At 41.6% G+C, this 71,107-nt stretch overlaps 4 protein-coding genes and 1 non-coding gene across 5 annotated transcripts; 1 reads left to right on the plus strand and 4 right to left on the minus strand.

Annotated features, from left to right (window-relative positions):
• Positions 1 to 559: 559 nt before the first annotated feature.
• ranbp1 (RAN binding protein 1) lies at positions 560 to 4,924 on the minus strand. The gene is made up of 6 exons (XM_076104238.1): positions 4,773 to 4,924; positions 3,129 to 3,262; positions 2,835 to 2,992; positions 2,491 to 2,619; positions 2,202 to 2,270; positions 560 to 1,726 (listed from the first exon to the last, which is right to left on the minus strand). The coding sequence occupies exons 1-6, from the start codon at positions 4,785 to 4,787 to the stop codon at positions 1,581 to 1,583; spliced, it is 651 nt and encodes a 216-aa protein (XP_075960353.1). The 5' UTR covers positions 4,788 to 4,924; the 3' UTR covers positions 560 to 1,580.
• A 583-nt stretch (positions 4,925 to 5,507) lies between these two features.
• On the plus strand, positions 5,508 to 10,344 carry trmt2a (tRNA methyltransferase 2A). The gene is made up of 12 exons (XM_076104237.1): positions 5,508 to 5,684; positions 6,179 to 6,814; positions 6,965 to 7,073; positions 7,244 to 7,425; positions 7,597 to 7,711; positions 7,823 to 7,938; positions 8,052 to 8,163; positions 8,263 to 8,385; positions 8,664 to 8,739; positions 8,972 to 9,088; positions 9,179 to 9,275; positions 9,454 to 10,344. The coding sequence occupies exons 2-12, from the start codon at positions 6,192 to 6,194 to the stop codon at positions 9,587 to 9,589; spliced, it is 1,806 nt and encodes a 601-aa protein (XP_075960352.1). The 5' UTR covers positions 5,508 to 5,684; positions 6,179 to 6,191; the 3' UTR covers positions 9,590 to 10,344.
• Positions 10,345 to 10,387: 43 nt separating this feature from the next.
• Positions 10,388 to 20,946, minus strand: dgcr8 (DGCR8 microprocessor complex subunit). Its single transcript, XM_076104236.1, has 14 exons — positions 20,822 to 20,946; positions 19,444 to 20,409; positions 17,963 to 18,125; positions 16,524 to 16,666; positions 15,815 to 16,286; positions 15,503 to 15,700; positions 15,016 to 15,117; positions 14,636 to 14,734; positions 14,117 to 14,199; positions 13,907 to 14,007; positions 13,550 to 13,656; positions 13,311 to 13,438; positions 12,847 to 12,960; positions 10,388 to 12,249 (listed from the first exon to the last, which is right to left on the minus strand). Exons 2-14 carry the CDS (start codon positions 20,131 to 20,133, stop codon positions 12,166 to 12,168), a joined length of 2,484 nt encoding a protein of 827 aa, XP_075960351.1. The 5' UTR covers positions 20,134 to 20,409; positions 20,822 to 20,946; the 3' UTR covers positions 10,388 to 12,165.
• LOC142964664 (small nucleolar RNA SNORA77) lies at positions 17,198 to 17,326 on the minus strand. The gene has a single exon (XR_012957549.1). It is a non-coding gene; the product is annotated as a small nucleolar RNA SNORA77 (small nucleolar RNA).
• Positions 20,947 to 22,504: 1,558 nt separating the features above from the next.
• Positions 22,505 to 36,200, minus strand: tango2 (transport and golgi organization 2 homolog (Drosophila)). Its single transcript, XM_076104747.1, has 10 exons — positions 36,067 to 36,200; positions 35,665 to 35,724; positions 35,288 to 35,414; positions 31,832 to 31,920; positions 30,654 to 30,773; positions 30,378 to 30,495; positions 25,093 to 25,160; positions 24,772 to 24,922; positions 23,749 to 23,853; positions 22,505 to 23,329 (listed from the first exon to the last, which is right to left on the minus strand). Exons 3-10 carry the CDS (start codon positions 35,341 to 35,343, stop codon positions 23,209 to 23,211), a joined length of 828 nt encoding a protein of 275 aa, XP_075960862.1. The 5' UTR covers positions 35,344 to 35,414; positions 35,665 to 35,724; positions 36,067 to 36,200; the 3' UTR covers positions 22,505 to 23,208.
• Between the last annotated feature and the right edge of the window lie 34,907 nt (positions 36,201 to 71,107).

A 71,107-nucleotide genomic window follows, 5' to 3' on the forward strand; every position in this document is an offset into this window, starting at 1 on the left:
GTTAGCTGCTAAGTTGCCTGAAAACACCCCCCTCCCTCCCTCCCTCCCTCCCTATCACGACCACATATACAAACACTATCGATGTCATTCCTCCTTAAGATGACTGCCATTAGTCCAATGATCTTTTTTTGGGATGGACATCACTGCAGGTCAGGGACCCATTCCTGACAGTCTGTAATGAATCTTTTATCAGCCATGAGCTGATTTTATTTTTTGAAACGTATAGAAAATTCATTATGTATTAAAATATACTATAAATGTACGAGTTCCTATTTTTGTGAAGAGGAAATATTTCCCAATGATCTAAGCAGAGTAAATAAAGTTTCCAACTCTTTGACTGATTCTTGTGAATTCAAGACACAACATTGATATTAAGGTCCGTCTTTAATATGCCATAGATGTTAATAGTTTAACTTTTTAAAAGTCAAAATGCAAAGCAGTCATTTGCATATAACCAGCCACGCTATCTTGACTCCTACAACTCTCAACATAATCGTGTTTTATCTATACCTGCATATTTTACCGTTAGCTACAAGAGATTTTTACATGAATGCAAACATGGTCTTTGACAGCTTTTATTCGAAGGTGGAGGAAACATTTCCAATCATTTGAGTGCAAATGAAAAGCAACATTTCATCCATATACATGTATTTACAGATGCACTGGCACTTTAGAGGCAAGATTAAGAACTCAATTAGTGGAAAGGAAAAGGAGAGGGTGGTGAGCACACAGATCAGATAGGGCACACGCTGTTACATATACTCTACATGCTTTAAGTCTGGGAATGTTATGATCTAAAGAAGGAGAAATTTAAGTCAGAGCATAGCTGCACCAAACTCTGATGAACCGTTGACTTTGGACTTCATGGTTTTCAGATAATTCAAAAAAAAAAAAAAAAAGCTTCTCTAAGTGCATCTGATCTCCTATCAGTTAACCGTCAGTGGACACTGCGATCTGCAGTACACATCTGATGCCACTGGAGTGGATTCCTCTTCTATTCAGTTCCCAACAGAACTAATGAAAGGAGGAACCAAGAAAGAACTACTTCTACAAGGCAACCACTGAAGTCTTCACCGTACTTGTTTCTAGCAGTGGAAGCGTGGACAGGGTAAGATGCATCATGGGATGTTATACGTATAATGCACCTCCATAATGCCTGGTCCCCTGACTCTGTGCTGCTAACAAGCAGGCTACATTATCCTCTCCCCCTACAAACAAACTCTGCTTCAGAATAACAAAACAAAAAAAATACCCCAATGTGGGAATTATCACTATCACAAGCCTCTGTTCACAGTTTGTTAAATGTAACATTGAACTGTTGATGACAAGGATGGAAAGCGGTGCAGTCCATGGTGTGGTGCAAAGAGGGAAAGGGGTCGGCTTCGTGTTTTTTTTTCATAAATTCGCTATCTTGTATTTTCCCCTCAGTGGCATCAAGGACTTGTGATCTTGAGGCAAAACAAACAATAAAAATAAAAATCTAATAATATGCAAGTGTCCAAATTCAGTTCTTTTAGAGTCTATTGTAGAAAAAGAGGAAAACTGATAAATTGAAAATCAGCAAAGCAAGTTCTTGGTTCTCAATTCTTCTCAGCCTTCACCTCCTTTTCCTCATCTTCTTTCTTCTCAGTCTCCTTTTTGACCTCTTTCTTTTCATCCGACGCCTTGTCTTTTACGGAGAGTTCCTCCAGCTTCTCTGCCACTTTGTTTGCGCTATCAATGTTGCCTGTAGCAAAACAGTGAAACGCACAGTCAAAGAAAAAGCTGTGAAAAGTTTGAACACAATTAATTTGCTTAGCGTGTACATTTGTCTTTACAGATCACACTCCCCGTGTGTTACTTTGTGTAAAATCCTTGACAGTTGGATTGCGAGGCCAGTGAAGAGTCATACCTGTTGTGTCAACCTGATAATTCTGGATTGTAATGTAGCAGAACATAAGGACACCAGCCTTTCAGAAAGGTAGTAACGTGTTACATTCTGCACGGTCATGTAGCAGTCAACAAAAGTTCCAGGCTGGAGTGAACAGCAAAGAACAGAGTGAGTCTGCATTCTTATGAAACTTGTCATGTAAGACACGTTACCCCTTGTTGGAATTATATTTAAAACAGTACTCAATACACGTCACTCAAACCTGAGTAGAGCAGTGTAACAAACACCACATTTGTTAAAAAAAAAAGAATATGGCGTTAGTTTCATGTACCTGTTCCCTCCAGAGTCTTTCTGACCTCCTCCTTGCACTCGTCAAACTTCCCCTTGAACTTTTGAGCATCTGTAAACAGAACAGAGTTGGTGAACATTCACATGAAGGTGCTGCTGTATGATTGCAAATGTAGCATTAATAAGCAGCCCCACTGGCCAAACGGTGGACCTGTTCGAAAATAGCTTCTGGGACTTTGTTGCCCAGAGTTTAGACGCAGAAAATGGGCTTCTTGCAGGCGTTTGTCACTACTTTCAAGTGTAACACTGGACTAAAATGTATAAATACTTACTTTCTGCATTTAAAAAGCGTATTGCCAGGAGTTCAGGTTTGGGACTTTCGTCGGCATAATCTGCTAGTGTGTTCCACACCCATGCCCTGTCACTGCCAGCATTGGGCTTCAGCTCCATGGTAGGTACAACTGTAATTCACAAGAGGGAAAATAAACACTTTGAAGGCAGAGATGAAAGCATTTAGAATATATGAGGTCATCATATTAAGTGGTTGCACAACTATCAGCTGGAAATTGTTGGACTGCTTTTGCTTAACGGCTAACTGTATAAGCTCAACATTTTGATTAGTTTGGTACCATTTCAGTTGTTCCCAAAACTACTGTAAAATAGCAACTAAACTCACTGTGATGATTGGCACAAATCTTCAAGGTTCGGTCTCTCCTCATCAGCAGGCGGATTGTGCCCTTCTCTTTGTGTTTCAGCAGCTTGACGTCACCGGTTCCTCTCTCCTTCCACTCTGGTGGTTCGTTCTCAGAGGCAAAACGATATAGTTTAGCCCGCCTGGGGAAAAATATGATATGGCTTTCATAAATATAATGTGCTGGCTGCTCAGCAAAATGTATAACAGATTACAGCACTTGATACAAATAACATGCGAGGGAACAAAAGGAGTCACGAGTGTATTAAAACAACTTACATTTTAAAGAGTTCCTCCTCATCCTCCTCTAATGTTTTCACGTCCTGCTCAGGAAGGGACACGATCGGCTCAAATTGGGGATCATGATTAGAGTCTTCTACATTTTCTGCAGTGGTCTCATGCTCTTCCTGGTCCTAGAAGGAAAAGAAACGAATGCATGAACTTAAAGCAAAAAAACTTCCACATATCTGTGTCAGACATTCAGAGTAAGTTAAAGAAACTAGGCATGTGGATTAGGTCAGTGTGATTCTTTAAACATTCACTGGAACAAAATGACCAACAGGCCATGGATGCTTCAATGGAGGGATTTAAGAGCTCATTGGTTAAGTAAAGCTTTTGTATGGGAAGTGGCAGAGCCTTTAGTAAATCACTATTGCTGAGCACAGCATCTTTAATTCAATTTGAGGTTGCATGTTCTCACGTTGATGTGCATACGACTAAACATACACAACAAATATGGCAAAAACACATGCTCTTCATACAAAAGAAAACCCGACTGAGGTTAAAGATGGCTAACTTATCCACACAAAGGGCGCAAGTTCATGACCCGTGGAAAAGTGTGAAAAGACCCACTGTGAATAACTGTTTAGCGAAACTGAGCAAATGCGGGGGACTTTCCTTCCTCGGGGTGGAAACCCTACTTCTACACCATTATGCTTCACTAGCTAGCTGTTAGCACGTTAGCTACATCCGCTGCGGGAGGTATTTAAGCTATACAAAAGCCAGTGACATTACAATAGAAAGATATAACAGTATAATGTATTTGATATAAGGCAGTTGCTTTAATGGTGGTTATATAAAAAAATTCAGTTTTTTTCGCAGTTGCATTTTTAACTCATTACTGTTAGTAAATAGTTCAACTTTGTTTTTCTAAGACAACTCATTGCTAACGATAGTTAACGAGGCCTTTCGCTAGCAGGCTAGTCGAGAGCTAACGGTGATCGGTTCACTTTTCACACCACGGTGGGTTTCGTTAACCAACACCACAATTAATTTGACAATATATTCAGGTGACACGGTTTTAAGGCTAACTGACACTCCACTCACAGTAACATTGTTACTGCCAACTGCCCGATAATACGCAGTCACTGGCTCCAGCGCCCTGCTATTAAAGCTAACGTTAGCTAACAAATGTTAGCAACTTGTCGTGCTTGGCAGATAAAGACGAGCAACGCAGGGATCACCATCGTCTTTGGCCAGCTGGTTACATGTTAGATTGTTAAATACCCCGTTCAAATTGCTGACGACTGCAACAGTTATTGTTAGCAGTTGTGTGCACATCGCCTCCCTAAGCAGCTAGCTAATGACCAGTATATGATGCTAATGTTAACATGCTGACTGGCTGCACACTTCAGGGGGCTTTTGAGCGCATCAACATTAACTCAGAAGAAATGCGTACGAATATAAAATCTAGCAGAGGGCTTTTCTAGTTGCGCTTTAAACTTTCATTAGATCATATGGCCTCGAAAACAGTCAAATTAGCCCATACAGCATCACGAAATACATCATTGTCGGCATTTCTCGCTCGCAGCTTCCTTTACAAAACTTTGACGCATTTCGACATATAAAATACCAGGTTTGCCATCAAATTTCGATTCAAAGGCGAACATAGTGCAATGGATGACCTAAAATGCGCGACCTCACCTTCGGGTCTGCCATATTAATTTAGATGTTTGTAGATTATGGAAGTAGTTAGATAGATTCAAATCCCAGACTGGCCGCCGTTTCCCCCTCAGCTGCTCTCACTTCCTGCTACGGCTTTCGCGCGCCGAATTTCCTACGTATGCCCGCGCGTCCACATTGTGAAAGCGCGCGCGCACCGCCGCTCTACTCTCTTTGCCTGTATCACAAATCACACTTGAGAAAATGCTGTTTTTATTAAAAATATATACTGCAAAAATTATATGCTTTAATAAATTGAAATGTAAAACTTTAGATGGTGAATCTTAGGATATTCTATGCATAGAGAGAAAAGACTGGATCATCATAATACATTAAGCAAGGCGAGGATATCAGTTAAACATTGTTGTGCAACAAAGTAATGTCTTCTAATTTTTGTAATATGTTAATTAAATAAGCTATGAGCCCTTACTGACCCTCTTTCTCCCACCGTCTGCACATTTATTCACTAACATGCAACATTTGAGCACAGTATAGTTTTGATAATTAAGGGCCTGAACTACATTTTGTAACCTCTGTTATTTTAGTTTATAATGAGCTGTTGTGGAGCATTTAGTAGGTCTACAGTTTTATTAAAAAAACATTTTCACTTGGAGATAGATAAAAAAGGTTAAAAGAAGTTGAAACAATTAATGGTAAACAGAAATCCTTTAAACGCATTTTTTTTTTTTTAATTAGTAATTTCACACTGTATACAAGGTCATGTAAATGTAAAGTACCGAGAGAGACGATCATTTCCCACTGAAGAAGATGGACCTTTTTTAAAAAGACGACTACCACTTTAAATGAGTTCACAGTTCTCTCCGCTCCACGTGGTTAAATCAACATGGCAGCGCCCTGTACACTTCTGTGAAAGTGGAAGTTGAATATAAAAAGGTAGGTCCATGAAAGACATTGTCTCTACTTCAATCGACTGTGACCGTTGCTGATATTTAGCATGGCATTTAACAGTAAGCTGTTAGTTATTAAAACAGATAATGGCGAATCGTTTTCGTTAAGCAAGGAAGAACGCAACTTCAGTGTATGTTAGTTGCCACCTCAGCCCGAAGCGAACATAAAATACCTCTTTGTGCAGTGCAAGTGCCAAAACTCAAGTCCGCAGAAGCAGTTAAAGCAGTTTTAAGTTGTAAACGTTCCTTTTTAACGTTACATTTGGATTGTAAAGTTTATTGAGTCCATTATAACAAGTTGCAATGTCTCAACCAAGCTTGATATTTGAGCACAATCTGTCCAGCTATCGTTTGATTGTAAAAAAATAAAGTAAATAAAAACTAATGTCTGGTACTGTTAAAAACTTGTTTTCACATATAGTTATTCATTCTGAATGTAAGATCAGTATCAGTCTGCTAATCGGATTGTTATTTTCACAGCATCAACAGAGTGATGGCAGATGTCAGCAGCAGCCCAGTGGCTGATACTCCCGCCTCACACGAGGAGAAGCCGGATGACCTCCCTCAGGTCTCCAACAACGATGACGTAAAGTCTGACGACAAAGCAGAAGGGGGGAACGAGGCCGCCTCTGACCCGGACATGTACCGCTACATCAAAGAGGACCTCTTCACGTCCGAGATCTACAAAGTGGAGATCAAGAATCTCCCCAAGTTCACTGGTTTCAACGACCTGAAGAAGTTCCTGGCCAAACACGGCCTCAACCCGCACAAAATCAAGCTGTTTGGCAAGCAGACGTTCGCCTTCGTCACCTTCAAGAACGAAGAAGAGCGCGACAAGGCCATGAAGATGGTCCACGGCATGCAGTGGAAGGGCCAGGTGCTCAGCGTCAGGCTGGCCAAACCCAAAGTGGACCCCATCCTGAGGAAGAGGAGGCAGGAGGAAGGAGAGCTGGCGGGAGGGCAGCCCCCATCCAAGCGAGCAGAGGGGGACGAGGAAGAGGAGCCGCTCAGTGTCCAGATAGCCAACGTGGTGACTCCTCTGTGGAACGTGCCGTATGAGGAGCAGCTGAGGAGGAAGGAGCAGGAGGTGGTGGGGGTTCTGCAGAGGCTGGCCAAGTGAGTGCTGTCATTTTATACACGGTCTGATTCATCCATGTGGTACCATGTGTGTCCACAGCTGATCTGCTGCAGGTGTTGTGCAGTATCAACATGAGAATTTGACCAAATGTTCTCCATTGAAGGGCTTCTCTGTTGTTTCTTTTTCAGAGAGATCGGCAGCACCAACAAAGCCATGTTGCCGTGGCTGTTTGCGCAGAAAGGGAAGTACAACAGAATGTGTTGTTCTCTGGAAGCTATCCGACCGTCTCCTACACAGGTATGTCTACATGTCGGGTCTAACTCATTTCACATTTTTACTGACAAACGCATACGGCACACTATTATAAATACATACTTTTTAACAATACATTTAACACCTTGTAAAGCAGCGGTGTGTCTAATATCTCCTTAATCCCGTTTCATATTTCTCTACCTGCATCGTGGCAGACGGACTACAGGAACAAGTGTGAGTTCCTCATTTCGGTGGGTGCAGACGGGGAGGATAAGACCATCGGTTTCCGCCTGGGGAAATATAAAGGCGGCTCCTGTGCTGTGGTGGGGCCGGGCGAGACGCGCCACGTCTCGGCCGAGGCCAAGAGAGTGGTCAGCGAGTTTCAGAAGTTCATCAGGTATCGTCGCATGGTCGAGATAGTCCACAGCAAGGAATGGATATGGGAAACCAAACTACATTCACATGCAGTATTTATTTTTTAGGGTTTCATAGACTTAAAGAATCAAGTCTTCGGACATCGGACACATTTCCGCCATTGCATTTAATCTGGCTGTTATTTTGCATACAGGACAACATCGTACTCTGTGTACAGTCCTGAAACATATGAAGGACACTGGAAGCAGCTGACTGTAAGGACTACGAGGACCAAACAAGCCATGGCTGTCGCGTTCTTCCACCCGCAGGTGAGGAGGAGGACACGTTCTCTTTACGTACTTTACGTTTGCTGATAATAGAGTCGCACGGTTAGAGTTCTTCTTTTTGATGTCTCTTACTTGTTTTAATCGCTCCTTTAGAAACTCCAAGAAGACGAAATCAAAGCATTAAAGAGCTCCATGAAGACGTACTTTACAGAAGGAGAGGGGAAAGACAGCGGAGTAACCTCTCTTTACTTTGTCAGAGAGGGTCAAAGGCAAGAAAAGAAATCCTGATGCTCAATTAGTCAAGATGCAGGACAAACAGTGGAGCGCAGACTATGAAAATATCCAAGTACTGCACTAAATGAATGTTTTTTTGGCTTACCAGGACTTCGCCTAACCTAGAGGACTTGCCCTGTGAGCTGGTGGCTGGAGAGGCCAGCATTCATGAGGAACTCCTGGGTCTAAAGTTTAGAATATCTCCTCATTCCTTCTTCCAAGTAAGACAGATGTACCTCAGAGAAAAGTCCTTTTGTGTTTTACAACGCACAGATGCATTATGGTTCCAGCTGTGAAATGGGTCTTGTGTTACCTGGCAGGTGAATACAGGAGCTGCTGAGGTGCTGTACTCTGCTGTGGGGGAATGGGCCCAGCTGGACCAGGACAGCACCGTGCTGGATGTGTGCTGTGGGACGGGAACCATCGGCCTCTCTCTGGCTAAGGTGACGTAGTTGTCTGCAACACAAACTTAATTCACCTGTGACTATGTGTTGATAATGACAACTGACAGGAGTTAGTAATAGACACTGTAACAGTCTCTCGCATCTCATCCTTTCCGTGTATACCTTTTTTTGGGGTCTTTTTTTAAACGCCTTTATTAGGGTTCGTACAATTATTGGCAAAGAGATATAACAATGTTCGCACACAAAACACTTTTGAAATGTTCCATTCTTTCTTTGTTCTGGCAGGTTTTGACATCTTTGTTCTCTTTTGTCTTTAGAGGGTGAAGAAGGTGATTGGAATCGAAATGTGCCAGGAGGCCGTGGAGGATGCCAAGGTTAATGCAAAGGTCAATGGTAAGAGACCAGATAACATCAAATGACCTCCAGTGATTTTATGTATGGACTGTGAATATTCATAAATGCAGGACGGTTGGTAATTCAACCAATAGATGTTCATTCAACAGTTTCCCTCGGGATTAATAAAGTTTAAGTCCTTTTTGCCCCCAAACTTATTGTAGAAATGAGAAAGTGTTTGACTGGTTGGCGGAGGCAGTAATTCTAGTTTTTCCTTTGTTTGTATTTGAAGGTCTGAGTAATGTGGAGTTTCACTGTGGGAAAGCCGAGGACGTGTTCCCCAACATCCTCAATGCTCTCGTGTCGCCCAACCTCACAGCCATTGTGGATCCGCCGAGGGCCGGCCTACGTGAGTAAACGGCCCAAACCGTGAAAAATGAACGTTACTCACCTCAGGATTTGTCACATATTTAAGTTTTTTTTTGTCTTTATCAAACAGATTCCAAGGTTATACTTGCCATCAGGAGGGCAGAGCATCTGAAGAGGCTGGTTTATGTAGCATGCAATGCTAAGGCTGCCATGAACAACTTCATTGAGTGAGTCCGTGTGTTTTTAATTTGGCGGTTTTTAAGCAGCAGAAACGATGAATTCAATTTTTGTGAGATTGAAAACTAAAGCCTGAATAACTATGTCCACTGTCATATCAGATATATTTTGAAAGGCGGCCAATTCTATGAAATGGTGAATCTTACGTGAGATCTTTCTGTCTGTTAGTCTGTGCAGAGCACCATCCAAGCGAGTTCATGGGGCTCCATTTCGACCGGTGCGAGCCATGGCCGTGGATCTGTTCCCTCAGACCATGCACGTCGAGATGCTTTTGCTGCTGGAGAGAGTGGACTACGACTCCTAGAAGACCAGCAAGCAATAAGGAGGAGACATTCTGTGCCTTCTGATACCCACACTACCATACTGTTTAGTGTGCCAGAAAAAGATTTTGTATGTCAGAAATATCAGGATGTCCTACTGCATCCGGCCGTATATTAGTAAGGATGTGATTCGGAATTGTCATAACATTGCATTCTGCCTTGCAAACTGCTAAATGGGGATGTCCAGTTGGACATCCTGGTATTTTTGGCACATTGAAATTGACAATGTATTAGAAAATACTGGCTCACTAAATAGTATCGTATGGGTTTTGGGACGCTCAGAGGGTCTTAGCTTTTAAAGACAGGCCCTGTCCTTTGATAGGTAGCATGGGCTTTCCATACTAGAAATGTATGCACTCACTTCTTTGAAATTTGTTTTTTTTTTCCTGTTGAAGTAAACTGCAAGGTCTTAATTTTAAAGGGTCAGTTCATTCAAATCCAGTCCTCTTTTGTAATGCAATATTAATTAAATAAAGTTGCTGTTAATACAGTATGCTTTGCACTATATTTGGTTAACTGAGCGTTATGGACTGTCCTTTGGCCTGTTATGCTTTTTTTAGTTTGAGAACTTTTGTTAGATGCATTCATGTCTTAAATTACAATGCTATCTTGAATAAAATTTTAGCCTTCACCTCCTGAAGCTCGATACCTTGTTCCGACTGTTAAAGCGTAAAGCTGGAGCAGTGGGTACTACGGAATAAATAGCTCAAAGTATTAAAGTGCCACCTCAGTTGTTTAACTTCTTGTTTCATCATTCTGGAACTGAATAAAAACAGCCTTCCTAATTGTTAATCAAGACATTTTATTTGCATAACAAATATCGCTAAAGTCATGGAGCTCAGGTTGCAATACATACTTCATTTTCTAGGCAGCAACATCTCAAACAATTCATTGGTACAACTCAACAGAAACGCCTGGAAAAGCAGTATTTTCTTCTCACACTGACACACCTGGCAAGACAAACGCACGGAGGGGAAAGCACATTCTGAAAGCGATTCACAATATCACAACAAGCCTCGTGGTTAAACTGACGTCCTTGAATATTTCATAGAAAAAAACAAAAAACATAGGCCAAGTACTTGACAAAAGATGCACAGCAGTTTCTATTTTGTTCCAGCAAGTAATGGGTCTATGTATTTTCCTGTGATATAGATGTTTCTACTGTACAGTTTGCAGCAACATTAACTATAAAATGCATAAGACTGTATGTGAGCTTTGGTATACACACACGTTCATCAGCTTCTGTTGGACTAAATTACTTCACCGCAGTTTGTTCACGTCAGTGTACCAAGTACATTTTAAAAAGGCTGCCTTTTGTAAAAATGCATTCTACTTGTGGTCAGAAAATACTGTAACAACGATGGCAAACACACAAACAAAATACACAATCCATTAAGACGAGTCTTAAAAATCTGCACATGCTGGAGGCATTTTTCCCTCGAGTATCTGATGTTTCAGAGGCCGTCTGCTGTCAATTTCTAATTGGCTAAACAATAAATGCTTGATCAGGTAAAGGGTGCTTGGTCTTTCCACTTCCTGTTGAAGGGTGTTTTAGGTCCAATGTAATGCACTATACTCTGAGCCCTTCATGAAATGGATTAACTAAGGCAACACGTCATCAACATGATCTCTTAAGGGCACCGCAACTAAACAAGCGACTGAAATGTACCGACTGGTTAGTTGGTGTGCTTGGCGTTAGTACTTTAATAAAAAGCGAGCAAGAACTAAGAGCTTTAAAGAAATGAACATATATAGTACTCTGTGCTTGGGTTTACTGCAGTGTTGGACGTCTTTCTAGTATTGTCAATGCAACGAGGGGGAGGAAAAAATAAAATAAAGGCAACAAGTACCTCAAATATCCCCGATGCAGTTATTCCTGTACCAACAGCATGATCAGTCAACACAAATATTTGACAGGACACAAGTGCATAACAATATTTCTCAATAGTCATCACTTCACAACACATGTTTTAAAATCGTGCAAACCAAGACAGCAGCTGTCCATTCTGAGAGGGGGGGGGAACACCGACCAATAAAATACCCAATAAACAAGTAACGTCGTTTCCTAATAAAATGAATGGTATAAATACACAAGTACTAGTAGTCCCTTTCGAATACTCGAAGCACAAAACTAAACTAATAGGTGCTGGTACTCTGTGACTGTTAAAAACAACACTTCCAAACAAAACAAAAAAGTGTGTAGTGGTTTTTTCGGTCAAAAGAAGCATGCATTTCTATTTTGATGTGGTTCATGTGTTACCTTCTCTGCAGCCCGGGTGTGTTCCCCCCCCCCCCCCCGACTGCCATCGCGAGGCTGCATCTAGAGAGGTAGACGATATTTGCTCTAATGTGTGTTCGTGCATTTACACCTCCCCTTACTTTTACCAGCTGAACCAATAAAACACGGGCGAAGGATGCAAGCAGTTCTACCGGCCGGGTCAAAGTGGAACGGCATCGCCGTTAGACGTCAGTGATGCATAATTAAGGGGTTGGATGGTGGGGGTGTGATGTCTGACAGTGGCTGGGTTTCAGTGCCGTGGTTCATCAGTGACTTCCAGACTCAAACGTCGACAGTGCAGAGGGGTTCACTCCCGGGCTGGGCAGACTCCATTATGGTCATCTTGGGTTTCTTCCTCGTTTCCTCCTGGTACAGAAATACAATAAAGTTACCATATTGTGAGGAGTACATTGTGAAAATGGCGCAAAATGTGAAAAATAAAGTACGCTCAATCCATTCTCAATTCTAAAATATACAAATCTAGGCAGTGGCAATGGAATTTTGACCACCGGAGACCGACAACTATGCTCGTAAAGACGGCAATAAAGAGGACTAATTGAGACCCTGCAGATTTACCGTTATCTGGATCAGAACTACAACCTTGTTTTTCCCTTCAATGAGCTCTCTGGTGACAAGATGTCCGATGTACAACAAGTAATCCTTGTCGAGGGAAGAGAGGATGAACTACTGTGAAAATAGACAGTCCTAAACTTAATCAACTTTATTTCGCTGCTTCAGTTTCAGGGTCCTGCTTTTGTGAAGGTGGGCTCACAGTCACAGCTCACTGGAACAATCAGATCCATAATTGTATTGTTAACAACTGTGCTTTTATAAGATAAAATGTCTGATTTGATTTCTGCTGTGATGAGAGTTGTGAAAGACGAGATGTATGTTTAACACTGGGCAGAATCAAAATTACATTTCTTTCTCTCTTCTTATTACATAAAAAGGAACCAGTCTCACCCTCTGCTTGGCTAGTTTCCTCATTTCCTCTTGCAGTTTGTTCAAGATATGGAGGTTTGGCTTGTTCTTTTTGGCATACTGCTGGAGCTCGATCACACTCTTGTCGGCGCTCTCCTGCAAAAGATCGGTCGTTATAAACGTCATCGAGATGTGCCATCTTCATTACCAGGATATCATAATCACCATAATTCATATTTCACTTATTGAAGTTAACAAGCCAATGGCAGGTACAACAGAAATAGTCTTGATTATTCCATATTTAAAGTGGCAATCTTTAAGATGTCAGTAAGGGTTGATTTATAATTTCTATTGAAGAGATTTAAGATATCTTATCCTGTTAAGATACTTTACATATTTACTGTAAATAGAGCTCAACATCAAACAGAAAGATTTAGAAAATACTAACATTTCTATTCCAAAGTCTTCCATGAGCACAGCTCTACAGTTAGCGTTTAAGTACGTACCTTCTTGACCAGCTTATTGCTCTCTCTGCCGTACATGCGCAGCAGTGAGCCCCAGTTCTTCACGTGAGGATGAAGCATCTGCAGGATCTTCTGAGAGGCCAGTTGTTTGCCAACTCTTTTGTTCTTGCCTGGTGGCACATGTGCAAAACATGTCACTGAAAGCTACGTGCATGTTCGCTCCACAAGGTCACACAAAACAGACTCTCCATGTGGGGAGATGAGGATCAGGGTCTACTTACACCAGCCTCGCACGGTGTGCTTCCCACATGTCATCACATATTCACTCTTCTGGTTTTTCCCCGGGATCACCTCAAACTTGACGCTCGTGTCTCCCATCCCATGGTTTCTAAATGAAAGACACAACACATAAATACATCTGCAACCCGGCAGGGCAGTGACAGAACAGGTTATTAAAGGGTGGTTTTGATGCTCTTTAAGTGGGGCTGTATGAGGTACTGTGCATTCCCCCAGTTAACAGACCGGAGTACCAGTACGCGAGCAAAGCAATGTACTGTGTACGGGGGCAGCACCCAACACCTTGTAGTGTACGCGATATTTAGAATATTAATTAATTGGTGTTGTGCTTTAGCTCTTACCTTTTAAGGCACTCATGAAGAATCTGATATGGCGAAAGTAGTCCTGCTTTGTTGGTCAGCTCATACACCCTCGAGTCTTCTATATTGATATGATTAAAATACTGCGGAGCAGAGTACACAGAGTGTTACATATTCAACCTTTGACAACAATTATTTTCCATGAGCTCACGCTGTTCCACATAAATGTTGACAATAAGGGGGGGGGGGTACCTCCAGTTCATCGCCCTCAACAGGCTTCTCCTCCGAGGTCTGCTTCACAAAGTCAGGGATGAGGATTTCCAGTGTGGCTCGAGCTGAAGTTCACCCAAAATTACCAGTGAGAGCAAAAGTAGTTTTACGTCGTACAACATGTAGATTTACCTGTGCAACAATCTATCGTATATATAATAAGAATATACCGTCTTGGAAGTCTGTTGTTCCACCGACTTCATTTCCCATTACTAACAAAGTCTTCCACTTACAAGTATTCTTGTGGTACTTGTCAGGCCACAACAAACAGGTAACAGTAAGCATTTCGTATGAGTCAGCTGATTAAAACTATAAATCACATATATTCCAGTCAGTGTCATCTACCTCTAACATGATGTACGAAATACAGTTTGATTATTACCACAACCAAGTTCTTTATGGGAAGCCCTTAAACCCATTTAATAACTGTAATAAAATATGCACAACGATCCGCAGTAGTACTCGATCAGAAGGCTAAGTACTGGAAATAAAAGAACTTACCAGCTTTATTCTTGGCAAGTTTTTTACTGCTTGCGGTTCCCGTGCCGTACGTTACTCCATCTATAATGACCGATGCTCCAAAGGGCTCACTTGGGTTCTCTATGGGGCGCACAAAGTCAGTTAGATTTGATATCTTGTAAACGCTCAACAACACACGTTTTATGTATAGCAATAAATGTGTGTGGACATTTCTGTGACTACAGAGAGGGTGATGGAAATGTGTGTCCTGGGTTGTAGACGACAACTAAATGAGCAGATTTACACATCCCAATAAATACCAGTTCCAACATGCTAACTTTTTCTTTCTTGAACAATTTATTACCGATAAGGCAAGAGTGACATAAGACTTTATATACACCTCAATTCAAAGAAGAACTTACCACATTCAAAAAAGTTGTAAACAGGTCGAACCTTCAGGACACGTTGCATATATTCATGCAAGATGCAAACTTCTGACTTCCCGTTAGGGTTGATGACAAATTCTGTTACAACAGAAAAATGGAAATACATCAAACACTTTGAATGGACAGCTTTGATAGTATAGATATGTCATACAAATAACACATATAAGACATAAAGGCTTTTAAAAAACTGTTTCGTTAAAGATCTTAAGTTGTAAATAAGCAAGTTTGTTTGTATTTGAACTACACTGCTGCAGAGTGACGACCACCGGTCAGGTTCATCACAATGCAAACATACAACAGATGTTTTTAATAGCTTTTTGTTTTATGGTAGAGATTCATAAACTACATCAGGCAATAACTAAAAGGATATTGTTGTTTTGTATGGTTTCATTGGTTACTGATAATGAAAATAACACCTGCCTTCCTCTTAAAGAACACGAACATGAATCTATATCACCGCTACCTTTCTTAGTGGGAGCATCTTGGACCGACAGCGTGATGAGTTTCTGGTTCGCAGGCAGGATTGGTCTCTCCGTCTCTGCCTGCTTCCTCTTCATGTCTCTGTTGAACTGCCGCCGCTCAGCCCAGGTACGAAACTTCTTCACCGTGACTTGTTCAAAGTCAAAGCATTTTTCCAAGTACAGGCGGAACTCTTCAATTTCTGCGAGGAGGTTTTTATAAAAGTTATATCACTCAATGAAACGCAGCCAGCAGAAACACAACAACTACCTTTTTAGAAGTGCACCACTGAACAAGTACTCCGAGAAGCCCTTACCTATGGACTCGTCCTTGCACACCTCCACCTTGGCCCTGACTTGTCCTAAGGCTCCGTGGGCAAAGTCACAGAGGCGGGACCTTTTACTCTGCAGGCTGTTATTGGTTGCATCCTCTCCATTTGGCTCACCGTCGGTCACAATGGCAGGAGGGACGATGTCCTGCTCCTCAGCTGCAGCATCTGCCTTGTCTGCCGTCGCTTCACCGTTGGCCTCCTCGCTGGGCTTGACAGGAGACTCCTCTGCATTGGGCGTCACGTCCGCATTGGGCGTCACGTCCGCATTGGGCGTCAATGTGGACGTGACGTCCGCATTGGGCGTCACGTCAGCATTGGGCGTCAATGTGGACGTGACGTCCGCATTGGGCGTCATGTCCGCATTGGGCGTCACGTCCCCATTGAGCTCCTTCTCCTCCCGATTCTTCATTTTCCTGTAGTGTAGGCAAGGGATGCTGCTGGTAGGAGGGTCATGTTTCTGTGTCAGGAAAGAAGAACGAGGTTCGTAACAACATGTTAACCGTATTTTTAAGAACTGATACTATGAGGCAGCTGCTGAACACTGACCAGCACCACAAACTGGTTTAGAGTACTGACACTGAGGTCTCCCCCCCCCCCCAAACTAATGAAATCAAAACCCCTGCAAAAAACTCGATACACTGTTCACATCGGTGTGGCAAGTTAATTAGACGTGACACTTTGTGTTGCATCTTACCCTAATACTGCCAGTCCCAAGGAAGTAGGGCCTGGACCAGGTAACCACCCTGGTCTCTCTGTGCAGGTAGACGGGAATACCCGAGTTATGGAATGTCATGATCCATCCATCTGGTAGAGGCTCAGTGGGGGGACGCCCACGACCTGGCATAGAGGGGAGGGGGACGTTAATGCAGCCACTAATTACTACACTATTCCTTTTGTGGGAAACCTTTATGCATTACCGCAAAACTCATAATTGTGTGACAATCAATCAAGAGGTCTTCAGGCTTGGAATTAATGTTACAAATAGTTTTAATCTAAAATTGGGTTTAGTGTTGAGTATTAGGAACAGACATGCAAGGAAAATGTTACTTAACGTTTTGAATATCAACATTAGACAATCCAATAAGTACTCATTCAAAACACACACACACCAAGTAGGACTATATGAAAACCGTATTGTGGTAGATTACAGCACACTTGTAAAGTACTGCAGAAGGATTTATGTTTTTTGTTGTTGTAGTAATGTCTATGCACTGGTGCACTGGTATTGAAAAGATGCAGCTGTTTATATTATAGACGGAGGACGCAATGTATTGAGAATTGCATCGAGAATTGTTTAAATTCGTTGACAGTTGGATTGTGAGGCCAGTGAAGAGTCATACCTGTTGTGTTAACCTGATAAATCTGAATAGTAATGTAGCAGAACATAAGGACACCAGCCTTTTAGAAAGGTAGTAACGTGTTACATTCTGCACGGTCATGTAGCAGTCAGAAAAAGTTCCAGGCTGGAGTGAACAGCAAAGAACAGAGCGAGTCTGCATTCTTATGAAACTTGTCATGCAAGACATGTTACCCCAGGGATGCATGTTGTAGGTCAGGTCACACACACTGTAAACAATTATCTGATCACTGATCTACAGAGTTTTGAACAAGAGCTTGTTTGAAGAAGAAAGAAAATTTCAATTTGGAAAAATAGTTCTTTAAAATGTCATACTTTACAAGTTTATTCAGTCGAGTTTATTCATTTATTTTAGGATTTCAAACCTGATTAGTTTAGGGAGTCCTTGCATGTAGAGTTTTACATCTCCCCACCTGACCAACACCAGTGAGCGTGTGTGAAGGTGCCCATCAGCGTGTGCCGTTTGATTGTGATACTATGTCAGAGCACTACAACACACAGAGGAAGGTTACTTAGATGTCCATTATAGTTGTGCAGTTCTTACCATTATTGTTCACCAATTTACTGCATAAACCCTGTATTGTAATCTACAGCAGCAATGCACACTGTTGTGTAACAATAGTAAAAATTATAAACACAATACTATTCACTTGTAACAGATGTGACACGTGTGTAGCATATCCTGTTAAAATATTATGTTGCATTGTAGCCCATAGTACTAAAACCACAGTTCCTAGTTAGTACTCGGCCCTAAAACAGACCGATCCACCACTCACTCTTCAAGACAGTCTTAATTTTGGTCATCATGGGCTGAACACCTCCTTCACCATCCGACGGGTGATCGCTGTCACCGCCATTTTTGTCCTCCGACAGACGCATCTTTTTTGGGACCGGCATGCCCTCCTCCAGCAGAGCATCGACATCATTGTCAAACTCCTCCTGGAAGAGTCAGTGGTTAAAGCCGGGAGAGAAGGATGGGCTTCGTCTGATGCGACGCCATAAAGTGAACAGTTGAGAGAAAATAACAAAAAACGTGCGGCACTCTACCACAATAAAGAAAAACTCATCTGTGACATTTTGAGGCATAAAAGTAAAATACTTCTGAATGTAGAAACAGATTATATTGAACCTATATATCAACGTCTACTGCAAATTAAATTACAAACATTTAGCAGCTTTGATCTATCGTTTTTATTAGTATTGCATCAACAGGAAAGCCAGCATTTAATGGGAGACATTAAAAAAATGGCACCAACCTCTTCCAGCACCCCACTTGTCATTTTCAGTAATAAAAAGCAAAACAATAAACAAAAAAAACAAACATTTCTCTAAATGTCTGCTGCTTAAATTTGATCCTGACATAACCACTCATGTCTACTGGTGCAGAAAAATACCTGACGTGTTGCAATATTAAACCAAGAAATCATTACAACCTAATCTACACGACATGATCCCCAATGTCCTCTTCCACTTCACAGTTACCCTGTTTGTACTCTTTCTTCCTGTAGCCATTAGCTTACCTATAAACATACAACCCAGCCTGAGCCTCCATCTACCACAGTATTGCAATTGTAAAGGAGAAGCCTACCAACTGTCCTACTACTAGCACCAAATGTTTTGCATGTAATATTTGGAACTATATGAGGATGAGATATATTTCTCAGTGTAAGCCCTGAGCATCTGGTGGTTATTTAAATCATCGACAGTTACCAGGACGTTGTTTCTGGAAAGTTTAGTGGCTGTTGAGTTCTTACAGATTTACTTTTTATGCTTTGAAGGCCACAAATCCAATGCCATTCAGCTGTGTTGTATTGAGGTAGAGGTATAAATAACACCAAATAAAACTAAAAAGTATCTGCATGGCTACAGGCGATTTATATTTTGACGTCAGTTAATCATATTATGAGAAAGCTATAATGAGAATTATTATTATTATTATTATGGCAGCTGTAATTTCCTCCTCCATCTAATTATGTGACATTTAGAGGTAAGCAGCAAAATAACACCATTAACGTTACATGTTATTCTACGGAGAATAAGCACCTGCATATATGACTGGCCCACTCTGTATGTTGCATTGCTTTTCTTTTTACTGAACAACCTTGTTTTTGTTGTTGCTGTGTCTGTTTTGCCATAGTAGTGGTCTGTACTGCATGGGCTGTAGTAGGCCTACGTTATTTCGGTTTGACAGTTCAGGAGAAAATGGGTGTGTAGCTGATAATGACAAAGGTTACTGCAGACGTAAGAACAGACGTACCTCATAGGAGAAAGCCACGGCCTCCTCATCCCCTTGCTCCTGCTGAGCTATGACCTCAGACTTAAAGCCACCATGCTCTGCGTCGTCATTATCCAGGAAGTTCTCGTAGAGGTCGTCCAACTCATCCAGGACAGCAAACTCTACCTTACTCTCCATGTCTACATCTGCCTCCTCTGCTGTTCTGTCCGCTATGTTCCCTTCCCCGAAGCATCCCTCACTTGCTTCCTGCTCACTAGTGGAGTCATGCAACTCACCATTAACGTTGTCTAAGCCATCATCACTTCCTCGCTCCTGCCCTTCGCCCGTGTACAGAACCTTCCGGTCTTTGCTATTGCTGCTGCTTTCGGTGAAGCTTACACGGATCTTAACATCTCTGAGCAGCTTGAGGTTTGGTAGGAACCCGGTGACCGGGGGAGCGTGGCGGGCTGTTCTGGGGCACGTTGGGTTGGGATTAGCCTCATCTGAGAGGTGGTTATAGAAAGTTATAGAGCCCGTGCTGAGAGGCTGCTGTGGCTCGGCTTCCCCGTCCCCTGGGGTGTATGTGTATCCATCACCACCAGAGCTAACGTCCATTACCTCTGCGTCACTGGACGTTTGCAGGGGAGGTGGTGGAGGTGCTCTGCCCTCATCTTGGCTAAAATCATCAGGTGGCTCCAAGGGGAGAGGGGGTAGCACATCATCTATCTCCATTTCCTCTTTCTAAATAGACTACGATTTACACAAACTGATGTATTCTAAAAATCTGACCTGTTCAGAGACTCTGCTTATCTAAAGCCAGAATGCATGCAGAAGCACATCCCTGTCAAGACCACGTACCAGAGGTGAAAATGCTAAGCTGACTACATTGTTCTTTTCATTAATGTAGACAGCTTTCAGAATCACTGTCTCAATTATTGGAAATCACAATGCATTCAGCTTAATATGGGATCTAGGCACTGATCATCCTCCACTGGTATCTTCTGGAAGCTAGAAAAAAGGACCGGTGAGAGTAACTTTAGATGTCAGTTGAGTTAGGTCAATTTTAGGACTAACGGTATTGGAATAATGCTTAAGATATTTAACACAGGCTACTAACTACGTTACTACTAAGAAACTGGAGTAAAATGACTTCAACGTGACACAATAGTTCATTTTGCTTAGGAATATGACTCATGTTTATCCAAGTACAAATATGAAAGCAAATTAATCCTAAAATAAAATAGTGAGGGACCTCGTTTTAGCGCATCTGTTCAGTCTACAGCTGCACATCGGGCCGCTGGTAACGTTAACGTCTATGCTAACATGCTAGCAAGCAATCGTAAGGCGGTAACGTTACAGATCTACGCGGCTGCAAAACTGTTAAGCTAGTCAGACAACAGTTTATTGCAGAAATACTCACCGATAAATATGACACGACTGTCTTCTATTGGACACAAGGCTACCTTTCTAAATTGTTATATTCTAAACGCGGCGCCATACTGCCTCAACTGCAGCCCCGCCATCTTGAAGAAAACCACAGCGGCAAACCAACTCAAGTCCCGCCTCCCAGTACCGGCGTTTTGTAAATGATCGATCAGCGGGCCAATCACAACGTCGTTTTGTCGACAGCCACTTGTATGAGTCAACCAGAGCCGTATAAAGACAGAGTCGCGTCAACGGAAGTTTAAAATGCTGGCGGGCAATTTGCATGCGTAGATATTGGTAGAAATCGGCGTTAAACAGAAAGATAGGATTGCGATTTGTGCTCATTAGTGGTCATTAAATGCATCGATTTACAATATTGAATAAGGAGACAAGACATACGTATTTAGATCTATCAATTTCAATGTCGGCGAGCACAAATTAGATCCACGAAATTAGGGGAGCGTATAATGACTTGAAGAGGAGCTTTCATTTTGCAATTACACAAATTTTACATGCTTTTTTTTTTGCTTGTTTTTTTAAGTGCTGATTCTGATATTTTTAGCCATGCTTACCCTGAGTCTGTCAGTTAGTACAGACTATAAGATGGGTGCCATGTTATTTGTATTGACATGAATCCTAATAACTTCTCGTCTAGTGCCATCATGAGGTGAACATTTCAGCTGGTTTGGAGCCACGAGCCTCTCTCTTTCAAAACATATATGTGACGTTACTCACATTAAAAATGGTCATTTGGATTGAACGGAGAAGAAACGACCCATTAAACAGCTCAGGATTCAACCAGAGCCTTCTAAGAATTCAACCAAACAGCATTTACTAGCTACTAGTTATAGATGTTTTTGTACTTTATAGTATGTCATATCCTAAAAGTGTTGAGGGGCAGACTACATAAGGATTATGTGCATTGCAATATCTCAATTTGCCAGTTGGGGTCACTGTTTACCAACAGTAGTAGATCAGTAACAATGTGTAGTAGCCCAGTCAGTTTAATTTATTTATTTTAAATAGTGGAGATGGTTTCCTAACTTATTTCATCTATTTATACAAAAGTTAAATCAACATAACATTGATTGACTTTTCATAGTAGGAAAACACATGTTTTACTAATAACATTGCTGTGGACCCAGAAACCAAAGAAGCTAAAAGGAATTCATCCATAATTCATTTAATTATTTGCACCTGCACATTTCCTACAAAGCGCCATATGGGAAAAAGGCCTATTCGATTTTTGTAGCGGATGAAGTGTGTTGTACACTGCCTGGGGAAGCCCCATGGCTATACGAAAGCTCAAAATCTGACAGTAGATCAAACAAACATAAAAAAAAGTCATTAATTGTAGTTTCCTCTGCTTTTACAGGCACCTGGAGACTTGATTAAAAACCGATGCTGAAACTGAGCTCTGAAGAATAGAGGGCTACTATAAAATGATAATAGATATTACATATTTGCACAAAACCTTTTCCAGTTTGAGTTTCTAAACCACTTAACAGCTTTCTACAGGTTAGTAAGTGAGACTTTTTCCCCCTTTGAATTAGCATCCCGACACCTGTATGAGTAACATGTGGATACATGGCAGAAACACAGGAAGTAGAAGTAATATACAAACAGTAAGAGGAAGAACCAGTTGTCAATGAACAATTAATGAATGGAAAGACAAGTGTGAGTGTTTTGATACTTTTTTTTTTTTTTAATCAAACCGCTGTAAAATGCATTATTCTTTTTTTTACCATGGAAGTGGTCAGAGATCCCTTGCCTGAAACAGTTTGCATTAAACATGTCTTGTAACCAACACGGAGGCTACTCTTGTGCAGTGTTAGGGCAGAACTAATTACCTGCAACAGGGTTACAGTAATCCAACATTTAAAAAGTAATGACAACTCTGAACTATTAAAATTACTGCAAATTTAAATCAGATTATACATTCTCTAGAAATATACTGATGACCCAATGATTTTATATAGCGTAAAACAGAAAATAACTTCAAATTCTAGTCCAGAAATTGTGCGTCAAGTGTATATTTAATAATAAATAATCTTTTATATGGTATTGATTGCATTTCAAAGCAGGTTACCAGTAATCTGTTATGCATTAGACATTTTGAAGCAACCCAACCCGGCTGCTTTGTGTGGAGGTAAAATATTTTCCTTTACAAAATGTTATCCGTTCTTTGGCAATCTTAAATTAGCACACATTTTCAAAAGATGCATTTCACTACAGGTAGCTAGTATCAACTAAAAAGTGCAGACGAAGCTTCATTTTCACATGGCTGCTCTGGTGCAGCTTGACGAAGGAGGAAGAAGGTGGGAGGTGACGGAAGGAAAGGTGACGGAGAAAGGCACAGAGTGGGTTTCCTCCATCATTTCTTCACACCTGCAGTTTGAACTGGAAAGAACTGGTGCTCCATTTGCTCTGGTCACAGTCGAGCATGGTGCGCTCTGTGAAGGTCACATTACCTTCTGCGTCTATCAGGATAATTGTATTGGTCCTAGATGGGCAGGGACGCGGGATACAAGCAAACAAACAGAAAGAAATGTTAAATTAACGACTGAAAATGCTAGAAGAAAATCCTGAAGAACACAGGGAAGTGGCAGGAGAAACACCGTGGACCACTATGATCATTTAAAAGTCATATTTGCAGTATTTAGCATGTATTAAAAGTGAGCAGGCGGTGGAAAACAGTGACACTCAGACCCTTTTGGCCACAGGACAGTCTCTGTGTCCCCTAGTGCAGACAATGCACTTTCATTTCCTCACGGTGCCGTTTTGATTATTACACTGGGGATTTTTGTGGAGCCACAGTTCTGTGTTCTCTATGATCCTGCAGGTCAGTCCCCTCCGGTGAAGACAACCAGGGGAGGGGAAAAAGAAAGAAAAAGAAAGGGAAAGAGAGAAAGAGAGACTGACCTTGTACCATAATGACGGCTGCGAACAAATACCGCGGAGTGAGCCTCGATCTCGGGCTTGCTGTAACCTTCACCGTGGCTCTCGTGAAGTGGATCAGGTGTGTTCCTGTTAAACAAACCCACAAAACTCCTCTTTGAGAAGCTTTATAGACTTTATCCACTGTTGTTACTTACTTGCTTTGTCCTCGGCATTCATTTCTGTCTCAAACCTAAATGAACACGCTGGTTTGCAAACTTTCTCTTAACTCGGCTCACCGACAGCTGTTTTCTGAAAATGCAGTTGAGTTTTGATACCTTTTATACATAAACAGCTACTAGAGACATTTCTCCATAAGCTTTGAGAGTTGACATACTAGATGCTCCTAATGAATGTTAAGGTCAAGTCTAATATACGCTCATCTCTTTTGACAAAAGCACAATTTGATATTTGAAACTCTGTTGCAGTTCTGTGCTTTCATTTCTGCAACCTGGGGCTACATTTTGCAGGATTATCCATCGTTTCGATCAGGTGTGAAGATAAATGATTCTAACATTCGCTTGTAGAGATGCATGGCTGTCAGGAGTATTGACTACATTTCTTGGGTTGGGGGCACTAACTTCCCGGAGTCTTGGTTTTTCACGTTTTGAGAGCGGTATCGATTTTCTCATCGAAGTTAATTAACGTAAAATTTCAAATTTTCCTCTGTCTGTGCACGCTGAATTAATCGGTTTACCCCACACATAACCTGCTAACATTTTTGCAATGTTCACCAAAATCTCTCTCTCTCTCTCTCTATATTATATATATATATATATATATATATATATCCTCTACATGTCAACATTCATGACACCATCGATGTCAATTAATTCATATTCAACCTATAAAACAGCTTTACATCCAACCCGAAGCCTTATTTTTTGTATTTTTTTATACGATTATTCACAAACTAAAATGAATAAAATGAATAAAATGAATAAAATGAATAAAATGAATAAAATGTTTCATTGTGAGGGAATGTGTAAGTGGGTGTTCGGCACTCACAGTTCCTCATTATTGAGGACGTTGAGCAGCTCTTGCACCAGTCCATCGCAGGACAGGGACTGGTCGCTGACGACGCTGGTGAAGTGGCTTTTGCCTCGCAGCAGTTTCCTCCACGGAGCGTCCAGCAGCGAGTTACTCAAGCCATAGATTCCTGTTGAGGAGCATTTGAAGAACACAGAGACACACTCATGAGTTCTGTCAGGGAGACCTTGTGGCAGACAATACATTAATAGACACTGAGAGCGAGATCAACATGGACACATGAACGGGGCCATAGGCCGAGAGCACAGTTTCTACAGCGACCATAGTAAAAACACAGACCTGGTTTTAGATGGATGGGTTCAGGGCTGCCTCTGTTTCCATAGTAACACATACTGTCTTGTTTGGCTCTACATGGGACACAGTAAGATGGAAAAGTACAGATTGCATGATTCTTTGTCGTTTACAGCAACGATGATGTTCAAAGGAGTACTCCTGAGGGGATCCTGTAAAATGAGAGACGATGAACAGTGCACCTCCAACTTTCTTTGCAGTCCTGGAAAACAGGAATTAAGAAGCCCGTTTCATTTGTAGAGGCGATTCAAATGGGGAAATACGTAACAGCGAAGTCAATTGCAGCATTAAAACCCTCCTAAAAGGAACAACTGGGTAAAAAGAATGCTTCAAAATACAAATTAGCGCTGCAAACAACTACGAGTAGCACAAAACCATTTAGTTGTGGTGTTAGATCTCTTTGCTAAGTCCTCAGTTAGACGGGATTTATTCAGTCGGAAAAATCTGTCTGACATCAAGGGCATCTGTGACGGCTTTGGTACAGGAGAGTGAATAATAAATTATGACCAAATCCTTTGAACCAGCAGCGGAATTCATTTTTGATGTCAATTTTATGACAGCCATACCAGTGGCATTAGTCAATCTGAAATGTGGCGCAACACCGCTTCAACATCGAACTTGGAAAGTTTCCCAGTGAAGAGCTGCTAGGACCGGAGCAGCATGTGCTGCTGGGATCAAACTTTATTGGTTTTAAAAGTCAAAATACAGATCGGCCTTTGGTCTCTACTATACATCAACATGAGCAGAACATGTTTACCATAAAACCCATCGACAATGATTGTATATCTGATGTTTGGAGATGACGCACTTACTCAATTAATTGATACGTTTATTGACAGAAAATCCACCACCCACTACTTTGACCTTTTTTGCTTGAAAAGTCAATTATATTGCTGCATTGATTGTCAATCAGTTGATTGTTCCAGCTTCTCAAATGTGACCATTTGCAGCTTTCCTCTGCTTTATATCACTGTAGATTGAATATCTTTGGGTTTTGAACTGTTGGTCAGACAAAAAGAAGCTATTTCAAGATGTCAACCTTGTTGAATTATGATAGGCATTTCATCGTGTTACTATTCTCTGAGGTTTTATAGACACACAATTGGTCAATTATCCTTGGAGCCAAAGATTTGAACCGATCTTTTAGAAAATTGCTTCAACCCAGACGACTACAGAATATGAAGGAATACATATGAAAAACATGAACTTCACCTACAAAATGTCTTCAGTGTTTCAAGAAGCTATTTGAGATGTATTTATTTGGTTGGAATTATTACGCACACAAAACATGTACCACTTAATGTAAAGGAAGATTCCCGTATGTTTTGTTCTTTTGCTTATCAAAGTGAGACTACTGAGGAATGCCTCTCGTTGTCCTCGGCCGAAGGTGATGGAAGAAGTGAGGATCGTTATCTGAGACAACACAACAAATGATTAGTGCTGAACTTTGCTCGTCTACAAACAGAGGTTGTCCTTTAGTGTTTGCGCAAGCACTCTTCTGTCCAGTGTAAATGTCCCGGAGTCTTTCATATTGATTCCAAGTTTTAGGCAAACGCAGTTGACCAGTCTGAATAAACAACGGCTTTTCCTGTGTTCCTATGGTGACTGTGAAACACAGCAACACTGGCCAATGTTGACTCGGGTGACAGCAGTCACCCCTCATACATGCATGTACACAGTTGCTGCCCAGTGGGAACCAGATGGTGCTGTAACCTGAAGGAAAACTGTAGAGTCTGTAAAGCTTTTAACCCATTGTTATTTTTCTTCTGTGGGCAAACAAATGTCTGGAACACTAGCTTGAGTTTACCAAATACTGAACTCAACGACAGCTTAAAGGCACGGTGTTTATGTCCACACTTTGCACGTGGTGGTAGCAAGTGGAGGATCTGCAGGGAGATAGCTCCATTTCATCTATTTGATACTGGCTCGGATATAGAAAGTCACATCAGGTGTGCTGTGGGTTGATTTGGGCTGAGATGAGGGAACAGCAGGAGGTCAAGGCCACTGGGCAGAGAGAGGACGTGTGTGTGGGGGGGGGGGGGGGGGGGGGGGGGGGGGAAAGCAGGCTTTTTCAGATCTCGGTAAGAGAGGTAATCAGTATGCTGGCTGGGAGACGATCTAATGAAGAGTCCTCTATACTGAGGCTTCGGAGCAGTTTCCCCATCGCCAGCTGTGGTGGAGTTGCCTGGAGATGGTTGGATGAGCTTTCGACATGATCAGTTCAGAATGTAGATGGGCATGTTGGTGGGGGCTCCTGGGTAATGGCAGCATGTACTCCCATATCCAAACACACATGTGTGCGTGTATACTCACACGTGCAGAGACTAAAGACATGGAAATGGTGTTCGGTGCATTTTGAGCCATTCTCAGTCCGTCCACTTTTGAGTAAAATATCTGGAAAGCTATTGGATGGATAACCATAAGATTTGGTTCAGACATCCATAGTGCCCAGAGGATGAATGACTTTGGAGATTCCCTGACTTCTCCTTTAGCACATTCACACGACTGACATTGGTAGATATAAGTAAAATGGCTCCACAACTATTCGATGGATTGCCATGAAATTTAGTATTGCTATTGACGTCCCCCTCAGGATTAATTTCAATACCTTTGGTGATGCAGTGACTTTTCATCTAGCTCTTTCATCAGATCAAAACTTTTATTTTGTCCAATACTTTGGTTTATGGCTAAATGCTTTCAAACGAAGATGTTTAGCATTATACCTGCTATGTTACACACATGTCGTTGTGAGGGAGTTAGCATGCTGGTGTTAGCATTTAGCTCAAAACACCACAGAGATGCTAACAAGGCTGCTGACTCTGAGCCTTGTCACGTTAAGATACAAATTAAAAATGATAAACTCAATTAAAACTATTAATTTAAAATTAAATACATCATTTAAATTATATTGACTTTTTCAAGCAGTATCCCATTTCATCAGCTACTGTTTGTGACCTTAAGGTGACAGCAGACTTGATAAATACAACAGAATACCATAATATTTGTTAATGAAATCTTATCACACATGACCTAGAAAAGTTAGCCTTCATAGGATCAGACAGACTTTCATGGGAAGATAACTGCATGAAGATGTAGTGGCATTCAGATCTAGTCCTGATGTTAAATATCTCCCCACACAAACAATTATAAGGCCAAAAGTAACATTATTTCGATTGTTGTGGCACTTTTTGGACATCTGGATTCACTCTATGAACAAGGCAGGCTATTTGAGCATCTACTGCTAATTCTATTCAGAACTAAATCCTGTTCTATTATACTCAAAGAGATTAGTATTTCCCAATAAGTCATTTTAATAGTGGAAAAACAAATCTTCATAGCTCTTTAAACCGTTGAGAGTTCATCCACCCCGCACACTCTGGAATGTGCGTATCTGATGCTCCACTGTTTGTCTTGTTCAGTTCAAACAAGTTTCTGCCAAGAATTACAACACAGAGATATTCAATGAAATTAATTATATCTGGGCATCGACTTCAGCCTTGAGAGTATAAAGCAGAGAAGATCCCTAAAACTAAAATGTACATGGTAATAGCTCCACAGAGAGAAGGTTAGGACCAAATCAACCACAGATTATTAACCAAGGCTATAATGGATTAACAAGCATCACAATTAAAAAGGAGAAACACTTAAATCATGGCCAGACTGAAATATTTAAATGCCTCTCTGGGTTGTGTATTAAGTAAACACCCTTTCTCCTCATTGCATCTCAATGAGCGTGATCACACTCTCTCAAAAATACAGAGTGAATACAGACAATGCTTTAAAATGGTGCCCCCCCCCCCCCCCCCCCCAATCATGAATCATGTGCTGGTTCAAGATGAATGAGAAATCCTCTAATGGTAATATAGTGCTACTCTCTATCCACCAGATGTTGTTATTGATTCGGAAAGAAACCAGATGCCTTGCTTTCATGCGAGTTGCCGGGCTCACTACAGTGGAAAACAAATAGGCTGGTAATAACGCCGTGTATTAGGAAGAGTGTCATCTCTGTCTGCAGTGAAAGCAGCGCCCGTCAAATGGGTATTTGAGGAGAGAAACAAACACGGTACATACACAGCACGAGGCTCTGGTTTGACAGCTGCAGTCAAAGTGGAAGACAGAAGGTATTATCGGGACATAAACATAAACGTTTCCTGGTGTCTCATGAGCGTGGGGTTAATTAAGTCCAGAACTAAGACCTCATGGTTCTCTTCTTACAACAAGTCAGTTAGAAAGATTACAAGTCAGCCAGAGAGAGATTTCAACCATTAGCTCAACTATTTACTCAGCTACGGATGATTAAATCTGCCAGCGACAATCGTCATTTCTGTCACCTGTGAAAATCAAGGACCAATTGTTTCGATAAATGGAGGTAGGTGGCAATGACTAGCTGACATCATAGATTTGATTAAGTGTCTCATACAACAGAAAACCAATGTGTTCTGTCTAACCCTAAAACCAAGACTAACAAATGTGGAAGAAGGGCTGAACCAGCAGAAGAAAAGCCGCCTTGAGAGGAGATCCTCCTTGCGGCCATGTTACCAGGATACACGGATCATGAGACCAAACTCCTTTGTGGAAACCCTGATTTGTTTTTTCTTCTCTCCCCCGCTAGGGATACAGTGAGATAGGGGCATGTGTTGGAGCTGAACCATCAACCTCTTGCTGGCAGAAACTGAGACTTGTTTCCGTGCCAATTGTCTACAGGGGCCTCCTCCATGAAAACTATCTTGGTGTGCACTAATCCCACTTTGATTTTCTCTCCTTTACCAGACCACCAAATTCAGTCAAGTCAAGAAAAGAAAAAAACCCTCATTATTTTTAATGCCGTCTAGATTTTCTTCATCTGAAACCCTGAAATATGAACCAGTTTTTTCTTTCGAAATTGAATGCTGGCTCTTTCACAGCTCAGCAGCTGAGGGTTTTCTTTCAGTTTTGCCTGCTTGGCACGCAAGAGATGAAAAAGCAGCCTTTCCGGTTTATTCCAAGGTAAGGCCAGAAGTCGGAGGAACTGAGTTACAACCCATCCTTAACAAGTTTTAAAAGAATGTTAATACTTGTCTGAACACCCGACGGTCTTAAGTGGCCATCATTTGGATTTTTTTCTACCTCTGGAATAAATTTCAACTTGCAAAATGAATAATGTTGCGAGTGTGGCTGCTTTCTTGAAGACAAACGTGTCGTCTTGCAACCAAATCTCAGTACTAAAGAGTCTCATGATGTTGACACATCTCTGACTCCGCCCCATCAGTTGATGGACCACACCTTTCACTCACTTGAACTCCGCTGTGAGGAGGTTGAAGCCATTGTACAAGTGGCTTTCCGCCGACACCTTCTTCAGGTAAGAGTAGCTGTCCACATCTTTGTCCGTCAGGTAGTGACACACAAGAAATCCTGCGGAGCAACAAAGGTAAAAAAACAAATGATGCACTCGATGAAACCAGACACTTCAGACCTAATCTGAAGTGTAAGCAACATGCAGGATACTTCACAGGAGACTGTGGATGTGTGATGTAACAATAGGCATTTGACGAGCGGCGTGGCTGGCTCACCTCTTCCTTGTGCATCAGGATTGGGACGCCCTTCCATGTAGTTGGTGATTACGGCCAGCTTGCCCCTCTTGCTGATCCCCAGCCATGACCCGCCTTCCTTCCCACATTCAAGGTCCAGGCCTGGTAAACACAAACGCAGCGCCAATGTTCATCAGACTTCCATCTGGATGTAAAGTATACTGCACGCTTTTAGTAGCCTCATGTGCAGCTTTAGCAGTAATTAAATAAACTCAGTCCGTTGTTTTCTTTCCACATTCCACCTCTTCAAATGACATGGAAGAAGGTGGACGGCATGTGCGCCGCACTTCCCGGTGATCAATAAAGACGGGTCCCACTTCCACTGAGAGAGCCGAATGGTCTCGCTCCTCTGGGGAGTGAATGGAAAGCTCGCCCGATCCCACTGGGAGCTATAAGCTTACTTCCCTTCATGTTATGTCTCCTTTAGGGCCCTGCCTCCCCCCACCCCTCTAGACCCGCCGATAAGGCAGGGCCATTTATTCCTGTCACGCCGCATAAAAGCAGCCATCAATAAAGAGCCCACTACCGGAGTCCTGACCCTCTATTACAGAGGGGAAACGGAGACTGATGAACAATGGGGGCTATCTCTGCGTTTCCTCCTTCAGGCAGAAACAAAAACAAAACAAAAAAGGATGATTGATTTCCCCTGCTTGGCTATAATGTGTATTGGACATCAGTCAATTAAATATAGTTTACTGCGGGTGGGGATATCTCGTGACGGAGAGGAGGAGGAGAATTGGATTCTGAGGTGGAGGAGACAGATTCTTCCTTGATTATTGAAAGCCATTTAGCTTTGAATAAAACTGTAGTCAAACACGGCTAAACAGCCAACATCTGCTGCTTCGTCACAGTCACAGAGCCAAGAGAGATTCTCCAACACATATTCCACTGGTCTAGAACGAAGACAAATTCTTCTTCATGGTTTAAACATATCATCTGTTGCCCGATTTGGTATCGTTTTGTATGCAGCATCCAACCTTCGGGACTTATCTGGTTAAATAAAGGCCAGATAGAGACACTTCAAAACACCACTAACTGGTATGAATTTGCTTTCGGTGTACTTTTGAAGAAGACAAACATTGAAGAAGACGAGCAAGAAGGTTTTCATTCAGTGTGCGAGGCAGTGACGCGGTGAGCTGGACTCAGATGTACAGCCTTACCGCTGAGGATCTCAGTGTTGCTCCCCCAGAAGTCTGCAGCTTTGGACGGCCGGCTGTAGAACTCATCTCGGTTTGCAGCCAAAATTAGCCTGGAGAGAGAGAGAGAGAGAGGGAGCGAGAGAAAGAGAAAGAGAGAGGTTTACAAGTTGTCCCGTTAGTTTTGTTCATTCTGTGAGTCCAATGAGGTTTTAAAGAAGGTAATCGGTAGTCTCAAGAGCAGATCCATCATCAAAGACTCATTCATGATGACTGGTCTCCGGGATTTCGTGTTACAGATTTGCTGTAACAACCAGAGTCTCTCTCTGCCTTCATAAAAGCCTCCGATGTGTCCAGGAGTCTTGCGGTATGCGGTTGTATTGCAAGTGGATTGAGCACGATGCAGAGGAAACAAGAGGCCAAGGGCACAGGGAGGAGGTGGAGGAGGTTTTGATGAGGACCAAAGAAGAGCGGATCAAAAGGAAGGTGACGGATAAAGGACACGCCAATATAAAAGTTACAGACAACTTGTCTTTATAGACAGAAAGCAAAACAGGAACAGACCGGTTTCTGTGTACTAGCTGTGTCAGCGTAGTACAGTCAGCTTGGTGCGTTTGCTTGTTATTTCCTTTTCAGTGCATTGTAAAAATCAACTAAGACAGGGGTGGGGGATGTGGACAGAATTCATGACAATGTTAAACCCACAGAACTGTATTTGTAGTTACAGTGGGGAGAACTTAGCAAAGATAACACAAGTGTCAACATTTTGGGGAAAAGCATATTAAATGATGGCATTTAGAATATATTTGCTAAGAACAAGCCAATGCTTTTTTCTAAACTGCACGATAAGGAGTTAAAACTACTTAAAAGATGAAAAATGTATTCATCCGACATGACGGATGTAGACAAACCATCTCATCTTGCGAAGCTGCTTGCACCTGCCTTGCGTCAGTAACTGTTCCAGGTATTTTATCAGTTTTTATTGGCTCAGCAAGGCTACAGCACCAACATTTACTGCCCCTACCACGAATGAACAGCCTGAGAAGTGTCAGCCACAGCCTGCCCGTCAGTTAGACGTTGACCTGCATTATTAATCAGTAAGTCGGTGGGTAATGGGGCCATTATGTCCATTAACAACGACACGCTGCATTGTGATTTGTGTCTCATGCAACACCAGCTATCAAGTTTCTACACGCCTTCACCAGCCGCTCACTACCGGCACAAAGCAACACATCCAGCTCATTTCACCCAGTCAGTGATTCTGAAACGATTATTCCTTTGCTCAGAGAAGGAGATCACCCATCACTATTGCACCGTGTGACTTTTGCAAACACGAATCAGCATTTTAGCAGAGAATCATGGACTTACGTATTTTATGGTGCGTAAGCATGCAAAGCACCAACACATATGCAAGCTCGGTCGATTATACTGACTGTTCATTCGTAGAATTTGAGTTGAGATCGTTGAGATTTAAACAGTGCAGAGCAGCACTCACTGGGCAAACTACACAGGCCAGAGAAAGCAAGAAAAAGCAAATGAAACGTATTGACCTGTATAATAGCTGTATGTTCTTCCTGAGCGGACGATGCTCCCCCTCCTATTAATCTTGTGCGGGAGCTTGGATCTTGTTAAGAACAAACAGATAAACCAAACCGGCCTAATAGGGGTCGACCTCTGTGCATTAAGTGATAATGATAGCCTGTTCCCGTGGCACTGTGTGAGCCACCACTGCTCCAGAAAACAAAGTGAACACACTAATGATGCCACACCAGAGAGAGCATCTGCTATCGGATCCGGAGGAAAAAAAAAAAAAAAAAAGAATCTGTGCAAGCCACTCTGATCACAGCCAGCCAGCTGCGTCATGTTGGAGGGATGGTGGGAGGCAGAGAGGCATCAAAGCTCTTCCTGAATACCCAAACTCACATTCTTTGTCTATTCAGTAAACACGGCGGTTTGTGGGCGCGGCAGCAGCTCCTTCAGGTTTGCTGTGGAACGACGTATTTAAGGATATTCATGTTTCCAATGGGATCACTCCATACTATTTTTGTGAGACCTTGACCCTTCATCTTGCATTAAAGTCATGAACATTTTCCACTGGAGCAACAATTTGCTCTGGTACCTGGTATTTTGGAAAATTCGACATTTATTGTTAGTTTTTGGTGACTATGTGACTTTTCCTCTCGAGCACTAATGATGTAGGTATCTTAAATGATCCCCTCGATAAACGAAAACCTGGTCATCAGGATCGTCCTCTGCTGGGAACGCTGGATATCCATCCAGTGTTCGTCCGGATGCATCAGTGCAAAACCACAAATTTCAACCTCGTGGTTGCGCTAGAGGAAAAGTGACGGGATCACCAAATGTCGGTAGGATTCCTCCTCTGGGGACCATGAATCTCTCTACAAAAAATGATGTCAATCCATCCAAAAACTGTTGAGATATTTAAGTCTGGACCATAGTGGTGGAATGTCTAACAGACACCGATATCCTCGGAGCCACACGCAGTTAAAATGATTAAAATCTTACCGACAGGCTGCCGTGATATATATAATGAGCATATTCATGTTCCCACAGGGCGCAACCTTTCCTCTTAAGCCAGTGTTTGGGTCAAAATGTCAACTTGCTTCCAGCACACATCATCATTTTAATTGGCAGATTTCCATAAGTACCATCATAGTCCGAAGGGGATAAACACTTTTTGCTGTTTGTTTAATCACTTCTAAAGGAAGTGTTAAAATCGTAAGCTTTAATCATATTACTGTGTTTGTTGTTTGATTGCGGCACTGCTTTGAATTAATAATTAATAAATGACTGTTGCCAATGACTTTTGAAATACAGAAATCTCAGCATGTGGGTTATCATTGAGTCATCATGCTGAACATGAACACATTTAACCCCCGGAGGTATAGTCCTGTCATTTTGTTCTGTGTAATCATTTGTTCTTAATGTAACTGAAATCTTGCCTCAAACCCAATTTAGCCAAAGTATTCTGAACATTCCTTTTGATTTGCACATCGCTGCAGAAAAAGAAAAACTCCTTCTGCGACTAGTGGTCTATAAATAGCACTGATGTAACCACATCAGGACACAGTACGTTTCACCTTTCCCCGGGTTGAGGTCTGAGTCAGTCCTCATACCACACACCTCTGCTGTGATCTCCCGAGACAGAGTCAGACTCCCAGAGGGAAGGACAGAGATGGACTAAGGCCAGGCAGAGGGTTCACTCTCGAGCTTAGCGAGATTATAACGTGCTGGACTTGACATCACCATATAACTCACGACGACTGCACATAGTGCACTGGTCTGTGCCGCCCGCTGAAAGAAGTTAGCAGGGTAGGGCACGAGGAGGTCTGTAGCTGCTTGTTTATAACACTTCACCGAAGCCGTATGATGCAAACTGAGCTAAATATTGGATATCTTCTGAAAAACAGCCTCACAACATCACAACATGTTTGTTAAAAAAGGCCTTAAACTGCTCACCTGTAGGCACTTTTGGATGCAGGCCGGGGGTCAAACTTGAAGAAAATGATACACATGGGTGGATGGATTGTGGGATTGATGACACAATTTCACTCAATCCTCGCCTGCCTTCAAATCGGAGTCATGTCTGACCAAGAGAAAAACAACATAAACCAAAAAGTGTTTAGTGTTGGTGTATTAGGACATGGATGACTGTAGAACTGAGACAGCGGTTGTGAAACAAGTGTTGGAAAACAGGGCTGGGTGTGTTCAAGTTTTAGCAATAATTAACTGTATGTGTCCATGGAGAATATATGTGGATGAAGAAGACTGTTTATGTCCATATCTTAAGAATGCACTCATCACGTTACTTCACTATTGATCACTTCAATACTCACACAGTGCACTTAGCTGTAGGACAACAAATGGACCCTCCAGAGTGCATGCTTTGTGTCCTCCTGTGCACGTGAACAACGTGCAGGATAGCAAGTGTTAGACATGGCATCACAAAGGTTTATTATCATGACCTTCTTTTTGACTGTAATGACAGCAAATGCTGCAATTACACGACTCAGCCCCGTCCACGATTCACAATGTTATTAAATGATGATACAACCGAGCTAACACTGTTTAACGTTTCAGCACAACTTGTCAACCTAAGCAATAACTAGCGAACGTTGGCATTTTTGCAGTCATTTACGTAAAGATGAACAACCAAGCAAACTTTAGCTAACGTCACCTAGCTAACCTTAGTTAAGCACGTAGGACTGCGAATAATAACTTCTACGCTAATTGTTTACCTGCTGTGTCGGCTAGTTGTGCTCGTTACACTTGCTGTTGAAAACTGAAAGGAAGCGTACACACGAAATGCCCTCGATTTGTGTCTCCAGTCGTCTCATTAGCCACTCCAGCGGGCGTGTATATTTATTTTGAGTGCGTTGGCTTGATTACCGCCTACCCTGGCACTACCAATGCACAAAACGAGTGTCCTTCCAACAAGGCTCTGAATCAAGCTGTGATTGGTCAGTTTACAAGAATAAAACCAACCACAAGCTAACAGCAAACAGTAATAATTACTTTTCCGGTTAGTTAAAAAATAAAAGCATTTGTATTATAGTAGTATTAGTGTTGCTTTGGTAGAATTGTTTAAAATGTTAGGCTAGGCTTGTTGAGACCAGAGCTAAATTGGAGCCCACAGCTTTTTCTTTATTGACTTTAATTAGATACAAGGATCAACCTTTCAATACATTATGCTCCAAAGAGTTTCCTTTGACTGAAATGTACACCGACTTCAGTCCCAAGGCTGAAGAACAACATTGAGTGCAGAATGACTATAGCACCTTCAATAAGGGCCAAACACAGTTAAAAACAAAAACAAAACTAAATGAACACAATTATTTCAATGCTTAACATATGGCATACTACTCAGAAGGTCGTCCACTATCTTGAAATGTAAAATCTAAATATCTGCTCTTTGCTGATTTATTCTGCACAGAAAAAACTATATTGTACTGTTTAAGTTTTACTCTTATTTGTGTGGCTTTGAGAACTTTTACTTTGAAAAATATTTAATAGACGTTTTCTTTGTATTTGTGCTGACTTGACAATACCACAGTACCAGTAAACATAACAATAGGAGCACCGAATCTAGAGAAATAGATAACGGAACAGATACAAAACAAGATAAAATCTAACTGATTTATATGAGTGTCTAACTGATATTCTGTGTTTTGTGGCATTTAATGAGCAAGTTAACGGAATAATGTTTTTTTCCATAAAGTATAGCATTGACTACTTACCAAATGAGAACATTTTAAGTAATAACACGAGTACATTAATAATTCTGCAGATAAATCATCAAAAAGTCAAATCACAAATGTCCTCCAGTGCTCTGCGAGTGGTGATGGGGCGGAGACACGTTGTGACCGACAGTATCCAGAGGGATGAGAGGGATAGAGGCTGCCCTGCCTTTCCATACAACACACCGTCGCAGTTACTAATGAGTGATAATTAATGATACTCGCTTCGAATAACGTTACAAGAAGTAACTTTTAAATCAGTTAGGATAGGCTTCTTCGTTTTTGCATGTGGCGAGCAGCAACCTGACAACTACAGTTTGAGATATCGAGGGTTTTAACGGGCTACTATCACCCTGCAGCAGACACATTGCATGCTCAACAGCGTTATTTAGCCGAGACTCGGACTACTGCACATCACACTGGAGAAAGAGTCTCCTCGCCTTCAACAATAAGGATGAACAGAAGAAACTGAGGTAGGCTACAATATAATAAATAATATCAAAAGGCTTCAGCTCTTTGCTTTCTCCATGTGGTGAATGGTTATCGTGCAACGCCAAGTTTTAGCCTGTGCCGTTACAACTCAGACAGTAATATAATAACAATAATGTAATTACAATGTCAATCGAAATTTGAAAAAATAAACCGTCTGCTTCCTTTTCGGGTGAGTGAGCAGGTGCTCGGATGAGGCATATTGATTAGGATGCACGGACCCGGTGTGTTAGAAAAAGATTTACCACGCTTTTGTTAAATAGTCGGTGTTTTTAATGTGTTACGTCGGTGGGAACTAAATTACTAGCATATTATATCAAATGCGTTGATTTAAAAAGCAAAACATATGCGGTGTATATGTTGTGTTGTTGAAAGCTCTTATCGCTAATGAATGCAGTCAAAGGCAGCGAGCGCGAGCTTCAACGAGCTGTCAATCATCTCATCCTTTTCTCGTCCATTGTTTAGTCCCTCCTGTTTGTGAGTGAGTTACCATGGAGAGTCTTCCGGTTCTCTCCTCTAATTGCCTTATTTGGAGAAAGGGTGGCAGTCAGTGGCTGGGCTGATGGTGTTGTTCTGTTAATGCTTCCGTATTCATGTCCCATGTGAGTGAATGACGGAACGCCTCAAAACAACGACCTGAGCTCAGACCGTTACAGAACCTCAAATGGAAGTTCTCAGTAGACTTTGATTGATTTTATGCAATAATGGCCATTAACTGCGCATGTGCAATTAATTTGCATTGATCTGCATCCTGCTGTAAGGAGCTTCTGATAAATCAGGTTTAATGTTGCAATGTTCTTGTGGCAAATCTACTTAACGTGGAGAAGTGGCAGTAGCCAAGCAATAATTAATAATATATATAATATATTTTTTGAAGAGACCTGGTGTGGTTTGCAGATTTAAGAAACTTAATGAGCATGTTGGTCCATATATTAGTACTCTAGTCTGCATATAGCAGGTTTGCACCCAGTTGCTATGAAGCGCTGTGTATTGAAGATGGTGGACTTAATTGACATATTTACAGTGGTACTTCACCAATCTTTGTGTTAGTCAGTGGTATAGCATGTCTGTGGACGGTGTTGTGTGGGGTGTATGGAACAAAAAGCTAAGCAAAAGCAGAAAAGGGGTTGCAGGTGCAGGGAGGAGACAGATTTACACTGATCACTGGGGGCTTGTGAGCACTGAGGCCAGATGTTCCAGATTTCAACGGCCTACTCACCTTCACGATACATATGTAAACCTGTAATTCACAAAGGGGAAAACATTGCTGCAAAGACCTATTTTGGATCAGTTGTGTCTTAAAGGTTTCTGTCGTAAGGTGTTGCACTGATCACATATGGACCTGAGAATTTAGGCCATTCAGGCTCTTCAGACAGAATGAGAATCACAGTGCGACAGCGGGATCCACACTGCCCTGGATGGTTTTAAACCAATGCCAAATTACACCACACACTTTTAGAATGCTGATATTTGTCTTGATGCCTGTTGTTGCCGTATAAGCTATACACTTGAATGTCAGCATGGATCAGTATATTCTAAATTCAGTCTTAGTTATGGCATGGCACCCGACATTACAGTAGATCCTTTGCGTTCTGTAGGTCTAAAGGTGTGAATGAGTTCATAACAGTAATATTCAAGGCCTCCTCAGAAGCTTCTTTATAAGCACATCCCCGTGCTCACAGAATACATTTTAGGCTCATTGGCAGCCAGGAAGCTTATTATGGTCACACAACATATTTGCAACTCAAACACAGAGCAGTCTCTGGACAGGGCGAGAATTTCCATACCACCTGTTACTGGGCTGAAAACAGAAGAATGCTGCGTAACCGGGGGAAAACTCAAAGACTTTCCATGAATGCTAATGTTCAGAAAATCCTATTTCATCTGTTTGCGGCTGTAGTTATCAGACGCTTTCTTGTATGCTCACAAAACATAACAACATTGTCTTGTCTCGTATTATATTCTCTGTTTTTCCTGAGGCAAAAAAGCAGAGTTGCTAAATATTCACTACCATAATCACCAGGTAACAAGCCAATCAATTACCAACCAATAGCTGCATATTGTTGTTGGCATATCTCTTTGAAATAGATTTAGTATTTTGTCCATGGGACTAATTCTTGTATCATCACTTGAAGATGTTAAAGGTTGAACTGTAATTTTTCTAATGGACTTGACAAGACCTAAGGTCAGCTTTAATCTCACGAGCAGTTCACGCTCCGATGCACTCTTTTATTAGGAAGTATGATGCCTGAAGAAGATTTCTTATTCCTAACTGTCAGCCCTGCAGCGTGTTGACAATTTGGATACAGATGTAGAAGCTGGTTACTGTCAGATCCGGCCTTTATCTCAAGTCTGTAGGAACTGACTTGCCTTGACACAATTTGAATATGATTCCGTGGTCTTTCGCTCCATCTATCACTCCATTTTATCTATTGTCATATTGTTTAGGACTGTGGGGGGCGGGAGCCTACATGCATTGGGCAATAGGGGGTACACATCAAGTGGAATCACAGATCAGTGATTATGTTTTAGTGCTCCTGCAGAAAATAAACTAATAGTCAAAGAGCAAGCTTATGGCTGAAATGCTACTAAACCAGCTATTTTACCATACCTCTTTCAGAAATGTGTCAGGCAGAAATCGATTTTATGTGATACTAGTCCTTACAAAAAAAACCCCATCTGTATACATGTTAATGTGGGATAATGGTGAGCTTCTTTGCTGCCACTGGGAGACATGGAGGTGTTATCTGCTGCCATAGGTGTTTTAGTTGTGTGTGACGGCCTCATGGTACCAGAAGAAGACAGTACAGAGTCTGTTCCATGAAGGGATACTGACTCGCCCTGTGCTCCTACACCTGTGTGAAATGTGTGTGTATGTGAACCAAGCTGGCAAGAAAAATCTCTCAGCAAGAAGGTTGTTTTATTTGTAGAGGAGGATAACTTTCTTGGATTTTTCACAGTCCAGTGTTTCTGAAAGCTGATGAAAATATTCATGTGTCAAAACAACCAGTAACCAATGTTTGGTTTTGGTATTCTTTACATCCGAAGTAGAAAAAGAAGTTTCCGTGCAATAATTGGTTTTGCAACACAGTGTAATAACAGTTCCAATGCATTGCAATAGACCGTTGGTATATTAAGCCCAAAACATCCAGGGATTGAGTATTCACAAACAAGAGAAAGAAATTCAGGATGAATGTTGGATTTATTACGTCCTTTAAATTAAAAATAATCCAGTAAAATGTTTTAATGAAGAAAACAAGAAAAAAAAAAAAGTTAAAATGATATACATCACCTCACAGATTATTGAGTTTGTATTTATTAGATTGTCTGAACAACAAGGCCAGGTGCTGGTTTACCATGCCAGGAAGGTAAATACGTCTAACAGTGAAACGTCCTCCCGACTCCTTTGGCTGTTTTGTGTTTATTTTTATTTCACCCCAGCATTTGTCACTTGACCTAGCAAGCTATTTTAACCGCAGCATGCACCCGGGGAATGTTCTCCCGCCTTCAGTTGTCAAGAGCCTTATTATACTGCACTTGTACATTTTGTCTTTTTTTATTTATTTTTTAATTGGATGGAATATTTTGCTCCATAAATCAATGGTTTTAAAGCCTTAATTATATGGCCCTATAGTCTTGCAGTATGCAAGTTGTACAAGAACTGGGATTAAGGGACTTCAAGTGCAAAAACAACTTAAACCAAAAAGTTTGTATTCGGAGACTTACATTACATTTACATAATGTAAGTAAAGCACACCAAATATTATATTTCATATTTTTTTCCTATCACAACATAGCAATAAAAAAAAGAAAAAAGTTTGTTTAGTTTATATGTAACGGCTTATTCGAAACGTACAAGTATAATTAATAAAGTCTCTGTCCCACTGAAGTCCACATCCATAGTCAGACCCTGGACAGTAAAAGTAAAGTTCATTTAAGAGCAGCTTTTGTTTATAATACTCATTGCAAATGTGCTTTTATTGTGACGACATGACAACATGTGTGCCTGTTTCTAAAGTCTTTACAATGAACTTCCACTCCTTATTGAGAGACGGTGAGGATAGATGGCTGATGTCTTTTTATATGAGAATTTATCATTTCAGTTAAAGACCCTGCAAATACACCCACGCCCCCTAACAAGTGGAACAAAAGGGTGATAGAGCTGTCAATCAAGTGCACGGCAGTGTAAGCTACAGTGCGTCCCTCTTGGTTTTGACCATGTGCCTTTCAGTGTGAGCAATAGAGAAGAAATTACCTGTTGAAATGACCCTTTGCATGTGAACATTAATATATTACCGCTCACACTCTACATGGAGAGCCGATGTTATGTTATGAATCATATTAGCCTTATACCTACCTCATTATTATTTCATGGTCAGTGTAGCATTTCATTACTTGGTGTGCATGGGAATTATAGAGCATGCAGCAGTATTTCAAAGAAACGGTACAGATGAAATGATATGTTTAATGCATAAAGTGGAAACCGTATTCAAAATGTGAGCGGTATTCATTGACTGAGTTTCAAAGAGTGGTAATTATCAGCAATGCTATCATAGTGCACATGAATTATTTCAGACAGTGTTATTCCTGTGTATTTATGGAGGCTGACACATTTGTGATTCAGAGCTCTTCTGCTGTGTTATATATCATGCATGAGCTGTGTTTTTGTGGCTTTCGTGAGCTGACCGAAGCGGTCTGATATCAAGGAGCAAGGGGGGAGCCGGCCCCAACCCGGAGTGAATGGTCCTTTTGTGGGACAGACACCTGCAGAGCTCTGCCTCCTGCTCCTGAAGCGATTAACATGCACCTCCAACCTCCCTAACCCTTCCCACTCCCCAGTCGCTCGGACACCCATCCTGGCTCTGCTGTGTTGTCCTAGCACCTGTTCTACATCACCCATCCTGCAAAGGCTATAACTCATGTCTTTGTCTGGGCTGGACAAACACAGCAGGACTACACAACTGTGTTAGAGTTGTATTGATTGCTACTGACAAGGTAGACTGTGTGTCTTTATTTCTAGCAGGGGATTTTGAGATGATGTGTGCAAAATACCTGTATGTCTTTAATGCCAGTTTTAAAAGGTATTTCCTTTTTTTTTTCCGGTGAGCCAGTGGAAAGACAGTAAGGTCCAAGACATGAGTTACATTCAATCTGAATTCAGTTCAATTAACTGTCCTTTTTGCTCTTTTACTGTTGTGGCAGAAAAATAAGCTAACAGTATACCAGGCTTCAATAAATTCTCTCTAAAAAAAGGTAAACATCTGTAAGAAAGCCACACAGGAAGCAAAAGATTGAGTCGGCAAAAGTAACTTCATCCTCAGTCTTTTAGATTTGTATTAGCTGACAACCTTTCAACATTAGCGGGACGTGAAAAAACGGCTTGTGGGCGGGGCAGCTAAAATGTTGTTTAAAGGAGCAGCGTGTGAGATTCAGTGGCATCTAGTGGTGAGTTTGCAGATAGCAAGCAAATACACGACCCTCCACTCTCCCCCCACTCCAAACAGCACAGTCACAATATATTCTGTAGTATAATCAGGATTATTGACCTGTAGTCATTAAGTGTTCCTCAAAAGTTAACTTTTTCTAGTTTTCTTTTCAGTCGGACAGAAAGTTCTTCTCAATTCCAGCCTATACTGCCTTGCTCTGATCTTTTTGTTCAGTCTTCTTTTACCGTAAGTGTACTGTTTATATTTGTCAAATATCCGTTTTACTACAGTCGTTTTTGGTACAGCCGGGACATTCATTGAATACTGATATCAAAGTCTGACTAGTGTTCGAGTTGTCATGTGTAATTTGATGTTGCTTACATGTATTTTCCTGCAGTTACAGATTACATTACAGTTCAGAGATCCAATCGCCGGTTGCAGCTGAGTCTAATGAAGAGTGAGTGGCTGCTTGGCCTGTATAACACCATCACCAATGTTATTTGTGAGCACTCATACTGCATCTCTGATTATATCTTATGAAGGCATTAACAATCCTCAAAATGTCACTACAGCCCGATTATAGGTTGGATTCGGGTGCTGAGGTCAGGGCAGGCAGCTCTCCTCTGCCAGACCCACAATGACGCTTGTGTCAAAATTGGTTTTAAATCAGATTTTGGTGGCATCATCTCCCCACCCGATTGTCGGGACCGCGGGCTGCGTTGTTATTAGAATATCAGCTGGCCTGAGCTTTGTAACATGCTGAGTCGCTGATAATCCGCTCCCCTTTCTTGCACCCTCTCTGTGTCATAGGCTCTGCATCAACATAGAGCGCTGATTGAATTCCTCTTCTGAATATTCCTGAGACCCGCCCTCCCCCTCCTCAGTGGATTGATGTTAGCTGTGTACCTTTATTTCCCCTCTGTAAAACACACACAGTCCTGTACTGAATGTTCTTGCTCAGTTTATTGTGGTGTTTATCTAATGGCTTCCACTTGTGACAGCGACCGAACAGAACAGTGAATGTTCTGTCTGTCTGTCCATACTCCGACCCCCCCCCCCCCCCCCCCCTTTCCTCCTCCGCTCCCAGGCTTGGGTCTTGAGGATTAACCCTGCCCTTTACATTCTGGCCGGCCATGATTATGTCCAGGGATAAGAGCTGCTTAATTGTAATCACTGGAGCTGTCCTGTGCAGCGTAAACACAGGAGCCTGGGCGAGCCACGGCCACACTCTGGAGATAAATACACAGCATTTTCTCACTAATTGACCATATCTGTAAAGGAGGTTATGTTTTGCTGTCAGTTAGCAGGAAGCTACTTATCATAACTCAATGGAATTCTATAAAGAAAAACAATTGTATCTATCTGTGGTATGGCCTATGTAATATAAAGTGTCTTATTAACAGACAAAGTGAGATGACACATCAACTCCAAGTGTACCTATTAATCACTACAGCATTTTACAAAGAGGACGTCGCAACAAATTAACTTTAATTCAGTGATGGTCATCATTAGATGGTTCAAGGGGGGATAAGGCACTTGAACAAGCGGTAATTTCTTTGCTTTAGAAGGTAATTGCTTCACAAAGAAAGGTTGGGGGGAATTTGATGAGATAGTACAACACGTAACTATTTCTCTGCAGCATCATGAGAAGGTCTTTGCCTTCCCAGACCATCTAAAAACAGTATACTGAAGTGTTTTTTTTTTTACTATTCTGATTTGAGGTGACTCTTTCCATATGGCTAATTCATAAAGGTTTTTGAATCACTCTGTCAAATGCAGTCTTGATGGGTATTTGACTTTGTCAAAGCTTGGTTAATTTCATGGCAAGAATATCTATGCTGTAAAGTGGACAGCATCCATGTTGGTGACCTCAGGATTGCGTCTGCTTTCTTCTGCTGGCTTCTTTGGACTCATGGGTGGATGCTCTGCAGTGAGATGCAGTGTGGGAAAACCCTGTCCTCTTGAACTTTCTATACCGTGTGCAGGCCCAGCCCTCTGGAGAGTACAGCTTGATGTCTGTTCCACTGAAAAGGACATCTTTATGCCAGAAAACCATCCAATGAAGACTTTTAGCGTGACAAGTTAATTGAGAGAACTCTCGTATTAAAGGCAGTGTAGTGGAAGAGGTTGGCCATCTGGCATTTTAGTCGTGTCAGAGCTGAGGTCAAATCTCAGGCGACCTGTCCTTGGTACACTAGACCATCAGAGCCAATTACTGCGCTCCTAGAATCCCCCTTCAATGCACTTTGTCACATTTTTCCACCACAGTGTTGGGATGTTAATACTAGGAGTTAAGTTGCATTGAGTTCTGTTGCTGTGATATGATTCATTCTGTTTTTATTTATGTGTATCACCCACTTTATAGAGATGAACAGTTATGAGTCCAATATTTTGGGAAATACACCTATTTACTTTCTTGCCCGGAGCTAGATGAGAAGATTGATCCCACTCTCCACGTGTCTGTGTGGTAAATAAATATGAAGCTACAGCCAGCCAGGAGACAGTTAGCTTAGCATAAAGACTGGAGACAGGGAAACAGCAAGCACACAGCATGATCACATGCAAAGCAGTACAGAAAGGTCACACTACAAAGCAAACACTGGTTTTGTGAAACAGTCATCAGATCACTTTTTGGCACCAGGAGAGTGATATAAAAAAAAAAACTAAAATTGAAAGGAATAGTTCAACATTTATCCTGTATTACGGAAACGTATGATAATGGTATCGATATTCTCACTTAACCAACTAACTAAATATCTAGATAACTTTATCTAATCTAATTGAGCGGTATAAACTTAAAATCATTTAATGTGCAATAGCCCACACACTAATTTGCAATAATCAGCCATTCCACTCTAATCTAATTTAGATGACAAATGGAAGGCCACCCAACCTTTTCCTCTTGTTTCATTGTTTGAGCTTTAAAGATGAACATTATGAATGTTGTTGTTGCTTTGCAAAATGTAGAGGCACACAGCCCCCCCGACAGCATGGGATTCCTGAAACTGAATTTGAAAGGACACACAGAGAGGCAGCCAGCAACAGTTTTAGTCTGCAGAGAGAAAACCATCTTCGTGGGTGTAAATGTATGCACATATATGTGAACCTCATTAGACATTTAGATACTGACGGTCTTTTCTCTGCCTGCATTGATGTTTGCTCTCCTGACACAATTAGCGATACAATTTAGTTTTCCACAGGAAGTGTAACTGTGGTTTGGAAGTTAAGAGAGAATATAATGAATTTGGGGAATTTTACTGAAAAATTACAATTACAGCTTGAAGGGTATATAATGAGATCAATGTTACAGATTTTTTAAATTAAGTCTTACAATGAGAGCAATTAAAAAAGACCATTGTTTTCTCAGTAATAACTTAAATGTTCATCACTCCCTGAAACCGAGGTTCTTTTGAATTCAAGTCATGTTCATGACAGTAAAATGTCTCCTACATATTGTGAAAGTCATAATTGTACACTTGTTTTCTGAGGGGTGTTGCATTGTGGGAATCCAAAAGTACCGTACTTAAAGGAATGGTTTGACATTTCTGACTGAGAGTTAGATGTGAAGATCACTTGAAGTAATCAAGGAAAGCTGAGGGAAATAGACAGGACAGAATGGAAAAATTCAAATTAGAGTACCTGAGGTGGCATTTCACTTTACTTTGTTACAATTACAAATGGCATTTAGAACATCATTTTATCACTCCTTTAAATTAATTAAGACATCAGCAATTAGTTGAATTTTAATGCTTGCATACACAGTTAGTAGAAAAGGAATACACATTCTATGTGTCCATTTTCATGTTTGTCGTTCTGGCCAAGCAGCGACGTGACCGCTCACTTATGTGGCGGTGATGCGAGATGCCTCATGAAGAGGCTGTCAAATAAAGACAGGAGAATGTTTTTCTCCCCTACTTAAGAGCTGGCAGCAAATATAAAGGGATACTGTCAGAACATGAATGTGGTGGAGAAGAAGCCAGCGTATTCATCAATGCCGGGCTTTATGTGGGGGAGAGTTTTTGATGTGCAGGGCTCGCGCTGCAGCGCTCTTCTGTTGAGGGTGAAAGCCAGGAGCTCTGCTCAGCTGGGACCGAGCGATTGTAGATGCAAGCTGTCTCTCCTGCCTCCTACAACTGAAAATTCTCCTCAGACTCGAAGAGAAATGACTAGAGCGTGGAAAGTAACTGCAGACCGTCCCATTACGAGGGATTTGGGTGATTGGAAGTGTCTTGTTTTGAGTTTATGACAGCTTAATTGGAAGCCTCTCTTAAATGCCTTTTTGGGTGCAGGGCTGGATCATTAATAAAGCATGTTTTCCCTCTTCCTATCTCCCTATCGGTTTGAAGTGTAGATTTCTCAGATGCGGAGATCTGGGTATCATGGACGAGAACTGCAAATGAGGGTCTCTCTGCCACCCGATGTTGTGGCTGTGCTGAAATCAGTTCTGGCTGCTGTAGAGCTTTGCAGTACAGAGGGCAGTGCTGCAGTGTAGATGAGGCTCTTTCAGCCATAGAACCACGTATGCGGCACTAACGTTCATGCTGCACAGACAAAGTAAAAAACAGCAGACATGTCATATGTGACACTATAGGACAAATCAAGCCGACTCAGCACTACAATCCAAAAATTAGCCTGAATTCATTGACTAATAATTCTACAACAAGTAGCGCATGGTGAAGATTTTTTGTGCCCTACTTTGAAAAGTGTGAACAAATGTAACCACTTCACATTTCCTCTGTTGTTCCCATGGTGGCTGCACTAACTTGTCATCATTAAATCTGCGGGACACCTTGTAATCCTCATATTCTGCTAGTATCCCCACTACAAACTAGAATTCAGACAGGGCCTGGCCCAGCTGCTGCTGTGTGACCCTCTATTTGTGTAGCGGTGTAAGGTTTCGCCTTACTTTTGCTCTTCAGCAAGTTCACTGAGGTCATCCCGCGGCAGCGCTACCACAGAGCATCATGGGATCCAGCAGGCACCACCATGGCATGAAAGGATCTGGATCGATCTGCTTGAGCCAATGCGCATCTCCTTCGTGCCTGTGTGGAAATCAGAGACCCAGCGATTGAGTCGTTTCCGCGGGCGCCCTCTTCCTCCATTTCAGCGGAGCTCTTTAGTGATGCAGGCCCGCGGGTGGGTGCTGTTGGATGGGTGATGGGTGCTCACTGAGTAGCTCCAAGCCAGCCGCACAGAGCGGGCAGGAGGCCTCAGCTTCTGGAGGTCCATAGGGAAGGAGGAGAGAAGGAAAGAGGGAGGGAGCATGAACGGAGGAAAACAGAGAGAACACTTAGCATTACCAGAGCTCAGATTGATTTAAACATTCAGAGCTTTCGTTGGGGGTCGTGTAGTGTGTGTGTAGTGGGAGAGCTGACTCTGGGAAGAAAAGGGTTCACTAATAAGGATGAGAGGCAGTCAGCAGTCTCAGCCTCCGTGGTAATCGAACCTCTAACCTTGGCAGAGTTAGCGCTGTGATCTCTCTGCTGCAATGCAATGCAGTGGGTGTAAGCGTTGACTATGAATGAACTCCAGTGTGCATTGGTGTGATATCTTGACAAGTAGCACCTCTTTTTTTATGTGTGTGATCTAAGCAGGAAATCCATTTTAATGTTCTTACCTGTCATAAATTATTAAAGTCCAGCTGAGGAGAAGGAATAGTTTATGGTTCAGTTCATATTTAGGCACTTAAAATAGCCTACATGATCTATTGTTAACACAAAGATATTGCTTAGAGGAGCTTTAAAAAGATGTTACATTTAAGATGGTTTACCTTCCACCACGTCGTGGCTTATAGTACTGTGAGGCCTTATAGATGAAAGTAAACCCTCGAAGAGATGTCTCACTAAAACAAACATTTCAGTAAATGGTGTTATCTTTCAAGAACACTGCACTCAATTTCTTTTTGGCTGTACGGAAAAAAATCAAAGCTTAATAATAAGACTGATTCAACAGCACTTACTCATCCTCTATACACTGATATCATTACAGGGTGTCACAAACACCCTCACCACCCCATCCGCCCCTTTTTCCATCACTGAATCATGCACTTTAAACAGATGCTGGCACCACGAATGACAGCGAGTAAAGGAAGGAGCTGGAATTCCCTGCCGGAGTTAGAGGGATGGAAAGGGGATGAATGCAGGATCTGATGGGATTGGATGGTAACTGATCCCTGGGTGTTGCAGACATGGCATGGCAGAGGACGAAGCCATGATATCCCACAGGGACCCAGTTAGGCCGAAGCATTCGTCGAGGTGAATGATGTAACGGGCTTTGTTGAAGGATTGTGTGTGATGATTTGTTTGTTTGTGTGCGCTGACATACTGTAGGACATATGCACAAGCACCCCTAGATCCCATCGCTGCATGTCCACAACGCTGTTCTGCGCTGGCTGTGGCTGAATTAATTTCAGTTTGCATCAGCATTGCTATACTCTCTCTCTTTTCATCTCTTAATGTTCTTATCGCACTATAAGCCTGATGTAGTATCCCTATATATCTATAAGATGTAAGCAAAATGTGTTCACTTGCCTTGTCTCTCAGTGCAAGCCATCATGGATTGAATGACAAGAGACGTGTGTAACCTTAGACTTAACAACCTCTAAAGATTACACTCCTCATGGAAAATCTGCTTTCTCATATTCACTGGCTTAAATTAGATCCCTCTCACTCTGTGTTTGTGTGTTTTGAGATCGACAAACTGAGGCAGATCTGTGGTTTTAGGGATCTGTGATAGGAGGCATCTGAAACTTAAGCAAGCAATCATAATTGTACGTTGAGGCCTCAAAATAAAACATGACCTGCAGTGTATTTAGCCTATCAGAGAGTCTAAATAATGTAAGGTGAGGGGAATGTTAGTTGTCTTTAATTATATTAAAATTGCACTAATCAATATTTTTTGTATTAACAAAGGGTGTGCGATGTGAAAAGGGCTCACTCGTACTCTGCAGTCCCCTTCATCTTTATTGAGTGTTTAATTGTCTGTCAGCTAATTGTTTTGATTTTATGGCGAGCAACTTCCTGTTTTGGTCTGTTTGCATTTATCACTTCGCCATAAAAATGACTCCAAAGGAACGCTGACGTTGGTCAGAGTCAGAGTCTGATGTGTAAAAAGGACGGTGACCAAATTGTCAAACCACCAAACCATGATCCTAAAGTGTAGCCTACCGCACGCTCATGCACATTAACATGTATGCACGCAAAACACAATGATTGCATTAGTGTAATATAACTAAAAACAAGGTATTTGTCAGTGTGCACAAGTGCAGGCTGTGACACATTGTCTGCCAGTTATTGTATATAGCTGATAGGCCGTCTTGTTATTTTTTATATTGGCCTTTCCACCGTGCACGACCAAAAATGAACTCTTGCAGTGTGTGCAGAAAGCAGCATTTCCGTTGCCGGGTCCTTTACAAAGGAAGGAGTAAGCCTGGTGCAGCTATATTGCACTAATATAAAAGCTAGAGTGTCTACAGACACCCAACTTTATGCAATAACTTGCAGCAGACTTTGTCTAACAGGAGAGTTGATTTAATCAGGGAAGCTGATTTGATTTGAGGCTGCGATAAGGCTACTTTGCCCACTTTTTCAGTCCTTTCAATCACACAACTGAAAACAAATCAAACAAGCAAGAAGCATTTTCCTTCATGAATGAGACGAGATTCAAATACGATTTTAAATAAGCTGTCACAAAATGAATTACCACTCTTTGGGACTTGATGGTGGATATTAAAGGAAGTGTAAGCTATTTCTTTGGAGTGAGTGAAAACTACTTGCAGTCCATCCATCAAATTAATGTGTGCTTTCTGATGTTGTCTCAAATAGTTTTCTTTTTAGAAGAGTAACCCAGTCTTTTCAGTGTGTTTTAGATTTGCGTGACACTTTCAAGTCAAGGTCTCTAACTAAATAATAAAAAACTAAATGACAAAAGGATGAATTTAACTCGTTCTAACTTTTGCCTGCTCTCTAATAGAGATTATTCTTGACTGAGATCTTTATTCTTGACCTTTTTAAAACATTGCCAATTGAAGAGATTTAACTAAAGATTTAACTAAAGAGGAGAAATTGTGATTTTCAAGCGAATGCGCCCCTGTTTGACCTTGGGGAATATGCATTTATTTAAGTTTCCAGCCCACTTCTATCACATACGTACATTTCACCCCATCAGTGTTTAACCCTCAGATGTTCTCATGCCAGCGCTGTTTATTATGCAAAAATAATCTGAAAATAATTCAACTTTATGACATGTGATATGACCCCAATTACCTCATTCCAGCTGTGGTAGCAGTGTGGACACGTGCTGCATTGCACTGTAAGGTTTGGGCACTGCAAATATCCGGATATTTGCAGAATCACAGCATGTTTCCTCTAATAAGGATTATGCTCTCCGACGCACAATATGTAAACAGCTCATCAGAAAAAACAAAAATGAGCTCTTTTGATGCACTGCTAAATCATTGTTGTTAGTCCGTCTCTTGAGATTGTAGCTGGAGTACAAGATGCTGTATAGATAGAGTTAACTCTGAATTTACAGTGCAGTCAACTGTTTGAACAAGTTTGTAAATACAGAGTAATCCTTTGCACCGTGTCTGTGTAAATTGTTTCAGGCAAGAATGGTCACGGCTTGGAATGGCCTCAAATAATCTCCTGTCTCAATATAATGTGTTTGTTAATCTGTCGCTCCCTGTCTGTACTACACTACCCACAAATAAGCAACACCGGTTGCATCAGGGGGATTTAGAATGTATATTACAGCACTGCAAATCAATTGGTTGACCGCAGGCAACGCAGTTATCTGAGTGCAGCTTGACACCAATTCCAAATGCCATGCCATCTCCTTGCACGTCTCTCCCCTTTTTTTGTAACCGCTCCCGCTGGGCCTGCGATCTGCATTCAGCTGTTCGGGACAGGATATGAATATTCTGAGCAGTTCTTTTTGCATACACGGCAAGGCAAAGCAAAGCAAAGCGCCCTCCAAAAACATTCTTGTCAGTCGTGACATTTGCTAAAAGATGCCGAGAGGCAACCAGTTGTCGGAGAGCTCGCTTCTCAAAGAGATGGCCCACATTGCACACCCATGTGGCGCCTCCACCCAGGGACCCGTGTCTCTGTGTGAATGATTGACGGGTCCACAGCACTGTACCAGCAAGGCCTTTACCATGTACCATATTTGCGGTGAAAAATCGCCCCCTTCGTCCTCCCCCTTCATCTCCTCCTCCTCCTTGTTCCTTCCTAATCTGCTCTTATGTCTCAGCCTGTGGCGTTTTAAACCCCTTCGTCTCCAACAGCTGCTGAGGACAGGGAGGTATAGAGAGATTAAACGAGTCTTTGCAGCCCCCTGAAGGAATCCCACATGCCTCTCTGCCTCTAGCCCCTGCTAATGTCTTTGATCCACGGTGTTTTCCAAACCAGTCAAGTCCCACTGGGTGTATGGGTATCCTACACATGCCAACCTACATACAGATGTCTTCAGACATCATGAGTTGTTTAGTTTGACAGATAAAAGGCGGAAAAGCTTTCAAACTCATGGTACTGGAGGAAAGCAGCGCATTGAAAGAGTCTTGCTTGTGCGCCATGCTAAGTTTGTCAGCCTTTTTCACTGTAGTATATGCCGCTGGTTATGGACCTATCGCTCATGGGTGTCATTATTGAAACCAATTCAATGTTGGCCATCTCTAATAGTCACGTAAGACCTCTCTGCACATAAATGCATCCAAGTTGAAACCTAACTTCCAGATGAGCGTGGAAATGAATATCAAGCTCTAATAATACCAACAGAAGTCAACATCTACCATATTTCTGCGCTATGATACATTTCTAAGATCCGTTGTTAACGTATGAACATATGAAGTCTGACTATAGCAGGTAATATACAATACGGCAATCTATTCTGAAGAGATGATGTTTAAGCCACGCTATGGAACAAATGTCTCCTACATAGACACAGAGCAAAGCCTTACTAGCTGGCGCCTGATGGAAATTGAAGCAGTGCATGTGAAATCTCAGGGATGCTGTAACCCTGGTAACGTTCAGAGGGAATTTGGAGGATGGGTGATAGATTATTCTTAGTGAGCATCCACTAAGCTAATACAGTCCCTCATGTGTGTTTAATTTTCACATTTGGTCCCCATACAAGCCTCCCATGGCTTTTAATTTCAGTTTACCACTGCTGAAGTGAGCCTAGATAACAATATGTGGCAATTCAGTAGTCAGTGCACTGTAAATCCTCCAATATGTGTTGTGTGTATTGTCATATCTTTCATCTTAGCCTCCCTGACTACATTTGATATGATGCATTTCAAATCTTTCATTTCTGAATAATGCTTATTTTGTAAGCAATGTTGTTGATAGCTTTAATTGTGCTCTTGTAGGCTACAGATCATTTTCCTCAAGTACCCCTGGATGAACCTGTGTGCTGGAAAATAGTGCTCTGCAACATGTTGCGTGGGTGAACATGTGTAACCACAAACACTACACGGTTATGCCAGGGGTATCAGTAAGGAAGCTGGCAATGCTACTGCTTTGGTTTCATATTAGGTTCAGTACCTTTTATTGCATTTTGTAAACTTTCAAAACAAAGTCTGATGTGGAACAAGCTGTCTTAGTAGTCAAAATGTACACGCTAGCAGGATCTCAGTATAGTTTAAACAAAATATTGGCTACCTGCAAAAACTTTAATCCAAGCAAATGAATATCAGTATTGGTTAAAAACGATATAAACAAATATTTGTTGAAATATATAAAATATTTGTATATATTAGTTGTCAGTATGAATTTAAAACAATCATTACAATTTGCTTGAGTAGTGATGCTTACGTGTTCTTTGAGTGGTATGTTTTTGTACGGGACACACGGCTTTGTGGTCCTGAGGATTTCCCTGTATAGAGGATTACATGGACGAAAGGCCGCCATTCATATCCTTTGAGTTGACAGGTCACAGGAACCCCTGACCTAAAGGTGCTTTCCATTATTTTGCCAGATCTCGCAATGTTAGTCCTCAGACCCCAGAGCCCCATTCGCCCAAGCTATCGTGACCATCGTTACATTGAGTGCAAAAATACATTAGCTCTTACTAGGAGCCACTAAGCTCACCCCCATCTGCTGCTAGCAGGGGATTAATTAAAATATTCTGCATGGCCTGTTGCCTTGTTATACTTTTTGTCATCTGTTTGGCGAGGATACACAAATCAGAGCATATACATTTTTTCCCCTGAATATTCGTGTTACTAATAGGTTGCATGTATTTGTGGAGGATACAGTTTGCATTTCATTTGACTTGGGCTTGTGTAAGCAAATGAATACAGGGTGTCTAGGAAACCATTGCTGAAGGATAGTGTGATTCACAAGGGGCATTTAAGTCATTTATTATAGTTTGCCGTTATGACAGAGGCCTTATGGAAGTCAGTAACAATCAGGTTTGTATATTTGAGTACATTATGAGCTCCATGTTGTGCCTGTGTACTCTGTGCTTTGTTCCACCACGCTGTGAGGAATACAATCAGTCATCGTTATGTGCAGCAGCCATGTTCTGCCAAGACTCAGTGTAAGATTGCATTATATCCCAGCACCAGTGCATGTTTACAACTTGATGGATGTTATACAGGAGTGTGACTAGTACTCTGCATACTGCAATTCACTTTAAGGGTTAGGAATAGGCTGTCACACCAACAAATTGTTTCCTTTTGGTCAGTAGTTTACGCTAATGTTTTTTTGTACGATTCAAACAGCACAATTACAAGCAAAGCAGTAAAGAAAAGGTCACGTTACGTAGAAAACTGGTTTTGGTAAACCGTCATCAGATCACTTTAGAGTTTCTGGCACCAGATGAGCGATTCATTTTAAAGGAATTGTTCGACATTTTGGGAAATAATTAAGAAATGAATTTGCTTTCTCACTGATCGATGCCACTGTCATATCTGTCCAATCAATATTAAGTTGGAGCTAGCAGCTAGTTAACTAAGCTTAGCATAAAGGCTGAGTGCATGGCAATCAGGTTGGCTCTGTCTAAAGGTAACAAATTCACCTGCCAGCACTTCTAAAGCTTACTAACAAGTTATATCTCGTTTGTTTTTAAGCTCTACAAGACACTAGCAGAAAAGAAACAGGCTAATTGTTTGTTTCTGTTTCCAGTCAGTATGCTAAGCTAACAGGCTGCTGGCTCAAGCTTCTTCTCTCTCAAGTTATGGTATCATTAGATCATTTGGTTTAGAGCCCATTCCGACTCCTGAAAATGCCAAAAAAAATCCACTGGGCATTTTGCTGCTCTTATCAGGTGCAATAATATGGCATGTTTACACATGGTTAGATAAGCAGACGTTAAGGACATCTCCAGAGTTTGCATATCGGCTGCTTCAAAAGTACCTCCAAAGAAAACCTTCTTCCAGCCTCCGTCAGCCATGAGGCTGGAGGAATGAAACAGGAGGGCTGACAGCGATGCACACAGGAGAGAGGATTCTGGCGGATTCAATCTCAAAGCACCTCGGGGTCATGGGCATTATTCAAATGACTTCTACGGGCTAGTGATAAGAGAACTTCAAGGGTTTCCAATTAGCACAGAGCCTTTCTCTTTGAAATCTTGTGATCAGATAATGTTGCTCTTTTTGACTGCCGTCACTTGGTCAAAAAGAAGAGGATGGTCCATTTCATTTTTGTTGCACCCTCCATGGTTGTGGGTGTTCTTAAGAAAAGCGTATTGGCAGCAGATCTATAAAACAAAATGTTGTTTTTTTTTATTTCTTTTATATTTAAATGACTGAGAAAATGGTCAGACCGAAGGGAGAGAAATAACCTTCCGGGAGGGGGGGAATATTCTTTGAGGAGTGCAGAAACCCAATTTTACAGTGATGGAGCTCAGTATTTAGAGCCATGCATCAGAATGCAAGCGTGCAATTCTAATTTGGGCTTAATTTGATTTGGTTTGGAAGTGCCACTACTCCCCAGTGACCGTGTTACTGAGCTGCCATATAGGCAGAGGATGCTCCCAGCCTGCTCCTGCAAACCTCACAAGAGTCGTTATCCTCTCAAGGAAATTAATTCAATTAATGGCTGATTGGTTGATTGATTTTGCAAATCTAAATAGATTAAATGTTGAGTGCATTTTTCTTTATTGTTTTTCAGCTGTTTCTTTTCTAATGGATTAAACCCAGTGTCCTAGGACGTGCATGCATAATTATATGAATCTCATGATTTACATTATAACATTAGCACATTATAGCATAACTGTCATGCAGGAAACTGGAGATCAGCATTAATGCGGCTGGTTTATTAACCAAAAGCATAACCATACACTAACTATTTTATATTGGGCTCCATTTGCAAATATTGTAGAAAGCGAGAACAAAAAAATGGTGGTATTGTATGTGATAAAAGAAAGAAAATTGGCATTGATCTCAATCCATGGTTTTGCCGAATAGTCCAATCCTCAGAAACAATCTTGTGTGCTGATGAGGGTGATGGGTGATGAGTGAGGTGGAAGCATTGTATTTTAGCTGGTTTAGATATGACCGCTTGTTGATCGTAAAAATCTAGACAAAGCTCAGCTCCTTCATGAAATTTCATTCATGAATTTTTAATAAATCCTGTTGTCATATGCCTTTTAAGTAAATGCGGTACTCGGGTTGGTCATGTGCACACATGTATAGCATCATCACTGTGTTTATGTGTGCGTGTATGTGTTTGTTTAAATGAGAGCTGCTGTCTAAGTGTTGGAGATTAATCGGTTTAGTGAAAAGAGAGCTAATTATAGCAGACTGGGACCTGCACTCAATGCCTAGATCACACACACACACACACACACACACACACACACACACACACACACACACACACACACACACACACACACACATATACACACACTCTCTCTCTCTTTCTCTCACTCACTCACTTACTCACTCACTCACTGTACATATACAGAGTAATTAAATAACTAATTGAGACCTGTAAGCCTTCTTCCGTGTAAAAGTGGAGCTACATTGGACATCAGCATCGCTGTGCGAGTCACATCGAAACCAATAATGTCTGCCACCTGTGGGCCCCCTCTTTGTTTGTATGGCAGGATTGCAATATGCACTGAGTGAGCCATATTAAAAGCTTTGACTGTATATAGATTCAAAACGCCTATTCAAACTCCAATTTAAAAGAGAGGCAACTTATGTAAGCATCATAACCAACAGAGAAAATAATGAAAACCGAAGCAAGGTGCTGAACAACTCCATCTTTCACTTGTTGTGATTATAGGATGTGATTCCTTGTGGACTGCCTTGGTAGATACTTCAGTTAGAGAATTGTTTCTACATATGCTTGTTTAGTCTGCTATGATGGGGAGTCTGGCCTTTGTAGTCCTTGGAGACCCTGAGGCCATATGTGTTCCTCGCTTCTACAGCTGGAATATGTCCTCTTGTATTGGCTAAAAAAACCTCTCCAAAAATACAGCAAGCTCCTCAATAAAACACAGTGAAGAAGTGCTGCTTGTGTGTTTGGCATTACTTTTACCTATTCCCCTGGGGGAATAATCAAGATACTTCATAAAATAATCATAAACTACAGTACAAATTATTGTAAATCCAAATGTATGTTAGCCTAGAAATGTAATAAAGAAATAAGCATACTGGGAGCCAGATTCAGTGTGAGCAAATACTCCTTTTTTTTCCAGTATTGGGCTACGTCTTTCTGTGTGACCTCTGTAATCCTAAAGCTGTTGACCAATCCCCAGCGTGGCTCAAAGCCCGCTCCTTCGCCCTCGGTGACAAGTCGTTTAACAACGCTGATTCTGACTGCGGCCCTCCTGTTTGCCCAGCAGCCATCGGTGTGGCCTGTCTGGAAATATCGAGGTCAGGCTAAGCCACTCGGCAGCGGTTTCTAGGGCACAACACACATCAGAACTGCGGTAGAGTTGAAATCTAGTTCAAACAGCAGCTGGGGGAGGTACGTGACGTCACCTAAGCCCCCCAAATATGAACGCTGCCGCCTCCCCCCATCCCGCCCACTTCATAACTAGCGTGTCGGCATAAATGGCTCGCCCTGGTGGGGTTATTTTCTGAAACGTGCCCATCAATTGGACCTGCAGGAGGCTGCGTGCTGTTGGATAAGTGGTGAAGCTGCACTATGGTATTGAACCCGTCACAATAGCACCTACAAGTGCAGGGAAGTGAAATGCCAGCTGGGCTGAACCCTCTTCGGGTCCACGTAGGGACAAGTTGCGTTGTGCCTCTGTGCATTAGCCACTCAGATTGTTCGCCGATTAAAGCTCCTTATGTCCCTGCACACACTTCGATCCGACTGCAGTTTTTAAATAACACAGAATCTGCTTATTTTTTCATGAGCAGGAGTTCTTACGCTGTCAGCTTTTTTTATGGTAACATAAAGTGTTATGTAAGGAACTTAACTACAAAGAAATATGGTCTTCTCCCTTGATGCTATTGCCATTTTTTTTTATGAGAAAATGAAATGGCTTGACACTTGTAAAATGCCTAAATGTGACTACCAGCCGGAGGTGAAAATAGAGAACACACTGTGGCGTCCTCCCTCTTTTTTTTGCTGTCAGGCCTTAAGGGACAGCAGCTCACAGGTTATTATCACCCTGTAGGTTACAAATCAATACTTGTCATGACAGCAAAATCCTCTTTTTTTCAAGTACTGCTCGACTATAAAATGAGAATCTCTAATCTCTTCTTTCTCCCCTCCTCCTTCAAAGATTTGGACATTATAATCTGACAGAGAGCCTCGGGGATATTTTTTCTTCTTCTTTTTGAGACAGTATGTGGATTTTTGGATTTGTGATATAACTACAGTCTTGGTACAATATAACCAGGACACTGACAAAGCAGATCTGTCTCTCGGGTGTAGTGATTATCTGACAGTATCCGGGAGAGTGTGTCAGATGTGTTAACATACAGGACTAGATATAATTTAGACATCATCATTTAGGGAGGACAACCAGAATTATGAATATTGATTTTTCATTTTTCTATCGAGTAGTTTTTCCCTTTTGTATCTTTCTGTCACACTCCACATCGAGCCCCACCAGGTTGGATTAGAGCAATGGTTTTAATCATCATTTATCTTTTTTGTCTGTAAAATGTCAAAAAATGGTGAACAATTTTACAAAATTTGGTCTTTCATTAAAAAATACAATTAACAAAATGAATGCTCCTCAAAATGAATATACATGGAAACAAGTATATATCTATCCTTTACCCAATTGCAAATATGCAGAGATTGCTATAAAATTGTAGTAAGAATGACATTCACGTCTTCTGTGTCTGTCATCTCCTTCATGTTCATGTCCTTTAGCCCTTCCCCTCTCTTTCTCTCCACCTCCATTGTTGCCATAGCCACACTATCATCTCTGGAGGAGCCTCTGACATATGGGAGGTTGATCACGTTTAAATGACTTATCTCACTCAGATGAAATCTTGCTGCACAAGGATTTTCTTCTTAACACAGCACAAGGATTTGCTTGCCTGTACAGTTGATAGTATGATCCCGCCTTTGCATTTCCTTTCTATCCGTCTCACTGTAAATTCGCTGAGATTCTTTTATCGCCCTCCATTTTCTTCATCTCATTTTTCAGCTCTCTCACAGTGAAGAATGTGATGTTCGGGATGGTGCTACGTCCTGGCTCATCGAGGTTAGGCGATGTGTTTTGATGTAAGGATTTATGTCGAGCTTAGCCTGCTGGCTGCAAAAAGCAGGATTAAATGACCAATACAAGGAAGAAATATTTAAAGGTTTTAAAATGCGGCTGGGATATTTTGGACATCATTTATTTTGGGCGATAATTTCCAGTTTCGTTTAATAATATCCCCATAGTAATTTCCTCTCCAGTGGAGGTGTGATGATTATAGCGTTGGTGCTCGGCTGAGAGCCAGGCCAAACTGACAGGTGTAGGAGTGTTAAGGAGAGCCTTGGACGAGTTAATTTAGATTAACCTCCTTGGCACGGAATGGGAGGCATTTTCACTGAAGGCCTTCTTCACGCAGGATTCAGCCTGTGTCAACAGCAGTCATTGATGGGTGGGGGGTGGGTGGGGGGGGGGGGGGGGGGGGGGGGGGGGGAGGTAGTCATGGTCATGTGCTCTGCGACTGACAGGCAAACTGGGCAGGACTGACTGAATTCATCTTTACGGTACATTATCATTTATTTTGCATGCTCCCGTATTTAAGTATATAAACTCGCCTGCCAAATCGACCCCCCCCCCCCACACTCAGATGTAGGACATAATCAATTGTTTTTATTTTGTGCTTTTTTGGGACTAGGCAAAGCCTCAACAGCTGCTTGTCCCTGTTTGTCCATCCACCCATAGCTGATGAGGCAGTCTGCCTCCTCTCCGATGAAATGTCCACAGTTACTTTCACCTGCATTCCTTCTGGCTGAGTGCCTGTTTGAAGTTGGTGGTGCATGGGACTGTTTATGGGCAACTATTTTAGGAGGTGTCTTCCTGAATTCGTCATTTTTTGGATCTGAGCGATACATCAGTTACTAGACTGGTTGCTGGCGCATACAAAGACAATAGCATGCAATCTAAAATAACTCTTAAGTTAAAACTGCATTAATGTATGTTTTTGGCCAACAGAACACAACATTCACATATTATCACCTCGTAAAATTGACACGGTGGATGTGTTAGCTAGAAGTTGCCTATACATCCAACAGACACTGAATAAATTAGCAATCATTTTGAGTCGTGTTTTCACCCATTTTACTAATTTAACTCCAATATTTAGTCTCTTTTAACTCTGTTTTGGCCTCCAGCTTCTGAGGGGAATGTTTTGCTGTTTAGCAGCTAAATGCTCCTCTATTTTCACCAGCTAGTCGCTAGCTGTTGTCCAGTGGTGGACCGGTAGCCTACAATGTATTAGTCTTTTATTCAGCTTTTCACTTCAAGGGCGTGTTAAGACCAAATGTGAATTCATGCCAAATCAGCCTGTCAGATGAACTACTTAATTCAAATTGTCCCATGGTCTACCAGTGATTCAATGATTCATATGGCTCTGACTCAACCATCGTTGAATCTGAATGAGTTCTGAACTGCTCTGCCCACCTGCTCTTGTGTACGCTGATAAACAGCTGTACACGATCAAGACATCTGGCAGCTCAACAGGTTCAAACCCATATCCACCGTATACTATTCTTGTAAAGCAGAAATGCCCGAACATAAATGACCCTTTCATGCTTTCGTCATCTGTTTCTCCAAGGCTCAATTTGTTCTGGTATTATGTCGGGGCAACTAACAGGTTGCAAATCAGTCAACCGGCATTAGTGTTGGAAAACCAAACAAGATCTCTGCCATCTGGAGGATCTTAGTCACAAGCAGAGTTCATCGGTTGCAAACATGTGGTTGAACATTTGTCGTATTCTAAGTCAGGTATATAACAGGTGTTTATTGGGCGTTCTGTTGTTGAACTTAGAGAGAGGGAGAGAAAATATAGAGACCAGAGTTAAAAATAGATAAGACAACCAAGGGTAAGAAAAAGGAAAAGGTGTGTCTTATGTGTAATTATAGCACGGTAAATTGGACAATATTGTTGATAAAAAAAATAAAAATCAATGGTCATTTTTGGCGAGTTTTGGGTTTGTTAAAATATTAAAGAAATGTTGGAAATAGGATGAAACTTCTGTGTAAATGGCTGATTTCAATATTGACAATGAAGCCTATTGAAAATGTAAAGCCCTGGAGGTTTTAGACGTGGTGGAATATTTGCCGGATGACTGTTTTGACCCCTTCCAACTTGATATTTTAACTGTTGTCTTAGCCACCAGTTTGCTCGGAGGATAACACTTTCCCTGTTGAACTTGGAACGGGCCTCTGCATATTTGTGGAAGAAAAATAAATTGGATGTATGTTTTTCTAGAAGTAATGTAGTGTCGGTCATTATATTCGTCGTAGAACGCGGGGTTATGTTGATACTGGCTGTAACATTAGGTATGTTTACATCTAGATGATAAAAAGCAAAGCTGTTTCGGTTTGTGCTTCCAATTTTTCTACATATGAAAGAAAAAAAGATCCTTTTCACTGTATTTCATTTTGGATGATGGTAATGAAGACAAAGCAGCAGTAAACATGTCATCTACCACCAGCGATGCGTTTACCCCCTGGGCTGTGGAGGGAGAGCTGTTTTTCAAGGAACTGAACATTGTGGGAGTCGTGCAGAGTACAGTGATAGTCCTGCACATGCTTTACAATTGAAATGCCACTGAATCTCTCTCTGCGGGGGACATTTGACCTTTAAACAGAATGCCCCCTCAAGTCCAATCAGTGCATTTGTTTTGAAAAGCATTGTGCGACTTATAGTAGTGAGATTCATCACTCACCTCAGGTTGTATTACCACTTGGTCTGAGCCTGAGTGTATGGATAAACACACAAACAAGCAATGAATGGATACCTGTACATCGTCCCTGTCTGGGTGTTAAAGTGGTGTCAACACACGTCAGGAAAACAATTGCTGCTGCATCCTCACTGCTCTCTCCCTGGATGCCTGTATTGAGAAATACTACAAACAAATAAATAAGATGTTCTGATAACAGAAATAAAACGGGACATTCCAGCAGAAGTAGTAACATGATACGACAGAAAAATGACAATAAATGTATTAGATTCAAACATAATGCAGAGATTTTGTGTTTTTTGTTTTTCTCCTACTAAAAGTGAAGTGTATTGGTTGTCCCCCTTCTGCCTTAGTGGGTCACGTTCCCATCCATGTACCTGTCACTCATCCTGATGAGTTGTGTGCTGAGACCGTGTGTAGCCAAGGGCTGACGGAACCTGAATAAATAACACTGAAGCCAACACTGAAACTGCAGTAAAAAAATAAATAAATCAATGCTCCTCATATTTTTCAAGCAGGTTAGTTTTCTTCATTCTTCACTTTCAACACTGTTGTTGACATGGCTCCCTTGTGCTGTGGCCTTTGCACTTCTTCTGAACCAGCATAGTTCTGGTGTGTTTTTCTCTGTATGAAGACCAAAACCAGGTCTGTAGCCAATGCTTGATGTGTTACTCCTCTGTGCCATAGATCTCCATTGTTGTCCAAAAACAATAAACACGCCAATGAGCCACACAGTTGCACTATTGTTCCTTTATTACAATGAATACACACACTGTAGTCTATTTAAATTGATCCTGCGGGTACCTAATGTACCTAAAGTACTCGTTTAGCACATTTCAAAGAAACCAACTTCAATTTAATACATTTGATAACAAATGAGCATTCATCAAAAACAGGTAAATGCTGTTTTCAGCATGTCACACATGTGCTACAATAACTCAATATCAAGAAATATGACTGACTTACGTCATTTATGTAACAAGCGGCTTTATTGGAAGAAACATCACACAGCAAACCAATTATAATGTTGTATGTTGGCTTAATAGGGACATTTACCCTAATGAACTGTGGAAGTTCGATGGTGATAACTATTAGTTAAATACCTTATTCACTGGAAGTTTCTTGCAAATATATAATTTTACAACACATATTTTTTAAAGGTCGTCTTCTCAAAATTAGTTTTTTTGTCATACTCTGAGCCAGACATCTCAGCTTCAGTAGCAAGTACATACAGCAAACTTTCCAATTTCATTCCTGTCTATACTCTACGTAGGTGTTTGTTGATATATCATTCATAGCCTGATTTATATCATATTTTATTCATTAAAAACATGGCCAAAATATATGTTTTTTTAAGGGCTGTTGGCAGTATTTTCTTATAGAGTGAGGCAAAGAGAAATACAAAATTCCCTCTGCACAAACCTTTGTTTCCAACATGTTGACAAAATGAAACTTTTTCCAGTGTTAAGATTCTGGAAATATATGCAAATTAGAAATGAGCTAATCAGATTTAGTGAGATAATAGATAATTTGCACATTTAATCAAAACGTTTCAGAACACTTGTATAACAGAAGAATAACTGTTTTAATATAAGTAATGAACTGGGGAAGTTTCATGATGATATCTGTTAGTTAAATGTTTACCCAATTCACCTGTGTCTCCCCTTAATCCACCACTGAAAATAGTCCTCAACAAGAGAACTGTTTAGAGGGCGTCCGTGACCTGTTTGTTAAGATTTACGTCTTCAGTTGGAACGAATGGGGTGACTAAACAGTTTATATATACACAGTGTCACCTTGTTACAAGGCAATGAATAACATTCAGCTACACTTCTATGCGGGTTGTGAGTTGTCAACAAAAAGCGCACCTGTAATTACACATGCTGTGATGCTTTCTCTGGCTGTGTTTTTGTAACTGCTCCTATAGAGGTATTGTGGGTATCGAGTGTGTATTTGCATGTATCCGTGTGTGTTTGCGGATGAGTGAATGACGAGCGAGCTAGTGAATGGGAAAATGAGTGAAAAAGCAAGTGCCTGAGCGAGGGACTTGGTTGAGTGTGTGAATGAGTGTGTGAGTGAGTGATTCATTATTATTGATACAGTGTGTTTTCTCTCGGTGTTGCTGTCAGTGTTGCTGCAATGTGGTTAATGCTGTCTCGCAGCCAAAGGTCTGCAATCCGGTATAATAGAGCATGTTGTTGCAGTAACCGGTGCAACAGTCTGAGTAGCTGCTGCTCTCAGCCTCACTACACGCTGCAGTGATCTCTGCTCACACTCCTCTCTTCTGAGAGACGCTCTGGGAGATCTTCGCCATGGATGAAGGGGCAGGAGGTGCACCAACCAGGGCAGAGCGTCGTTCCGTTACCTGACTCCTGCGACTCTAATGGGGGAGTTTATACAGCCTTCCTGACACTGGTGGAGGGAAAATGCTTCATTTCTGCTGGATATGCAAAGCTGTCTGGTAAAGTGCCAAACTGTATTTCAGTATTGTTCGGGTGAACACAGCATATCATCAGTCTTGGGCGTTTCTTCTTTTTCCCATTTAAATGCACTCTACTGTTATTTTAGGCATCATAACAGAGCTGTATTTTATATTCTTATCTGTTCATATATAATTTGATACAGTAGTATTACGTACATTTCTACAGGGTCACAGCATGTATCCTTGATCTATTGTTTAAAGACTTTTTGGGGACATTTTCGCCTTTTTATTGTACAGTACAGATGCAGACAGGAAATGGGGGAGGAGGCGGTCCTTGGCTGAGATAGGACCAGCGACGTTGTGGTTATGTGGCATGTGCTGTGTAACCAATTAGCTACCACGGCTCTCTAAATTATCTTAATTCTTAATTTTGAAATGCAAGTTTTCGTGTTTCCATTACATTTGAATTACGCTCACAGTTTATTGCAATTTATCACATTTAACATCATTTAACATCTTTACGATCTTTTTTCTCCAACTACTTATTCCATTGGGCCTTTGTTTGTTGTTGTTTGTTGTTGTTTTGTTGACCGTTATTCCAAACATAGCACAGAATGGAAAGTATAATTTGAAAGCTAGAAATTTCAGTGTTTGTTGACCCAGCAACAATTTCAGCCGGTTACAGATATATTCTGGTCAATTCGTGCACCACGACAATAAAATCACAGTTAGTTTCATAAGAACTTCGGAAAGCATTTTGACACAGAATGTTTATATGATTTATATTGGAAGCAAATTGTGGAGGCATCTCTTACTGGTCAATATGAAAGTGAGGAATGATTACACAGCAAACAAAACCTTTTTCAATGTATATATATGCGCACCTGATTAACAGACTTGAAAAATTGTGAACCTATCCTTTACGTATATCCCATTCTTTCTTATGTCTGCTTGCGACTCAGTGTTGAACGGTTCAAAGGTCTGGTGCCCATGATTGTGCCACCCATGCATTGATGGGCTGCCATGTTGCATAATTTAGCTCTCAGTTGTAAGGCTTTTTAGGTATTTATCTAATAGTAAAATTGACACCGCAATAGACACAATATTGTACCCGTAGGTCTGTATTATGGAGCGTAATGTGGAATTACTTTCTTTGTGTAGTCTCTGAACTCAAATTCTGATCTGAGATAAATGGCAAGAATGGCACTTCATTGTTCAATGATCAGTTTAAAAAAGCACATGCAGCACCACTGGTCTTTTGAAATAACACTGAAGTAGTAGCTGTAGTCATATTCCAGCTTTCTTGGTCTTCACTCTCTGAAATCCACTGACGTGCTTTTTCCATTAAAAAAAACCAACACATTTTCTCTGAAAACCACATCTTGACCAGCTTTGACATGGTAATGAATGTTTGAGAGATGGGGATCTTATATATTCCTTTCATCCTCTCACGTCTTTGCTGGTTCACACATCACAGCGCGTTGGGTGTGATCAGGGGGAAGACCTCTTGAGTCACTGGGAGGATTCACATCCAGCCTCCCTCCAGAGCTACATGCTCCCTACATCTCTAGAGGTCTCTGTGGTGCAGAGGAGAAGCCAGCCGGCTTTGAGATATGAGCTGCAGCCTCCTCTGGCCCTTTTTAAAGCTCGGTCATTGTACACACAGACCCATTTGTTTGGCCCTGCTCTATGAAAAATATATCACCAGTCTAGTGCTGTGTGTTTTCACCTTGTTTTTTATGGTTTGTGTCCTCAGCATGGGGCAGCGCAGCGAGGACAGAGCTTAGAAAAACACTCCCTTTCCTTGCGCTATATTGAACTTGGCATACGAAAGCACAGAATTTGAAGCTGGAGATACTAAAGCCGAGTGTGGTGGGGGTTAAGAGCATATTCCACAGGAATAAATGCCTCACATTCCAAGCAAGGAAAATATGTGGTACTGCACTGAGAAATGCTCATTTTCCATGCTGCAGGAGCCACGTTTGATGACTCTGCGACATTAGCAAGATAAGCTGACTAATTAGTGTTTAACACCTGAGCTCCAACGTTCCGTTTCTTCCAGCCACGATGCAGCAGCAGAAGAAGAAATCTGCCAGTGTGTTGAATGTTTTCACACCCATAGAGGGCAGCTGTGCTCTCCACATTCTCCCCTCTCGGACTAATAGAGTAACATGCACAGAGAGAGGGAGAGATAACAAGTTGTAGAGGTGCTGTGTTTTTCTGTGTGACTGGCCTGGCAAGCTCAGAAAATGTCCATTTCTTCCATGTTGTTTATGGCTTCAACCTATTGGAGTGTGTGTGTGTGTGTGTGTGTGTGTGTGTGTGTGTGTGTGTGTGTGTGTGTGTGAAGCAGCATGCAAGTCCCTAATGAAGTCAGGCATCTGCTAGAGATGATACACAAGCTTGTGTTGATGCTGAACTCTCTTATACTCACTTTGTGTCACCCTCTGTCTCCCCACATCTGAATCGTTCTCACTTAAAAGCTTTTTAAAAGCCATCAACATGGCGAGGCTTGCAATGCCGAAGAGCAACCATTGATTACCACTTGCCTTAAATGACTCGGGGTAGTGAATCATAAGAACAGTGAATGGTTGGTCCCTAACACTGAGGCATTCAATGCAAGCTCCTTGCAGAGCGTGGCAACAGCTGAGCTGTTGTTCTCTGGCAACACAGTTGGTTCAGGAAAAAGGACTCTTGTAGATGTAATATGTTTTTGTCAAGCAGCCGAGGAAGAGAAAGAGAGAGACAGAGCGAGCGTAAGCTGGCATGAGATCAGCCCTCTATAGCTGTAGTCCGGGTCCTTGCACACACTGAATTGTAATAAACGAAACAATTTCAAATTAACACTCAAGGCCCGCCATTAATGGGCACAGCTTTGGCCAGCAGACGATATTACTTACACACACATGTGCGCGCACACTCTTAGTGCCCACTGTCTCTCCACTGACTGTTTAATTCCGCGGCTGATAATTATAACTGTTATCTGTTGCCTCTGAAAAATTATCGAGCTTGTCAGCACCCATTAATTTACTCTGTATCATAAATTAAGTGGAGCGGACTGTGTTTTATCCCCGTCTTGCTGGAGTAAATGGAGGCAGTTTTTCCAGAGGCTAAGTCTGCTTTACTGTACTCTACGTCACACATGACAGACTTTCGTTCTGCTTCTCCGTTGTTTAAAAGCCTGGAGAAAATGAGTCGGAGATAAATTAGCCACAGTCAAATGTGTGTGCATCTCCAAACTGGAATGAGGATGTGTCATCTAATCTGAGCGTTGGAGCTGTGGGTTTACATGCAAATAAAGAAACTGTTCCCTTGTTAACCACATATAAAGCGCAAGAACAAGACCTATAACTGTCTGTTTTATGATCTATGGCCCGGATATTGTTTACTATGATCGACTCATTCTGCCATGTGTTGTTGTCCAAAACCTAAGCTGCAGGAAGCATTCATCAGCAACCAATCTCCTGCTGAATGCCGTCGCTACATGTCCTGCATACCTGTTGCTGCAACATGATGAATCGTGTTCCTCAAATCAGCCATTGAACCGCAGGAGAACCATGTGGCTACCAGCAGGAAAGAAAAAACATGATTTATAGGGTCCTATTGCGTAATCTACTCAGACACCGCGTTGTGCGTCCATCCACATCCGTCTCTGACAATAGCTGTCAATCAAAAAGATAATGCTGACTTCCATGTACATGATGAGTGCCTCTGGTTGGGAGGGGACAACAATCCTGACCTTTTGAAACCTCAAAAATGCCCAAATTGTTACGCGTGTACAGTGTCTATCTCAGGGTTTCGCACATCAGGACAGCTCAACGTACATGTCTGAGATTACTTGCTGTGCCACCTCCAACATGGCGGTCAGTCAACCATACAGCACCCATTGAGTTGATAGAAATCCAGAGACCTGCCCGTTACCATTTTAGCAGGATTAAGACTTATAGTGAGTGTAACAATTTATCCCATTCTCCCAAACTGTGTGGGTCTCATCTCATTGTACTATTTAGAAACTAGACTGATAGATTAGCTTATTGCAGCTATATTTGTGCCAGTGTAGGTACATGTCAACCCGGTCTCACTCCCAACTCTTCAATTACCGACGGTTGTTCAGTTTCCTCTGCGTTTGACACTGATGCACAGGGATTCCAACTCACTCCATGTCTGCCTGCAAACCAAGTTTCTTTCGGGATAATGATCAAGTTGAAGTTAAAGCCGAGATAATCTAGAAACAGTTGGTCAACCAGAGAGCATTGGCAAGTACGTCTCTCAGATGTACATCCTAATAGAAATCCCATTCACTTTAGAGTAGAGTTTTTGGGGTTTATTAAAGTGAACATCTACGTGGATAATTTTGGTGTATAAACAACCACAACCCTTGTTTCAATAGAGAAGGAGAGCGTTGATGCTGTTTGACAGCAGCACAGACAGCCTGCCACAAAACTCCCTCACAAGGGAGAAGCCAGAGATGTGGAAGTCCACTACTGCTACTCAAATCCACTTCCATTATCCCTCTTTATGTACTTATTCATTCTCTCCTTTTTCCCCACCATTGTTTCCTTTTCTATCTTTTTCCCTCTACTCCTGTCTCCATCACTATACCCTCCCTTCCCACCTCCTCTTATTTCCCATCCCCTATTCTGGAAGCCTACAAAGGCCATTTAAATTGGTTGTAACTTGTGTGACTGACGACACCAACAAAACTGAAAGTCAAAATATTAATTTTTCCGCCTCCAAACAGACACGAGTGTCACATCCTGGCTGTTGTGGGGAGATGCTGGGCTGTTAGCGGCATAGTGACTGGAATAAGCAGGTCTAAGTGTGCGTGCGCATGCTGGTGTGGTCCCGTATCCAAACTTGTGCAGCTCATTATCTGAGCAATGCTATGATTTCTGCTGCGAGACATCATCTACCACACATTACTCTACATTTCGGTCCGCTTTGCTACTCGGCAAAGGAAGGCATTGTTGAAGACTAAAACTTCACAGCTCACTTTGAGCAGCTTGGCCCATTTTCCGTCTACCTCTGCCATCTTCCTGTTCCTGCTTTCTTATTGACTCCTCTTTGTGTTTCCTTCTCGACAGCGCTCGGCCGGTTCTCTGCCACAAACTAATAAAAGCCCAAATCCCATTATTATATAATTTGATGAGCAGAGCAGCCTCAGTCAGTTTATCCACCTGCTGCAGTACAGAGCTGATATGATTTGGCACTATGTGGTTTGTTTACCTTTATGTAATAGTTTGGGCTATTTATGCAGCTTCAACTTTGGAAGCTGCCACTATGAATACCAATCTGTGTTGCTTTGCAGCACCGCTGCCTCTGCATGGGTATTTACCGCTCCTGGATGGGTCCCAGACTCAGATATATGGCTGAAGGCTTAAATAGATGTCAGAAAGGTCTGCACTTGCACTTCTATTGGGAGAATTCAATATGGTGTAAGTTTGTTGGGTGTGAAAAAAGAGGTGAGGTGAAGTGGAGCCGATGATATAAATGGACCGAAATGCTTTGAATCTGCAAAATATTTGGGACATGATACGGCGTTGCTGCCCCTTTTTGTGCAATTTAAATATCCAACTTGCCTGCCTCTCTTTTGTGACAATATGGATTTTGCAAGGGAAGTCAATAAGGAATAATGGCTTTTACCTGAGTTCAGCTCATCTTTGTACTAATAATTTGTAAATGTAAGTATTTGACTCAAGACTATCACGGCTGCTGCGTCCGAGTGTTTCCAATTCCAAATTCCAATCAGCAGGGGTGACATTGCAATTAAATATTGAATCTTAAAAGTAGGAAGCCAGACAGCCTGGGAGCAAAATGAGGGTTGGGTGTGAGTGTGAGAATGAGTGTGTGTGTGTGTGTGTGTGTGTGTGTGTGTGTGTGTGTATGTAAAAACGCAAGGACAATGCAGTTGATTTTTGTTTGCATTTTTAAGTGGCACAGATAGAGGGTCAGTGTGGGAAAGAGATTCAATGGAGCATTAAATCCGACTAAATGGATTTACATTCTGTCATAGTGCTCCAGTTTTCATAACAGTGTTGAATCATCATTTCCATTTCTCAAATTTTTTTCCATCTTTTGTCTCAGGCAGCAGACTTGGCAACTATTGTTTGACACATTGCCTGTGTCAGAGAAAGCTGTGTTTGTGTGTGTGTGTGTGTGTGTGTGTGTGTGTGTGTGTGTGTGTGTGTGTGTGGGAGAGTTGCGACGGCTAATCCATAAACTATAATAGGAGACTGCGGCTTTTAATGCCATATCAAGTGGAAGTGTCCACATCTCTCTTTGCCTGTGTCCATTTTACATCAGTTTGGAGGTTAAATGGAAAACACAACAGTACTTTTCATTTGGCTGCTGTCGGATTGATTCTAAATAAGTAAAAG

This window comes from Anarhichas minor, unplaced genomic scaffold (assembly GCF_050575085.1).
Source record: "Anarhichas minor isolate MPS153535 unplaced genomic scaffold, ASM5057508v1 ptg000030l, whole genome shotgun sequence".
In the NCBI taxonomy this organism is placed as follows: Eukaryota; Metazoa; Chordata; class Actinopteri; order Perciformes; family Anarhichadidae; genus Anarhichas; species Anarhichas minor.

What these genes read in the sequence shown, in the direction of transcription:
- trmt2a (XM_076104237.1), top strand. Translation starts at nt 6,192, where the DNA reads ATGGCAGATGTCAGCAGCAGCCCAGTGGCTGATACTCCCGCCTCACAC. An exon ending in GTTCTGCAGAGGCTGGCCAA is followed by an intron (nt 6,815 to 6,964) that starts GTGAGTGCTGTC and finishes TTTCTTTTTCAG; the next exon opens with AGAGATCGGCAGCACCAACA. An exon ending in TTTGTCAGAGAGGGTCAAAG is followed by an intron (nt 7,939 to 8,051) that starts GCAAGAAAAGAA and finishes TTGGCTTACCAG; the next exon opens with GACTTCGCCTAACCTAGAGG.
- ranbp1 (XM_076104238.1), bottom strand. An exon ending in GAGGAGGAACTCTTTAAAAT is followed by an intron (nt 2,993 to 3,128) that starts GTAAGTTGTTTT and finishes ATTTTTCCCCAG; the next exon opens with GCGGGCTAAACTATATCGTT. An exon ending in ACGCTTTTTAAATGCAGAAA is followed by an intron (nt 2,271 to 2,490) that starts GTAAGTATTTAT and finishes TTCTGTTTACAG; the next exon opens with ATGCTCAAAAGTTCAAGGGG.
- tango2 (XM_076104747.1), bottom strand. Translation starts at nt 35,343, where the DNA reads ATGTGTATCATTTTCTTCAAGTTTGACCCCCGGCCTGCATCCAAAAGT. An exon ending in CAACACTGAGATCCTCAGCG is followed by an intron (nt 30,774 to 31,831) that starts GTAAGGCTGTAC and finishes TGTGTTTACCAG; the next exon opens with GCCTGGACCTTGAATGTGGG. An exon ending in ACCCATCCATCTAAAACCAG is followed by an intron (nt 24,923 to 25,092) that starts GTCTGTGTTTTT and finishes GCTCCTCAACAG; the next exon opens with GAATCTATGGCTTGAGTAAC.
- dgcr8 (XM_076104236.1), bottom strand. Translation starts at nt 20,133, where the DNA reads ATGGAGATAGATGATGTGCTACCCCCTCTCCCCTTGGAGCCACCTGAT. An exon ending in TTGGGACTGGCAGTATTAGG is followed by an intron (nt 16,287 to 16,523) that starts GTAAGATGCAAC and finishes TTCCTGACACAG; the next exon opens with AAACATGACCCTCCTACCAG. An exon ending in AGATGCTCCCACTAAGAAAG is followed by an intron (nt 15,118 to 15,502) that starts GTAGCGGTGATA and finishes CTGTTGTAACAG; the next exon opens with AATTTGTCATCAACCCTAAC.